At 34.7% G+C, this 70,539-nt stretch overlaps 3 protein-coding genes, 1 long non-coding RNA gene and 1 pseudogene across 4 annotated transcripts; 4 read left to right on the top strand and 1 right to left on the bottom strand.

Annotated features, from left to right (window-relative positions):
- Window positions 1–17,904: 17,904 nt before the first annotated feature.
- Window positions 17,905–18,426, top strand: LOC125874908 (uncharacterized). Its single transcript, XR_007447327.1, has 2 exons — window positions 17,905–18,099; window positions 18,170–18,426. It is a non-coding gene; the product is annotated as an uncharacterized LOC125874908 (long non-coding RNA).
- A 9,815-nt stretch (window positions 18,427–28,241) lies between these two features.
- On the top strand, window positions 28,242–28,628 carry LOC125873854 (uncharacterized). The gene has a single exon (XM_049554702.1). The coding sequence runs from the start codon at window positions 28,242–28,244 to the stop codon at window positions 28,626–28,628; it is 387 nt and encodes a 128-aa protein (XP_049410659.1).
- An 18,864-nt stretch (window positions 28,629–47,492) lies between these two features.
- LOC125873182 (protein transport protein Sec61 subunit beta-like) lies at window positions 47,493–48,040 on the top strand. Its single transcript, XM_049554071.1, has one exon. It carries the CDS (start codon window positions 47,531–47,533, stop codon window positions 47,852–47,854), a length of 324 nt encoding a protein of 107 aa, XP_049410028.1. The 5' UTR covers window positions 47,493–47,530; the 3' UTR covers window positions 47,855–48,040.
- A 6,751-nt stretch (window positions 48,041–54,791) lies between these two features.
- LOC125874642 (uncharacterized) lies at window positions 54,792–58,170 on the top strand (annotated as a pseudogene).
- A 779-nt stretch (window positions 58,171–58,949) lies between these two features.
- LOC125873853 (uncharacterized) lies at window positions 58,950–61,360 on the bottom strand. The gene is made up of 5 exons (XM_049554701.1): window positions 60,762–61,360; window positions 60,292–60,665; window positions 60,039–60,144; window positions 59,535–59,874; window positions 58,950–59,390 (listed from the first exon to the last, which is right to left on the bottom strand). Exons 1-5 carry the CDS (start codon window positions 61,358–61,360, stop codon window positions 58,950–58,952), a joined length of 1,860 nt encoding a protein of 619 aa, XP_049410658.1.
- Window positions 61,361–70,539: the final 9,179 nt, after the last annotated feature.

Below are 70,539 nucleotides of genomic sequence, written 5' to 3'. Positions count from 1 at the left end.
TTAATGAAATGTTTTCTTGGTAAAGAAAGTTTTTAATTCCTTATGGTTTTAGTGTCTATGCGATGAATGAATGCTAAGAGGCTTGTATTAGACCTCTTCGAGGTCGAGTACGCCAGTTACGACTAGGGGGTGATCCCGGGTCGTGACACCTGCTGCCTCCTTGAATAACCCCCAAGTATGTGTCGGGACATTCTATAAATAAATGTTCAAACGTCTCCTGCACATTGTTGTTACAACAACAACATAACTTAGAATTCGTAGTTCCTCTTCTAATAAGCTCTTCTCTAATAGGAATTCTTTTAGACCATAACCTCCATAGCAGGAATGAAACCTTAAAAGGTAGTCCTTTCACCCATATATTCATTATCTTCTCAATAGGCTCCTTTCTATATCTACACAACTCCCATGCTGAACTTACCTTAAATTTTCCAGATCCACTGGGCATCCACCAAGGTTTATCTCTTTCTTGTGTAGCGGTTAGTCTTCCCAAGATTCTGGTAACATGTTTACAGGTTGCTTCATCTAGATTATGTTGTAGTACTGTTTGATCCCATCCACCCTCATTACACAGTTCATAAACAGATTCCACCTGACTTTGATCATGATTCAGATTCATATGATAATGTAGGGCTCCCAACTGAGTCCAATTATCAAACCAGACGCTAACATCTCCTTTTTTTGGTTCCCACCATATCTCCTGATCAAAGAAGTTCCTTGCCAATACCATATTCTTCCATACTTGAGATCCACCTCTCCATTCTACTGTCTGTGGCCTGTGCCTTTTGCAGTACTTAATCCACATATAGTTAGACCATAATGTGTTCGTTGTCCTGAAATTCCACCATAATTTAGCAAATAAAGCCTTAGAGATGTCAAATAAAGACCTAAGCCCAAGGCCTCTTTCTTCCTTTGGTACACATATATCCTTCCATACTATCCAGTGGGTAGATCTTTCCTCCTCTTTGAAATTCCACAGGAATTTTGCAAACATTCTATGAATGTCATGTATTACACACTTTGGTGGATTACTGACAGATAAAAGATAAATAGGAATGCTTTGAAGCACACTATTGATTAAAACTATTTTCCCCCCAAACGTCAGAAGCTTTCCCTTCCATAATTGTAACTTGTTTTGGATCTTCTTTATTAACATTGAGAAATGAACCGTCTTCTTCTTAGCATGACCAATAGGGCAACCTAAATAAGTCAGAAGAAATAAACCTCTCGAAAAAACCAGTGATCTCCTCCACCAACTGTCTAGAAGCATGTGCTGCCTTATTATGTACATAATATGAGCTCTTATCTTTATTAATCAATTGTCCTGATTGCTCCTCATATTTCCTCAAAACTCTCATGATAAGCTTTTAAAAAAAAATTGTCTGCAACTGCAAAAATAATTGTATCATCTGCATAAAATAGATGATTCAATTTATCACTCCATTTAGGCAGTCCATAACTTTTATATTCATATCTCTCATATAACTGATTCATAGCTCTAGATAACACTTCTGCAGACAATATAAAAAGAGTAGGTGATAAATGATCTCCTTGCTTAACCCCTTTTGTAGAGTGGAAAAAGCTATGATTCTGCCCATTAATAATAACGGAGTACCAATTATTAGCTATAAGCCTCCATATCATGTCAAGAATCTCAGCACCAAAACCTATCTTCTCCAAAACTCTGATTAAAAAGTTGCATTATACCATGTCATAAGCTTTTGCCATATCCAGCATTATAACCACATTATCAGGTTTACCCCTCAGCCTTATATTAGATATCACCTCATGTGCCAGCAACACATTTTCAGAGATATTCCTTCCTTTAAAATGAGCTATTTTTTGCCAATTTAGTCTATAGGTTATCATGCTGTGCCATTTATTCGTGTAAAATTTTCAGAAGCCATCTTTTGTTGCTGAGATAGTACTCCAAAACAGAAAAAAAGACTTTCTGGCTTGGATACCAAATGATAGAAAATTAACTGCAGCAAAGATGAAAAGAAAAGACTCGCAAGTGTGGAAATATTTTCTGTATTGATGCTTAGCAAAACAGTCTGTTACAAGAGTCTTAAATAGATGAAAAATCATAAATGAAACAACACGTTTAATCTCCTAGAAAATCTGAATCTAAAAACTAACTCCACTATTCCTAATTCGTAAAGACTAGGAAACAACTTATTTGACTCTTAAACAAATGCAACAACTAAACGATACTCCATAAACCTAATTGCCAACATTCCCTCTCTTAAATTGAAATATCCTTCAGTTTAATTTGCAAACACCGAGCTGATCACGTAGCTTTAGGAATGACACTGACTTCAGACTCTTTGTGAACATGTCTGCGACCCTGCTCTTCACTTCAAAAGTAAATAAGGACAATCTTTGCATCCTTAGTTAGATCACGCAAGAAATGATACTTCACATCTATATGCTTACTTCGTCTATGTTCAACTGGATTCTCGAAAGGTTAATAGCCGAAGTATTGTCACAATAAATTGGCGTCGGTCCTTCTTACTTAAAATGAAGTTCTTCAAGAATATTCCTCATTCAAATAGCTTGACAAGCACATGACGTTGCAGCAACATACTTTGCCTCGGTAGTCGACAAAGTAACAATAGGTTGTTTCCTTGAAGACCAAGAAACAACTCTAGACCCCAACATGAAAACATATCCCGATGTACTTTTCCTGTCTTCAAAATTTCCAGCGTAGTCACTATCAGTGTAACCAACCAAATCTCCAGTTGATTTCTTCTTATAAAAAATTCTAAAATCACTGGTACCATTCAAGTACAGCAAGATTCTCTTGGCAGCTTGTAAATACATCTTTTTTGGACATTCCATGAACCTGCTAATGATACTTATATCGTGCATAATATCAGGCCTTGTTGCTGTCAAATACATCAAGCTTCCAACAATTTGCTTCTATAAAGTGTTGTCCACTTTTCTCCTTTCAGGTTCTTTGATGAGCTTCAGACCCTTCTCCATTGGTGTGCTTACAGTGTTGCTATTTTCATCTGGTATCTGTCCAGATATCTTGCACATATTTCTTTTGAGAAACAAAAATACCATCAACAGATTGATTCACTTCTAGACCAAGAAAATAATGCATCATACCCAAATCGGACATGTCAAACACTCAACCATCATGGACTTCTTAAAGTTCTCAATCATAGACACATCACTTTCGGTATACATTAAGTCATCCACATATAAACACACCATTAAGACCCCTACACCCTTCCTTTTTATATAAAGAGTATGTTCATATGGACACTTTCGAAATCCCTCATTTGAAAAATAAGTATCTATGCGACTATACCAAGCTCTTAGAGCTTGTTTTAGTCTATATAGAGCTTTTTTCAATCTAAACACTTTATTTTTAGCACCGAATTTCACATAGCCATGAGGTTGTTGATAAATACATGTTCTTGCAGTTCACCATGTAGGAAGGTAGATTTCACGTCTAACTGAAAGATTTTCCAAGCATTTTGAGCAGCCAAAACAATCACTAATCCGATGGTATCTAAACGAGCAATGGGAGCAAACATTTCTATATAGTCAACACCATATTCTTGCTTGTAGCCTTTTGCTACTAAGCGAGCTTTGAACTTGTCGACCTCTCCGTTTTCCTTTAACTTTGTTTTGTAAACCCATTTGACACCAATGACTTTCTGATTTTCTGGAAGGTTTGTCAACTCCCAAGTATCATTTTTTTCAATTGATCTAATCTCCTCATCCATGGCTTGCTGCCACTTCAGGTCTTTAACAGCCTCGGCAAAAGATATAGGATCACAATCTAAAAATAAAGAAAAATGACTTACTATATTTCCAGATTTCTTAGTCTTATATACCTTATAATTTTCCAACCATCTTGGTGCACCTCTATTTTGCTGTGGACGTTCATTGTTGAACTGAGAATCACCTGATTCATGTTCAACACCTTCAACATCCTATACAATTGGACTTGCTTGTGAACTGGTCTCCAAAGGTTGTTCTGGTTCCTCTTCTTCTTTAACAGAAATTGAAATATGTTGAAACGAACAATTATCGCTCCAATTCCAAAGTGCTTCTTCATAAAAAATAGCATGTCACCTAACAAGTATTTTCTTGGTAATAGGATTAAACAAGCAATAAGCTTTTGATTTGTCACTAATACCAAGGAAACTGCACTTTTGACCTTTATCGTCCAATTTCTTCCTCGCCGCATCTGGAATGTGTGCATATGCTATACAACCCGAAAATTCGAAAATACTCAACATTTGGTTTACGCCCACTCCAAGCTTCATGAGGTATCATATTTCGAATAGAGCTGGTAGGACATTTAATCAATTTATGAATGCTCCAACGAACTGCCTCAGCCCTAAAATCTTTTGGTAAGCCGCTTCTTTTTAAAAGACTTTGCACTATATCAAGAATTGTGCGATTTTTCCTTTCACACACCATTTTGTTGAGGTGTGTAGGCTGCGGTATGTTGCCTCTTAATTCCATGTCTCTCACAAAATTCTGTAAATTCTAGTGAGTTGTATTCACCACCCCCATCGGTTCGCAAGCATTTAACTTGATAACCAACTTCATTTTCAGCAAGCACTTTAAACTTCTTAAAAGTTTCAAGCGCTTCAGATTTTTCTTTTAAGAAACAGACCTATGTATTTCTGTTGTAATCATCAATGAAGCTAATGAAATAGCGTTTACCTCCATTCGATGTGGGACTTATTAGACCACAAATATCTGAGTGCACCAACTCCAACACCTTCTTTGCCCTCCAAGAATTGCGTTTTGGAAATGGTACATAGTGTTGCTTGTTAACAACACACTCTTCACATACTTCCTTTGGAGATTCAAGATTTGGAAGACCCAACACCTATTGTTTTTGCTTTAAGAACTTAAGCTTGCAAAATTTAAATGCCCATAATGAAAATGCCACTTACAGGCATCTTCTTTCACTTCTGCAGAAAGACAAGATTTTATGAAGTTGTGAAGATATAAAGGAAACAATTGATTTGACGACATGCTAATCTGAGCGATTAACCCCAAACGAGGATATTGTATCTTACAAACTCCACCTTTGATATTAATTTCATATCCCTTTTCTTGAAGCTGTCCAGCACTCAATAAATTTGTCTTCAATGCAGGGACATAAAACACCTCACCTATGGTATGAATCGAGTTGTTTTTGGTTGAGACTTGTACCTTCCCTTTACCCATGGCAGAGACCATTGAATTATCTCCAAATCTCACAGTGTCTTGAAAAGTTTCATCCAACTCTGAGAATGCCTCTTTCTGCCCACACATGTGATTACTACAGTCGGTATCGAGGTACCATAAATGAGTGGAAACTTTCTCGTTGGAAGTATATGCCATCAAAAGTGAAATTTCCTCTTCTTCTTCTTTGGTTTCCCCATCTTCCTTTGTCTCTGCAAAGTTAGATCTGCCGCCACGATTCCTATTTAAATTGGTATGACACTCAGATCGATAGTGTCCGAATCGGTGGCATCGATAGCATTCAACTTGAGACTTATCTTCTCTCTTTTCCTTTTCTAGAGAATCGCCAGAACTACTCTTCTTCTTTTTATGGTGTGGATTTTTTCCTTTACATTTGGCTTTCACCTGATCTGTTCCTTTTGAAGACATTGTTGCCTTCAATGCTGCTTCATCCTTGTCCTGTTGGTTTATTTTCTGTTCATGAACCAACAAAAAACCCTGCAGCTCGTCAAGAGAGAGTAACAATATCTTTGGATATTTCAATGGAGCAAACAATATAGTTGAACTTTGCTGTCATTGAGCGAAGTATTTTCTCAATAATGGTAACATCCTCCAGTCTTTCACCATGAATTCACATTTTGTTTGCGATAGCCAACGTCCTAGAGAAATAATCTATTACCGACTCACCACCTTGCATACGTAGAGTCTCGAACTCACCACGGAGTGCTTGGAGCTTCACTCATTTTGCCTTCGTTGTTCCTTGCTACTTCTTCTTTATGGAATCCCATATTTGTTTGGAAGTATCCTTGCAAAGAATGATTTCCAGTATTGAGCAATCAATAGCCTGAAACAAGTAATTATTCGCTTTGAGATCCTTTAACCTTAGACTATCCAACTATGCCTTTTGTGTTTCCGACGAGGTAGTACCACTTGTTGGCTCTTGCACGCCAATACTGACAACTGGCCAAAACTCTTTGGACCTAAGGAAGTTCTCCATCAACATGCTCCAATGGTCGTAATGACCATCGAAGCGCGGAATAACGGGTTGCACAAAATTTTCAGAAGCAATCTTTTGCTGCTGAGATAGTACTCCAAAAAAAGAAAAAAAGACTTTTTGGCTCGAATACCAAATGATAGAAAATTAACTGCAACAAAGATGAAAAGAAAAAACTCGCAAAGTGTGGAAATTTTATCTATATTGATGCTTAGCAAAACAGTCTGTTACAAGAGTGTTAAATAGATGAAAACTAATAAACATAACAACACGTTTAATCTCCTAGAAAATTTGAAGCTAAAAACTGACTCCATTATTCCTAATTCCTAAAGACTAGGAAACAACTTATTCGACTCCTAAACAAATGCAACAACTAAACGATACTCCATAAACCTAACTGCCAACAAATACCTCCTCCACCACATTTTTCATTCTTAGAACTCCCGTCTTGCGACTTCTTCCCTAGATTCATTCCTTCCTTAAGGGAAGTTCTCATTCGAGGATTTGAGAGGATTCTCATCCGGCTCTTAATCCGAGTTGATTTTAACATAGGAATTTGAAGGCATATTCCATCTTACCCAAATTCTTTTTATGAATTGAAAATTATAGCTTAATAAATAGAGGATATCAACCCATTCCAAGACAATTTTCAGCTATTTGATTGATGTTGAATGCAATTGAGGTCATGGCTCTATTAAAAGAAAATCTTTCCATTCCATATTTACGTGCACACCTTACTCTCTTTGTATTTCCCTAGAAGTAAAAATAGGAAGACATGTGTAGATTAGAGCCTTGATTGGATCTAGTCCTTTATTCTTCCATATGTTGAACAAGAGTTGTCTATAAGTAGAGTTACAACACTAAACTCCAAGAGTCCCACAAATAATTCTCTATAAACCACTAGCCCACTTTCCCCCATAGAAAATATGTTGAACACTCTCTTGGTATGTGTTCTTGAAACAGACACGCTTCAAATTCTGGAGTATTCGTATGAAATCTCAAGATCTTTGGACCTGGTAGAAAAAGGATTTGCAGATTCTGACGAAGAAACTAGATTGCGAGACAACAAGAAAAAAGATGCTAAGGCGTTGGTGTTTATATAGCAGGCTATCCATGCTAGCCTATTTTCACGGATTGTAGTAGCAATAACATCAAAGCACGCTTGATCCATTTTGCCGAAAGAGTTTCAAGGTGATTCAAAGGTCATCGCGGTGAGATTGCAGTCACTTCGGAGTGACTTTCAAACATTGATAATGAAAAATGGAGAACCAACTGCTCATTTTCTATCCAGAACAGTGGCAATTTTCAACAAAATATGATCCTATGGCGAGAAAGTTATTGACCAGACCATTGTCGAAAAGATACTACGAAGCTTAACTCCAAAATTTGATCATGTAATAGCTTCTATAAAAGAGTCTAAGAATCTATTAGTTTTTTCCTTTGATGAACTGATGGGATCTCTTCAAGTTGATGAGGCAAGAATCAACCAATATATAGAGAAGAATGAAAAGAAGGCATTCCAAGTGAAAGACTTTGCCATTAAATATGGAAAAAAATAATGATCCAGCAAATAGAGGTCGTGGAAGAGAAAGATTTTGTGGTGGTCGAGGTTGTGGTTATGGAAGAGGCGGAGGAAGAAATAATGGGCACATGCAGTCCTATGAGCAAGGCAACACAAAAAATGGTGTTCAATTTCATCATTTTCACCGCTATGGGCATATAAAGGTTGATTGATGGTACCAAAAATTAAATTTTGCAGCTAAAGAAAATGAGGAAGAGAATCATCTTTTTATGGTTTGCATTGATATAGACCATAAGCCAAGTGATATAAGATTCTTAGATAGTGGTTATTTAAATCATATGCTAGGGGCCAAATCTATGTTCGGGAGCTTGATGAGAAGCAAAAGACGAATGTGCAACTTGGTAACACAAAATAGATGTAGGTTGAAGGAAAAGGCAAGGTGGTTGTCGACACTAGCCATGACAAAGTAAAAACGTTGAATGGTGTTTAATTTGTATCTGATTTAGGATTGAATTTGTTAAGTGTTGGACAACTAATGACTAACAAATATTCTCTTTTGTTTGATGACGATTTTTGCGTCATTACAAACAAGAAGTTAGGCAAAAAGGTTTACATCACCATGACATCAAACAATATATTTCCGCTGGATGTTTCTAATATGAAATATTTTTCTCTCGCTGCAAGTGCAAAGAAGACTTGAAGTTGTGACATTTGAGGTATGGTCATCTCAACATAGAGGGACTGAAATTGCTAGTTGACAAAGGTATGGTTCTTGGACTATCAAAATTAATTATATTAAATTGTGTGAAGGGTTTATTTATGGAATATAAACTAGAAAAACTTTTCATGTTGGAAAGGCTTGAAGGACTTCAAAGTGTCTTGAATTAATTCATGATGATTATGCGGACCTATGCATACTACTTCTTTTGGTGGGAGTTGTTATTTTCTACTCTTTACTGATGATTGTAGTTGCTGGAGTTGGGTCTATTTATTGAAAAACAAATAAAAAACATTTCAGAAATTTAAGTACTTCAAAGCCAAGATTGAAAAGCAAAAGTGGTCTATGCATCAAAACTCTTCGCACTGATAGAGGTGGAGAATTCTTGTCCAAGGAGTTTAGTCACTTTTGTGAAGAAATTGGCATCCGCAGGGAGCTGACAACACTTTACACACTTCTGAGCAAAATGGTGTCGCTGACCAAAAAAATTGCACCGTTGTAGATATGGCAAGAAGCATGCTACAAGCGAAGGGACTTTCAAATTATTTTTGGGCTAAAGTTGTGGCTACTTCAGTCCATTTATTGAATTTATCTATCATAAAGGTTTTCATGAATCATACTCCATTTGAAGTTTGGCAGGATAGAAAACCATTTGTAAGTTGTTTAAGAATTTTTTGTTGTATTGCTTATGCTTTGATAAATTCTCAATTTCGCCATAAGTTGGATGAAAAATCTGAAAAATGCATTTTTATTGGTTATAGTACACAATCCAAAGCCTATAGATTGTATAACCCTCTTAGTAGCATGATTTTAATTAGAAGGAATGTAGTATTTGATGAAATGGCAAGCTAAAAATGGAGTGGAAGTAGTGAAAAGATGCAAAACCAGATTCCTATACCCATTAGAATTACTTTTGATGGAATTCAACAACCGACTCTTACAACTACAACAACTAAATCTTCAACAACTTCTCCAGATTCATCTTCTTCAACTTCACCGAGTAGGAACTCTTCATCTACGACTATTGAAGAGTCTCTAGATGAGCCAATTCCATTAAGAAGATCAACAAGGTTGACAAACTCGAAACCCTAGTATGCTAATGACATATATACAACTTGTCATTTTTCTTTTGTTGTTTCTGATCCTACACGCAGCTGAAAAGGAAGAGTGACGGACAACAATGTTAGAAGAGATGAAATCTATCTAAAAGAATAGCACTAAAGAGATGGTGGAATTACCAAAAGGCAAAAATCCAATTGGCTTGAAGTGGGTATTCAAACAAAATTTTCAACAGATGGGAGCCTTCAGAAGCATAAAGTTTGTCTTGTGGAAAAAAAGGATATGCACAACAATATGGTATTGATTTTGAAGAAACCTTTTCTCTGGTAGCTAAGTTTGAAACTGAGACTTGTTCTAGCATTAGTTGCACAGTCACAATAGCTAGTTTATCAATTTGATGTCAAGTCAACATTTCTCAACGAAGACTTATAAGAACAAGCCTACGTAGCACAACCAGAAAGTTTCGTAAAGAAAGAAAATAAAATAAAGGTCTACAAGCTAATTGTAAAAAGGCATTGTATGATTTCAAGCAAGCCCCTCGAGTATGGTATAGTAAAATTGATGGTTATTTTCAGAAAAAAAGATCATAAGTGAGAATGAACCCACATTGTATGTAAAGAAGAAAGGTACTGATTTTATTATTGTTTGCCTTTATATATATATTGATGATATTATCTATATTAGCTCTTCTGTTTCTATTATGAATAAGTTTCAGTCTCAAATGATGAGTGAGTTTGAGATGTCGAATATGGGTGTGTTAGATTATTTTCTTGGCCTTGAAGTCCATCAAGCTGCATATAGAATATTTATTTCACAAAGGAAATATGCCAGGGACCTTTTCATTAATTGTTAGCCTGCAACTAAACCTACGAATGTTGGTGAAAAATTGCAGATTAATGATGGAGTAAAGATGGATGACGCTTGAAGTTTCAGAAGTCTGGTTGGAGGTTTAATTTATCTAACTCGCACTCATTTTGATATTGCATTTTCTGTTGGTGTCATTTCCAAGTTTATGTAACAACCTTCTATGATTCATTTTGGAGCAACAAAAAGAGTTTTATGCTATATCGGCGTAACTATGGACTATAGGTTTCGGTACTCACAAGTTTCCAATTTCAAATTATGTAGGTTCACTAATAGTGACTGTGCTGATTCATTGGAGGATAAGCGTAGCGTTTGAGCACATGTTTTTACTCTTGGGTCAGGAGTAATAAATTGGAGTTCCAATAAGCAAACTACATCAACCTTGTCCATCTCTGAAGCTGAGTACATTGCAACTACTTCAACTGCTTGATAAGCCATATGACTGAGAAGGATGTTAGCAGAACTTCAGCATAAGCAAGAAAGGGCAATATAGATATATTATGACAACAAAACATCTATTTCAATGACAAATAGTCGAAACTTTCACAGTAGAATCAAGCACATTGATGTTCGCTTCCATTTTATTCATGAGTTGGTCGCAAAGGAGGAGATTATATTAAAGCATTGTAGCACTCATGAGCAATTAACTGATATACTGACGAAATTTTTGGCATCAGACAATTTTATCTATTTGAGGGCTTTGCCGAAATCTGTAACTTTGAATCAAGGGGGAGTATTGAAGACTAATTCAGTGTATGACCTGGTTAATTTAGTTTGTTAGTTGTGTCCTATATTCTAGGGTTTTTAGTAGGTCATGATGTATTACTTTTATTATTTATTGTTATCGGTTAGTTGTTGCTTTATTAGTGGCAGTGGTGATAACTTAGTAACTTAGTAGTTTGCTTATTTGTAACCTATATAAAGACAACATTTGCTTTGATTTAATATACAGAAAAAATTGAGATTTCAGCACATGTCTAGTATTCTTAAACTTTGCATCTTTGTTCTTTAAGTTTGAAGTCTCTTTGCTCAACATGATTAACTTAACTTACCAAATAAAATAAGGGAATCTATATATACAACTATGTTATATACGAACTCGAATGATAACAAAAAAAATCACGATAAAATTAAAGAGTAAGGTGAAATTGTCAGTCACAAAGTATAAGCTTTAAATTTGACAATAGATTTTGAAGTTAAAACTTAAAGATTTGAGCTTTTGAAGTTATGATTTTAGATTTAAAATTGTATTAGGACATCATTTAATTTCTTAAGAAGTGTGAAACCTAAAATAATGACAAACAAATAAGAATGGAAAAAATGAAACATAATGGATTCTTAAAAACTTATAAATATTTTAATCGAATTTCATGATCAAATAATTTTTGAAATGTATAATTAAATGCTAACTAAATTTGTTATAAATATAAAAAAACTCGGGACCTATAATTAACGTGGTGAGATAGAAGCGCACGAAAAGCTAAGTTTGTTTGGAGAGTGAGGTAGGCGCCGAAGTGATGTGAAGCAATTTTGGTCCAACATAAAACGACAGGCACCTTCCTTCTCTGTACATGATAAGCTGTGGGAACCGTGCACATTTGTCTTTTATCCACAACAATAATAATCCACAGTTTAACATTGCCCCCTGTTTTCTCATCTCCCCATATTCATTTTTTTTTTTATACTCGTGTTTCGATAAGTTTATACGCATCTCTAAAATTTGGATATAATTGAATTTGGTATTTTGATTCTGAATATTGAGATATGAAAATGATTAATATGTCAACAATTATTAAATTCTAAATTTATAATTTTGAAAATATAATGTGTTTATGTTCAGAATTTTAAAGGTTGAATCAATCAAGTTTTGTTACTCCCTCTGTCCCTAATTACTTGTTGTGCACATTTCATTTTTTAGTTGTCCCTAATTACTTATTCATTTTGACAAATCAAGAAAGGACAATTTTTTTTTACCTATTATACCCTCAATTAATTATTTTGAAAAATGTAGAACTTCTTGAAAATTCTAAGTTTTTAATTCATCCACTTCATAATTAATAGGGATAAAATGGTAAACTTACTATGTTAATTATTTTTTCCTTAATATGTGTGTCAATTTAAAAGTGGACAAGGAATTAGTGACAGATGGAGTATTATTTTGAGAAAAAGGACAAATATACCCCAAACTATCGAAAATGGTATGCAAATACCCTCCGTCATACTTTTGGAATATTGGCGCTCCTGCCGTCTACAAACTAATCATATATACCCTTTATACTAATGTCTCAAAAATATGATAGAAAATGTATGCATATCATTTTCAATAATTTGTCCTTTTCCCCTTATATATATAGCCCTTTTTTGATTTTACTATTGACCGGTAGATAAGTGTCGTCACTCTGCCTATATATATTTACTTACATAGAAGAGACAATTTCAAGTCCTTTTCAACATGTCAGTTTTCTGACATTAAATTAAAGTTTGGAGGTATTAAAGTCTTTTAAAAAAATTGCAAGATAAGCTTGTTTAAAAATGTTGTAACTTTTGCATTGTTATTTGAACCTAAGAAAGAGCTTTTAAAAAGATCCTCTTTTTTCTATTTAATTACAAACTATGCCCTGTCCAAGGTGAATACGATGGGTCCCACTTTCTATTTGCCACTTTTTCTATTTAATTACAAACTATGCCTTGCCCAAGGTGAATATGATGGGTCCCACTTTCTATTTGCCATAAATATTATTAAAGTCTTACAAAAGATTTTGCAAGATAAACTTGCTTCAAAAAGTTGTATTTCTTGCTTTGTTTTTTGTACCTCAGCAAGAGTTCTAAGAAAAGTTAAATCTTTTTTATTTGATTACAAAATCCTGCCTTGTCATTGAAGAATATGATGAACCTCACTTTTCTATTTGCCACAAGTATCATAAGACGTGGGCTTTGGTCCACTTCTGTTTTTTCCCTCTTCCATTTGGCATAAATTTCATAGATACTTTCTCCGTTTTTATTTATTTGTCAAATATATTTAATAAATCAAGAAAAAATTCTTTTTCTAAAATTCTTTTTCTCCTATTATACCTTCAATTTATTAATATTAAATTAATATTTTTTTTAAATGTAGTGAGTAAATATATTTAAAACTTTATCAATTAATAAGAGCAAAACGATAAACTCATTATACCAATCATTATTTTCTTAAGAGGTGTGTCAAGTCAAAATTTCACAAGTTAAAAGGGTCGGAGGGAGTACATACTTCATCCGTCTTTTACTTGTCTATTATTTAAAAATAAATTTTTTATTTTTATTGTCAATTTTCATATATTAAGAATAATTTTTTTAAAAAAATTATATTATTTTTTTAGTATTAATTATTTAACCTATAAATTATATTTTTAATGAATATATAAGTCCAAATATGACAAGTAAAAATGAGCTGACTTAACATATGATGAGAAGAGATGGTAGAAAGGATAAATAATGAGAAGAATCAATTATAGGAATCAAGGAAAATGTTATCCTCTTATTGGCTGAGAGTTTTCTCGAAAATCAATTCATATCCACTAATTATAATTAATAAAGTAAATAGTAAATGTTATCTTTAATTTGACTCTTATAATAATAAAATAATATTTTACTTGTTTATGTCAATAAATTAAGAAAATTGATTATTTTTGCCTGACTTTATAATAATTCTATAAAATACTAATAGTCAAGTTAAACTCCTAGATAATTGAGAGTCTAAAATTAAATTAATTAGTAGAGTATGCACATTTTCTTTATTTTTATCCTAATTGTTATTTTAACAATGATATATTAATAATAAATTTTAAAATATAATTAATAAAATTATTCCGTAATATGTTTTTGGTAAAGAAACTAAAAATAAGAACCTTGATGACTATTGAAAAAAATGTATCATCTTTTGCTAATACATAAATAGTAATACTCTATATGTGTATAAAGTGTCGCTTTAAGTATCTAATGGTATAGTGTTTTCATGAGTATAATAATTTATTATTTGATAATCAACATCTATTCATGGATCGAGAGTGTATTCAATTTTTAGTATGCAATACCACGAGTATATGATTAATAATTACTCAGGATGTGTTTGTTAAGATTAAAAATATTATTTTAAAAATAATTTCTAGGCAAATAAATATGTTTCTTATTTATTTTCTTGTTTTTGATAGGTTGGCAAAAATTATTATCCTAAAAATACTTTTATATAATTTAGACAAATACTATAAGAGGTGAAGGTAGAGGGTAGGGATGTGTGTGGTGGTGGAGATGAAGATGTGGGAGGGGGGGCGGGGGAGGGGGGAGCTCCATATTATGGGGTAAAGATGGTGTGGTTGAAAACGGAGGAAGACATTATCAATGTAGAATATCATGTCTAACTTTTTTTTCATAGGTCTATTATAGAAATCATTTCCTCATTTTAAAAGGAAAAAAATTATTTTCTAGAGAAAATATATTGCAAAGATTTTAAGTGATCAAATATAGAAAAATTAACATTTTACATAACGAACACCACCTTAGATCTATCAAATTTCTTTTCTCCAATTTCACGTAAAAACAAACTTAACAAAAAAAAAATAATACTTAATATTATTGGGCCCGTACTGGCACGGGCCATTGCTTTCTAGTATATATATATATATAGCACAGTTCTACCATTACAAAACATATCCATTTATATGGTTTGTTCACACAAAATTAAAAGAGGGAAATTAAAGGGAAAAGAGATGGATAATTTTGAAGGGATAATTGGTCAATTAGGAAGACAATGTTATGCAGTGCTTTGTTTAGGTGTTGTACTTATTACAGTTGCCATAGCCCATTAGGCCTGTGTTGATCAAGAATTGAATGACCAGAACCACCACAAGAGGCGCCTACAAGCTTTGCATGGTTCTCCACTTCTTCAACGTCATAGCTACTGAATTAATGATGATGTTTGATTGTTGGTTAGAAAGTGAATTATTCAGAATATTTAATATTACTGTCTGTAGCATTTTAATTGCTATGTATAACATTCAGCACGTACATCATCAACGACGGTGTTTAATTATCAGTTTACAATTATGCGTCAACTATTCAATATATATTTTTTGTTTTAATTTGATTGTCTTGTTGTAGGTTGACATGTAGTTTAAGAAAGTAAAAGAACTTTTGAATTTTGTGTTTTAATTAAACTAAAGATATGTAGAATGCATCAAAATACCCTTTAATTTTGTAATTTTAAATATGTCAAGTGAAAAATTAAATTGTTAGAAAAGGAAAAATCACATGATATTTATAGCGAACTATAAAGAAAGTAAGATAGATAAATTAAAATGATGGAGAATATATGAGTTAATTAATTTTTAATTTTTAATTTTATGTTGTACATAGAAAAGATTAATAAATGCATGGGAAAAGGGTCAAGAATATCCCTAAGCTATTGAAAATGTCTCAAAAATACACTTTTTTCATATTTTGGTCTAAAAATGCTCTCCACCTTTATTTCTATTAAAAAATATGTTTCCTTCTACCTTTGGGTCTAAATATACTTCCAATCAAAATTTAATTAAATTAAATTCTTTTACTAATTAACTAATTCTTTTGTTTGTTCAAAAAATTAATTTTTTATTTATTCAAAATTTTAATATTAGCTCATCCGATCTCAAAATATTTAAACTATTTATGTCTAACGTAAAATAAAATAAAATTTTTATTATTTAATAAGAAATAATAATTTTTTATTATTATTATTATAATAACACAATACCATTCTTATCCTTCATTTTCACAGAATAAATTATTTATCTTATTTTATATTTTACAGACTATTATTTTATGTTTAAATTTATGAAATGATTTTTTAATTATTTGGATTGATTTTCAATTATATTTAAATTATCATGTTGAAATTTAATTATGACAATATTTTTATATTTTTCTTAATTTACTTTTTGATAAATAACATATAATAACTATTTGATAATATTAATTTTTTAATTATCTCTGAGTCCACTCCATCATGGCATCAAAGGAGTTTCATTTCTCGTGGATTTTTTTGACAATTGTGATGCAGTTTGTTTATCCAAAGGGGACCTAATTAGAAGTGAGAAATTATGTAGATTGAGTAGTCATTTTTTAAAAGTGGGGAAATTATTGTGTTATTGCAATAATAGGAATGAAAATGTTATTCTTTGTTTTCAAATAATAAATTTTGTTTATTTTATTTTACGTTAATCCCACTAGTTTAGATCCTAATTACTAGGAATTTCGATAGTTTTTATATTACATTCTATACCATTTTCAATTGTTGGGTACATGTATCGAGATACATGTATCAATTGGGTGTATAAGGCCCAGAAACATGATTTTAAAGACTCAGATACGTGTATCAGTCGGGTGTATAAGGCCGAGATACACGATTTAAATATTTTTAAATTAAGTGTTGTAACTTAATGCCTTAATTAGCGGAGTAAATTATGTGATTCATAGCTTTTGAGGATCTGCAACATAACAACTTCAAAAAACATTTCCAAAAATATAGAATTTTGTTCATTCTTTTTCGAGAAAGATAAAAAGCATATAAAATCTACTTCTTTCCATTAATTCAATTTTATTTCTTCGAATCTTGATCTCTATTTTTTCACAATAATCATTTTTATCCCATTTCAAAATTGTGATGGTGAAATTGTTTTCACAATAGCCAGATTCATATACATATATCATATTCAAGACATTAACGACTTAGATACATTAACAAAAAAGCAGATACAGGACATTGATAGCTTAGATACATTAACATAAAGATCAAATGCATAAAAATATTACATCAGATACATGAAACAAACAAACTAGATACATAGGATATTTGAAATCAAACACAATTCATAGTCGCCGAAGGTGGAAGCGAAGGAAATTGGCAATTTTGGTAGAATTTGCAAGTTTTGACTGTGAAATTGTTTGATTTGAATAGTTCAGACGAATATTTAATATGGAACAATTGATGTTTGAATAGGAGTAATCCTCATTTCTGTGTTGAAAGGATGAACGAAAATCGTTTTTGATAGATATTCTGAAGAAATTATTTGTTGAAAGGATCAAGGAAGAGAGAAAAAATGGTGGAGAATGTGGGGTGGGGGGAGATTGAGGGATGTTGAATTGTTAAAGTACCTTTAATTAAAAATTTTATTTTTAAGATAATTATTAAATATCATATTTAAGGGATTTGTGTATTTGATTTAACTTTTTAAAATATATGGTATATTTATTATTAAGTGGTATTATGAGTAATATTTTAAAACTATAGGTAAACTATGTATATATGATAGTTAAGTATGTCTAATTATGTAGTTTTTCCTTTTTATTAATACCAAGCATCATCACATTCAGTCTAGCCAAATAGCCTATATTAATACGTCTAATTCCCAAATTGGCCCAGCCCAGACCAAACAACCCTCGTCTATATTTAGGAAAGAAAATCTAATACCATCCGCTTTTTTCGCCCTTTCCTTTTCCAGTTCAGCCTCCTAGCTACTCCCCTCCGACAGTCGTCGGAGTCCTTCCTTTTCAATGCAGCACAGTTCACACAAGAGTAGTCGCTTGGTACATCTACTTTCTTCCTCTCTTTCTTCTTGTTGTTCATTTTTTGCCACTGACCCTTCTCTTGCCCTTGACCTTGCGTAAGCGGTAATGTGTGGTTCATTTGTGCTTCATGGTGATTTTCATCCTGAGTTTGCAGTACCAGCCCAGGTTCTTTCTCGATCCCCGCCTTTCTTTCCTATCCTTTTGTACAATCTGACCCTTTGTTATATTGCGTCAGTTGCTTATGTGCTCCCTGTACATATCTTTTAGGATCTCGTGCTGCTCTCCATGCTTGAATGTCAAAGATGATGATATACCCCTGATGCTTTATTGAAATAATATATATTAGTTTTATTCTATCAGGTGTAATGATCCCCATCTGAGGGCATTTTATCATGTACATGGTCCTCTTGCTCCCCCCCCCCCAAATCTGTTTATATGTCTGAAGCTGAATCCTCATGATGCTTAATCTACCTATTATTCTGATTGTTGGAATCTGTGTTTTGTCCATGTTTATGATTCTTCGACCTGCTATTGGAAGCTTTGAGAAACTATTTAATATATGTGTGTCTCCTTGATTAATAGTTAAATTAGCTAAATAATCTGTTATTTGATTTCCTTCTCTGGATATATGTTTAACTATTGCCTTTTGTATGCGCATCTCCTTCATTATATCCTCTATTATTTATGCAATTTTCCACGGAACTCTCCATATCATTTGTATAATGTTTTTCGAAGGAAGAGAATTTGTTTCAATTACTACGTTTTGATACCCGTTCCTTGCATTGGCCTTCAAAGCTACTTGTATTGCTCTCGCCCCTGCTTCCATGTTTGTAGCAATTCCTATCCCTTTGGCTTGAGCATGTAGCATGTCTCCATTTCTTTTCCTGAAACAAAATCCATATGCACTCTCTTATAGGTTTCCTTTACTTGCACCATATGTATTACATTTTACTTGACCAACCTCCGGTGGTTTCCACTTAACAATGTAGTAGTAGAGTCTAGGTTTGTAATTCCCTAGTACTGTTACCACTTCTGACCATGACCTTCCAACTAAAATGATTCCTAAGCTTTTCACAGTTGTCAAAAGTTATATATATATGCTTTGTCATTTGTTGAACCAGCTGTTCAAAGTTGCTCTGGCCTCCATGTTTGATATGATTTCTTCTCTTCCATAAACTCCACAATATCAAGGCTGGTATAGCTCATAGAACAAACTTAAGTTTACTAGGAGCCTCAACATACCACCAGGATTTGATAGTTTGCATTAGATTTCTGCCTTCAATATCCAGATTTGCACAGGAAGCAAAATACTTCCATAGTTTTTGAGCTATGGAAGTTGTTAGACATAAATGTGACATTGTTTTCATTTGTTGTGTGTCATAACACCAACATCTAGATACAATGGCAAATCTCATCCTTCTCAAATTATCATCAATGGAAATCCTTCATTTACATGCTCTCTATAGAAAAAAAAATTAATCTTGGATGGAAGCTATCTTTTATCCATATTAATTGTACTTCTCTTCCTTAGTTATATAGTTATTGGGAGTAGTATTGAGCACTGATATGGGTATGAGTTCAGACAACTCACATTCCTCATAAACCATGTAGCCAACATGGGTAAAACATCATACTTCCTCCGTCCCATTTTATATGAGGTACTTTGACTTGACACAAACTTTAAGAAAAATGGAAAGACTCTACAATGTTCTGAAAATACCCTTATTAATAAGTTTAAATTGTTAAATAAAAAAAATACTACATCTGACATTTAATAGAAAATTTATTACTTTTCTCTCTCCTCATAAGTTAATGTTAGATCAGCCATTAATGTAAATCAAAAGAGCCCAATATACTTATTTCTCTCTCTTCTTTCTACTGTATTCTCCATTCTCCATTCTCTCTCCCTTAGTCTTTCAATGAAGAAGACAGACTCCAAAATGATGAAATTTTTACCATTGCAGGTAAAAGTAGTTCTTTTTCATGATTTTAATTGTAGTTTTAAAAAAATGATAACATCAAAAAACAAATTGTGGGAAAAGATCAAATTTTTCAGTTTCAAGCGCCAATTTTTTTTTTCAAATTTTAAAATATTAGCTAATAGACTCTATATAAGTAGATATACTTCATATTTAATTTTTCAATTCTTCCTTTTACATTTTTTCCAATCAGTGATCTTAAAATGAGTGTTGAATTTTCAGAAGACCCAATTACCTCAAAAAGATGATTGAATCTAAACGAGCGTCGAGCAATTGCGGAGTGACTTTTGAAAGAAAGTAAGAATGAAACAATTAAACATGGTTCTGTAAAGGAAGAAACTATTTTGTTCAACACATCAAGAAGTACCATTGATCGTATTTGGAGACAAGCTAGATTATGTGTTGCTAATGGTGACACGTTAAATGTTTCAACTAATCTTGCAGGCAGAGTTGGGAGAAAACGCATACAAGTCGATATCAACCAATTCAAAGAAATTCCACTATGTCATCGAACAAATATTCGATCTCTTTCTTTTGCAATAAATATGGCAAAACAGTTTTTCGACGTGTGAAAGAAGGTGCAATTAGGCCACACACCAACGCCATCAAACCACACTTGACCGAAGAAAACAAAAAGGAGAGACTTCGATTTTGCCTGTCAAAGATTGATCAGAGTACACTTCACTCAAATCCCATGTTTATAGATATGTTTAATTATGTCCATATCGATGAAAAATAGTTTTACTTATCGAAAAAATCTGAAAGGTATTATCTTCTTCCCGAAGAAGAAGAGTCTAATCCATATCGTTCTAGCAAAAGTAAAACTTTTATCACAAAAGTTATGTTTATGGCAGCTGTTGCACGTCCTAGATTTGACGCTAATGGAGTTGAGTTAATTTTGGAAAAAATAGAAATTTTTCCGTTTGTAGTTAAGGAACCAGTCAAATGGAATAGCAAAAATCGAACAACATGAACTATCAAAACATAATCGATTTTATCAGTGACTAAAAATATCACAAGAGCTTGGTTGATAGAGAAAGTTCTTCCAGCCATTTGATCAAAATGGCCAGCTTCAACGTCAAGTGCACCCATTTTCATCCAACAAGATAATGCAAGACCAAATATTGGTGTTAATGATTTGGAATTCATGGAAGCCGCTCAACGGGATGGATTTGATATTAAGTTATGCTTTCAACCCCCAAATAGTCCCGATCTTAACATTTTGGACCTTGGATTTTTTTAGAGCAATTCAATCTCTTCAATATCAAAATGCTCCTTCAAATATTGATGAATTAGTGGAGGTTGTTGAAAAATCCTTCAAGGAAATGAAAGTAGAACGATTCAATCATGTATTTTTGACTTTGCAGTGTTGTATGAATGAGGTGATGAAAGATAACGGTGGCAATAACTACAAAGTGCCTCATATGAACAAAGAAAGACTAGAAAGAGAAAATGATCTTCCGCTTCAAGTTCGTTGCGATGTTGATGTTGTTAATCATGCTTTAACTCTACTTCAACAGTGATGGAATTACAAGTATTAAAACAACTTGTGTTTTTGTACATTTTAATGTTTATATTAGAACTTTGCAAATTTAATTTAATTTTTGGATAGTTTAATGTTTATGTTAAAATCTTGCAATGTGTAATTTACTTTTGGAATAGTTTAACGTTTTTGCTGGGAGATTGTAAATTCAACATGTTGAAGAAAATTGTCATTTTGGTAAATGTAAGAAAATTTTACTTCTTGAAGTTTATATTTGAAAATTTTTATTTTATTTTTATTGTGAATCTTAACTAAAGAAAAAAGAAGAAACACTCATCAAAGTTTTTTTAAGTGAGGACAACTTTTGATTCTACATTCTTTAATTTTTAAAAGTTAAAATAAAATTACATTCACGTACTTCACAATTCTATCAATAGTGTAAAAGAAAGAAAGAATATGATAAAGTGGTGAAAAGAAAGAAAAGGATATGACAAAGTATTGAAAAAAATGTTTAAAATACTGTTGACTATTAGAAAAAGAGAAAAGTATTTGTACTTTATTGCATTTCATTAACTTTTTCTTTAAATTAAAAGAGTGCAACTATTGAAATAATGAGATTCAAAAAGGGTAAAATAGGGATAATGTCATTAAATATTTACCAAATAAGGAAATGTGTCATTCTTTTTAGGACTGACCAAAGAAGAAAATGAGTCATATAAATTGGGACAGAGGGAATACTTTTTAGACGACTCCTTATTACTTTCGAGAAGAGCTTTAATGAATCCACTTAGTTAGGATGCTCTATATTTCGGCAAGGTATAAGACAAATATGACAGCATGGACGAGACATACTGTATTACTTTACATTTAGTTGGGTATATATTTATATCTATTGCAGTCTTTTTTGTTATTTGTTATTCAGCTATCTTACATACTCGTACATTTAATGTACTAATTTCATTCGACCTGCATCTTTTATGAAGCAGATTCAGGTACTTAGGATCCTCAATAGGAGTTTCGTTGAGATCACTTCATCCGCTCGTTAGCTTTGAGTGAGGCCTCCTTGCTTTCGGAGAGACTCCATCTTTTATGAGTTGTTCATAGTAATTTTTTTGAGGTGTCATGGGTCTTGTCCCGACACCCATCTTTATAAAATAGAGACTTCATAGATAGACAGTTTTGGAGAGTCATTCAGTTTCAAATGTTTTATTTAAAACTTATGTTTTATACTCAATATATTCAAAGAATTTTGAGATTCAGTAAACTGTTGTTAAACATTTCTTTCATATTTGTGTTTGTGTACGCTTGAGTTAGTTTTCTGCTTGTAGTCAGCCGAAATGAGAGTTCACTTGGGGAATAACAATGGTTCTCGAGTGTCGACCATGTCCAGGGAGAAGGCTCGTGGCGTGAAAAACTTGGTATCAGAGCACAAAGTTCAAGTGTCCTAGGGTGTCTATAAAACCGTGTCAGTAGGATTTATTTATGGTTGTGAGGGCCCCACTTCTATAAATGAGGGACTACAAATATTTAAGAAAAGAATCCCTTCTTTAATACTCTAAATCACGCAATAGAACTATGTCATAAGGAACTTATTCATTGATGACTCCGAGATTTGGACTTATTTAGGGCTTTATTTGGATAGATTTAGTGTCCTCAAATGCTTATTTTGTGACAATAACTAATGTAAAATCCTTGATTTCTAGGTATTTGGATTGAGGAACAAAGCAAGGACAATAATTGGAAAAAAGGAACGAAGCGAGCTGAAAGAAGGAAGAAAAGAGAGCCTGGTGATCGCCAAGTCCATTAGGCGAGTCGCCGAGTGACCATTTGACTGCCTAAAGTTCCAGTGTGCCAAGCCCTGAAGGAGAAAATCAAGTTGGTGAGAGAAAGGAGCAGTCGGCGAAACGCCGAGTGGTTCCGCGATGCAGTGTTGGATCGCCCAAAGTTACAGAACTTGAAGAAGCTGAAGGCAAGGCAAAAAGGCGAGGACATTGACCAAAGGTCGGATCGGCGAGCCCGACTTACAGTACCAAATGGTCCTTCGCAACATATTTTTGCCGACTATAAATACGATTTTCAACATTTAATCTTAGAGCTTTTTGGTTCATATTTTTAATTAATTAGAATTTTCAGTTTGAACCCTGAGTTTGGATAAAAGTTTTCCTTAGCTTTGAAGAATTAAAGTTTTCCATTTTTTAGAAATTGGAAGTGGATCTTTGAGATTCTTCAATTTGGACCTTTGTAAAGACGAAATTAATCGTACCCAGTTGATGGAAACACAATTTAGTAACGATTTTTATCTTTTTATGATGTCTAGCTAAAACCCCAATTCTTGGGGTGTGATTATATGATTATGGGCTCATTTAGTTTGTGGGTATTGCTAATTGTTAGTCTAAATGTTGTTTAGAAGTGATTTCAATCAGTAATTGTGGTTCAACTTAAGGAATTGTAGTTGCAAATGCAGTTCTACCTTCATGTTTTTAGCTTGCTAGAGCTAGAGGTTTTAAAACCAAGATTACTGAATTGATGGTCTATAGGTATTGGGTTGTCATGGGTTCAGCTCGAGAGAGTGAATCCTAAACCCTTTTCCACATATTCAGCTCGAGAGAGTGAATGGACTAGAGCATAGGCTGTTTTTATTTGCATGCTTGTCGATGTTCGAGAGAAATCGACTTGATTCGGGGTAAATTGTTCGACAAAATGTTTACCTCCTCTAAAGTCTAGCTTATTCACTAATTTAGAGCTACTTACTAACAGTTGCAATTACCCATTTTTCTAGCTTAGCCTATAATCAAATCACATCCCAAAAACCCATCTCATTATTGTCATCTTCGTTTTATTTGTTGTTGTTGTAGCTGATAGTTAAAACCAAAACTCCCTTATTTGACGTTCGTGTCACCCTCTTTTTAAATTATATTTTTATTCGTAAATGTCTATTCCTATGGCTGATTTGAACATATTCGTACTTTACTCTTAAATCTTAAACACGTACCACTCCCTGTGGGATTCGATCCCAACTCATTTAGTTGGGTTATTATACCGACTAACAATCGTTGACGCTTAGAACTGGATTAATTGTCCTTGAAACATTAATCAAAATGGCGCCGATGCTGGGGATGGTGTTGGTTATATATTTTTGGTTAAGTTGAATTCTGTTCCTGTTAGTTATAGTTGAATTTACTTACTTTTACTTTTTGTTTTCATGTTACTTGTTTAAAGAAGAATAAAGGAGCATATCTTGTAGCAACGGTGACCAAACAGACCACTCTCCTTTGAGAATGATGATTCTTAGGGTTAACATCCTAAGTTTCAGGCAAATGGAGGATGAGTCAATCCATGAGTTGTGGCTGAGATTTAAGTCACTATTGTTGCAAAGCCCAACTCGTGAAATCTCATATAACATGCTACTGGACTGCTTCTATAGAGGTCTTGGTCCGGAGAATAGGGTAGTGGCTAACCAAATTTCTTCAGGTGGTCTCACATAACTACCATATGCAATAGCAGTCCAGCTCCTTGATCATATGGCCAAGACCAACAAAGAGACTAAGAAGGACCAAATTTTAGCCACACTGTTGACCCAGCTGGATCTCGTGGCCAAAAAGATCATGGAATTGGAAACACCGAATAAAAAGAAAATCTGGTACATTCCCCCTCACGAGCGTATAAAGCCCAAGGAGTACAAATGTGGACAAATAGAAGAGATACTCTCACTCATTCTTCACAATATCAAAGAACACGAGAAAGTGTTGAATGAGATAAAAAAGAATGTCTCACTGTTGAATAAGATGACTGCTTCATAATCCATATCTATTCAACTACTAGAGACCCAAATGGGTCATGTTTTGTCTCGTCTCTACCCCACCACTCAAAATTAAGTGGGGAATTGCGTCGTGCTACGACATTAACTAAGGCGCTTCATGGGAGGCAACCCAAGTGTTTTACTGCTTTTGTTTTGATTTAGAAACAACCGTGTGTTGATTTTGCAGGTTGAAGTGTAAGATGTGTTCGAAAAGTGGTGATTTGCAAGCCAATAGTCTAGTCGGTGACTCACCAAAGAGGTCGGCGATCCCGACTTTGACCACCGTTGGACTCAAGAAATTTTAAAATTGAAATCTGTAAAACTCGGTGCGCCCAGGAGTAAATCGGCGTCTCACCGAACGGGTCAGCGATCACGACTTAATCCGCCATTTGGACCCCTACATTAACTGAAGGTCCTATAAAACTCGGTGAGGTAAGTATCCACTCGGCGGCGAGTAAAACTTATGTCGTTGAATGGGTGAGAACTGGACGATTTTAAAGGTCAAAAGTTTAAAAGTTCAAAATCTTTCACATTCCCTCATTTTTCAACTTTCCAAACTCACACCCGCACTTTGTGTTCCCATATTTTTGCGTTATTGCCACTTTTTGGTAGTCGATTGTGTGTTCGGAGTTGGATCCTTTGCCGCCTAGCTATTCAAATTTTCTATTCGGTATTAAAGGTTAGTTTTTCGAACCCCAAAATTGTAATTAGTAATTTTTACTCATTTGCAATTGTTCGTATCTTAGTGTTGTGTGCTGGGCCTTTCTGAATCATAAATGTGTGCTTATGTGCCTGTTTAACCTTGAATATCATGCGTACAATGCCAATATTGTTGATTTCCCAAAATTTTGTGCTTAAAAATTGATCAATCTTGTTGGGTTGTGTTTGGGTCTAGTCGGGTGAATCTAAGTAACCCGCATTTGTGCCAAATGACGTGTATTACCCAATGATGGAGCGGTTGACGTCATTCTTAAGGGCAAAAGTCGTCAAATGGCCAAATTTGGCCAAACTGGGAGAAGTTTGAGTATCCCAGGGGCATGGGCATAATGGGTCTTAGTTTAATTGAATGAGTGCATGGTTTAATTTTGTTTTTGGGGGCTGCAGGGTTGAATTTTGGATGTTTGATTGAAAGTAGACACGTTGGGCAGTTTGGCAAGCCGGGTCGAGCTCGCCGAACCACTCGGCAGTTCACCGAATCCCCCCAGTTCAACTTTAATTCTATGCTAAATTTGAGTTTGGGTTTTGTAACTTTCGATGAGAAGCCTGAGTTCGTCAATGCATTCGGCGACTCACCAATTGTCTTTTTTGATCGCCCTTTCTGCGCCCCTAACCCCTAAAATGCACTGTAACTTTCGGCAGGCTAGTCCTTGCTTGCCGAATGTTGTTGGCGATTCGCCGAAATGCCCTTCCTATCGCCGACATGCCATTTGTCTGAGAAATTTTTAAGCCAATCCTTTCGTTGAGCCCGATATGGCTCGCCAAAGTGATTCGGTGACTCGCCGACCAGTTCAGCGAGTCTGTCTGCAACTATTGGCTGCAACTTTGTTTGAAATATTCTAACTCTGTTTGATGTTTTTGCAGATATAGCTAGACAAAAAGTGGCCGGTAGAAACATGCCTCCTCGCAACAGAGCTAAGGGAATCAAAATCAATATGGATGCAACTACATCCAAGGCTAAGGTTGCCAAACTTCCCACCACATGTGGGAAAGGAAAGGGAAAAGGCAAGGCTCCTACACCTGCATCACCGGAGGCATGCTCCAACAGTGACGACATCTATGCCACTCACCTCACCACTTCTGAGAGTGAGGGTGAACACTAGGAGCATCAAGTTGAAATTTCTGAGCCTAAAGATGAGTTACTAGTAGCCCAGAGAGCGGAGCTGCGATCCAAAAGGATGAATGATCCGTCTAGGATTAAGACTCCCCAGGCCACTATACCTCCCCTTGCCCACACACAAACTGTGGTCCTAGCACCACCAGTATAGGGTCCTCCCCCACGGTCTATGAACAGACTAAAGACTGAGGGATTGAGGACTATCATTGAAGAAAAGAGACTCTCTATTGATGGGGTGATAGAAAGATACCCCGACATTTGGCGCACCATAAAGGCCCATAAGTTTGAGATTTTCACAAAACCCCGAGGTTCCTATATTCCAACTTGGGTCAAAGAATTCTACACTGCTTACGGAGCCTTAGTTCTGCAAAGGAAGAAACTGGCTGCTAAATTCAAGCCGGTTGATTATGTGGTTGTAAGGGGCAAGAAAGTGATGTGCGACAGTACCAACATAAATGTGGTATTAGAGTGCTCCGACAACATTGCAGATGCCCACCAGTACAAGATCAAAAATAAATCCTTGGAGAACATGAAAAGCTGGCTAGCCCCTCTCATATGTGATGGTACTCCGAGATGGATGGAGGTAGGGGGTCAGATAGAAAAAACGGACCTAAATGTAGCTGTGAGGTACTAGTTTGGCTTTATAAGCAGCACTATCATGCCATCTCAAAATGAGTCTATCCTACGCCACACAAAGGCAGCTTGTCTCGACTCGATCATTGCACGAGAACACATAAATTTGGGTATGATCGTTGAGCAGGAGATGGCCATGAGGGCCAAACAGTGCCAAACTTCCCTCCCATTTCTGGTGTTGATCACCGAGCTGTGCAGACGAGCTCAGGTACCTAGAGATAAAAAGAAGGATGTGGAAGTGATTCCCACATCTTCTACTGACATCCGGAGGATTGAGGTGGAATATTTGAAGGATGAGACAGATAAGAAGAAGGCAGCCCCGGTGGACACTTCCCCGATTGTGGATACAGATGCATTACCTGCAGAGGCACCTTTGCCTACTCCGGCTGCTGAGCCTTTAGGTACATCTAGTGCTACCCCTTCTGTTACTCCCAATTCCTCTACTACTCTTGTGCCTCCCAGATCTGGTACTGCTGTTGTTGGACGACCTCCACTCACTAGGCTACATTGCTACGGATGGGGCAACTAGCCCATTCTTTGGATAGACGCACTTCCAGACTTAAGGCCTCCATTCCTAGCATGATTGAGAAGGCCTTTTCTGATGTTGTGACACCCTTGAGTGCGGATATTGATGCCCTTGCGGCAAGGATAGTGGTGTGCGAGCGTGGCCAAGAAGCCACTGAGGAGGTGACGGTTTTAAAGGCCGCTATTGCTGTGCTAAGGAGAGATGTGGACCAGATGTGGTCCACTGACATGTCTATGATTTTTGGTACGGTGGAGATCCCAGATGTACTAATTGAGCTAGATATGCCTTCGGCTACCATCGGAGATGATGTTCGAGCTGAGGAGGTAGTTGATCTCGAGTCTGAGGCTGAGACAGATGAGGAGATGGTTGGGGTTGCTGAGGAGGTTTCTTACGAGGGCCTTACGGAGACTGAGGAGGCAATGGTAGATGCAACTGTGTAGACTTCTTTGGCAGACACACTCTTGGCTGACCCTAGTGGATTAAGTGTTGCTGCTACTACCCCGGGCACTGATGCCCTGACAGATGGAGCGACTGTTTAGACATGACTTTTTTTTACCTCCCTTTCTATCATTTTTATTGATTTTGGATGTTTATTGCATTTGAGGAAAAATTGTTTTTTTTTGTGGTGGGGTGAGGTATTTCCATACCTACCTCTTATGATTATGACTTTTATGTATATTGGGTTTTGTGCTATATATTATGTTTTGGCACTGTTTTTGTGGATGTTTGAGCTTGTGGCCCCTTATTTTGAATGTAAATGATTTTTGAACCCTTTCGAAAAAATTTTCCACCTCTTATGTATTTAATTATGGTTGTTCTTGTGTAAATTTGAGTGTCGATTGTGATCAATACCGATGAGTTGAATAGTGATCTCAATCGAACAAACATGAATATGCAGCTACGATGAGGCCAAATGAAGTTGCATAGGCAAGATGTAAACTCTTTTCATCTCATTGTGACTAACCGATTGTCAAATTGAGTCTCTTGTGATGAACATTGCACACTAGCGAAAGTCTGGAGTCTTGTTTGGCATTGGTGTCAATGCCTTGTGTGATGAGCTTACTATGAACCATGTGTAATGACACCTAGAATTTGCCCCGTTGGTCCGGTTGACCAAGTGATGTGAACTCTTGAAATGATCTTAGGCAAAATATTTAAAGAGTGAAACCATTTGACATTATACCTCTTTTATGGCCTACCTTGTGAGTGTGTGATCTTTGCTTGAACACCCTTTGAGCCTTATCCTTTTCTGGGAAGAAATTTGATGAAATTATGACCTTTCTTTATCCCTTCACCCATAATCCTCATGAAGTGTGGTTTGTTTGAATAAAAGCCTAAGTTGGGGGTGTGGTGAAAAGAGAAGGTAAATCAAAAAGTGCAAAGAAGTCCCCCTTGACCCATAGTTTTGAGAAAGATGGAACCCTTCCATACAAAAAAAAAGAAAAAAAAAAGAAAAATAATGAAAAAGTTGTGGAATAAAGTTGTGAAAGTTGCAAAACAAATGGGGTGTTCGGTATTCTATGGAAAGTGAATAATGGGGTGACTTTTGAGCATGAATGAAAATGTTGAAGAGAAGGAAATGAAGTGTTATTCAGACCACATTTCATGAGGATAGCAACCACTGAGCCTAAATGACCATACATTTACACGTAGCCCTGTTACCAGCCTTGAAAAGACATTTTTGATCTTGAGTAAGCTGAAACAAGTGTTGGTTGGAAAACAAAGGCAAACCTATGGGTGGAGTCATGCATGTGTTCATCTTTGTGAGTGTGAGAGTTGTAGGTGATTCCAGAACTATAAAAGTGTTGAACCATTGTGTGTGAATATGGAATCATTCTTTGTGTGAGAGAATTTGAATATCTTTGTTGAGCTTGAACTTGCATTTGAAGAAAGTATTGTGAACTTGAGAATCCTTGGTAAATGTGAGTCACAACTTGAATCTTTGAGTGCACAATTGATCCTTGCATAAGTAAATTGAGTCTTGTTATGTGCATTCATGATTGAGTCTTGTGTAGTACTGTTTGAGACATCTTTTTTGAACTGCTGAAATTCAGTTTTACTTGAGGACAAACAAAAGTTTAAGTTGGGGGTGTTGACGAATCTGAGATTTGGACTCATTTAGGACTTTATTTGGATGGATTTAGTGTCCTCAAATGCATATTTTGCGCCAATAACTGACGTGAAATCCTGGATTTTCAGGTATTTGGATTGAGGAACAAAGCAAGGACACTAATTTGCAAAAAGGAACGAAGGGAGTTGAAAGAAGGAAGAAAAGAGAGCCTGGTTATCGCCAAGTCCATTTGGAGAGTCACCGAGTGACCATTTGACCGCCTAAAGTTTCAGTGTGCTGATATACCGTGAGTTTACGGTATTTCTAATACATTTCACTTACAAGTTGTGTGTGTCTAGGGCCTTTTTGTATTGATTTTTATGTGTTTTTATTATATTTTGCAGAAAGGATGTTCGGGCGCAGAAGTACAAAGACAACTGAGAGAAATACATAAAAGGGCATTCACGGAGGTGATCTATGAATCGTAGGTCCATTGACGGTCCGTAGGTTATGATCGTAGATCAGCGGGCAAGGTATGAAAGACAAATCAGGGAAATCTGACCAAGTGTGGAACCACGGTGATCATTGACGGTCTGTAGATTGATCTACGGACCGTACTGTTGATCCGTAGATTGATACTGCGAGGGTTCCAGTACCTGATTTTTTGAAGATTCCATGTATGGAGCTACGAAGGGGATTGACAGACCGTAGATCGATCTACGGTCCGTACTGCAAGTCCGTTGTTTGCTTCAGAGAAGTTGATTTTTGGAAGCTGAAATATTTTCCAAGTCCTGGCTGACGGAAGGGACTTATGGACCGTAGATCCATTGACGGTCCGTAAGTCAATCTCGTGGAATGAAGACGCGTGCCTCAACAAACTTTCCTTAATTTGTTTCCCTTTTAATTTAAGACTTGTTTTCTATAAATAGGGCATGTGAACCTCGAATTTAGGGGTTAGACATTATTATTCTAGTTTTACTTGGTGACTTTGGAGACTAATTAGCAACCCTAGCAATTATTGATTTCCTAAGTTCGTTGTGAAGATTGTGGATTTGCAATTCAAGTTGAATTTCTGGGTTTGTTATTCTCTTTACGTAAGTTCATGATTTCTTCATCTAAAACTATGAATTGTGTTCTTGCTAATATGGGTAACTAAATCCACAACTAGGGTTGTGGGATCCATGAGCGATTAACAAAGTATGAATAGTAATTAAGCAATTCTTAAATAGTGTTTTGCATGCATTGATAATTCTTTCGCTCAAAAGTCTTTTTAACGAGTGCACGCTTAGAACTCGCCTTGTTGCTACTTGCCGGACCAAGGAGGTAATCAACAAGAAAAGAATTATCAACATAGATTTAGTGTGATACTATCTAATAGGCTAGTGTCGATTGGTGTGAAGTAATAACTAAGCCAAACATCGATTATGATGTCTAATATGAGGTAAAGGTAAGGGTTAATAAATTAGACACACGTAGTCGGACCAAGGTGCGGGGTGAAATTCTCTAGATGCCGGACCAAGGATTTAGAGATACCTAACTTATCACTTTGCATGTAATACACTAGGAAAGGATTACTATTACTAGGATTACTGAGTTATGAGCTTGTGGTGAACACGTGTACCTTAGTTAATTTTCTCATCTAGATAACAACCAAAATTTACTTTTGTTTATTGAATTCTTACAATTTGTTTCACAAATCCCCCCTTTTTATTACTTGTTGTTGGAAGTAATTTGACTAATTGAATATAATTGTTGGTTAAAGTAAAGTCTAAACCATTTTCCTCGAGGGATCGACCCCAACCTACAAGTTGGGTTCTTTACTTGATAACGATCGCTTATACTTCTTTAGGGAGGTGTAATTTGAGCGTATCATGTGCCAAGCCCTGAAGGAGAAAATCAAGTTGGTGAGAGAAAGGAGCAGTCGGCGGATAGTCGAGTGGTTCCGCGATGCAGTGTTGGATCACCTAAAGTTACAGAACTTGAAGAAGCTGAAGGCCAAGGCAAAAAAGCGAAGACATTGACCAAAGAACGGATCGCCGAGCTGATCGGCGAGCCCGACTTACTGTGCCGAATGGTCCTTCGCAACATATTTTTGGCGACTATAAATATGTTTTTGAACATTTAATCTTAGAGCTTTTTGGATCATATTTTTAATTAATTAGAATTTTCAGCTTTAACCTTGAGTTTGGAGACAAGTTTTCCATAGCTTTGAAGAATTGAAGTTTTCTATTTTTGAGAAATTGGAGGTGGGTCTTTGAGATTCTTCAATTCGGACCATTGTAAAGATGAAATTAATCGTACCCTATTGATGGAAACAGAATTTGGTAACGGTTTTTATCTTTTTATGATGTCTAGCTAAAACCCCAATTCTTGGGAGTGTGATTATGTGATTATGGGCTCATTTAGCTTCTGGGTATTGCTAATTGTTAGTCTAAATGCTTTTAGGAAGTAATTTCAATCAGTAATTGTGGTTAAATTTAAAGAATTGTAGTTGCAAATGCAGTTCTACCTTCATGTTTTTGGCTTGCTCGAGAGAGAGGTTTTAAAACCAAGATTACTGAATTGATGGTCTGTAGGTATTGGATTGTCATGGGTTCAGCTCGACAGAGTGAATCCTAAACCCTTTTCCACACATTCAGCTCAAGAGAGTGAATGGAGTAAAGCGTAGGCTGTTTTTATTTGCATGTTTGTCGATGTTCGAGAGAAATTGACTTGATTCGAGGTAAATTGTTCGAGAGAAAGCTTACCTCCTCTAAAGTCTAGCTTATTCACTAATTTACAACTATTTAGTAACAGTTGCAATTACGCATTTATCTACCTTTGCCTATAATCAAATCACATCCCAAGAACCCGTCTCACTATTGTCATCTTCGTGTTATTTGTTGTTGTTGTAGCTGATAGTTGATGCTTATCGTGACCAACGACATTGACCTTCGGTATGAGTGTCTACGATCGTCGATAATATAGTAACCCAACCTAGGGTTGGGATCGTGTCCCAAGGGAGCGATTTTGAGAATTGATAGAAAAATAGAATTTACATTCTAACTAGTCGTAGCTAAAGATATTAACGAACAAAAATATTGTAAATTAAAGGGGGTGATACAAATGTGTCAAATAACAAAAGGGGTTTCGTAACAAGTACTAAAACAACAAAATAAACAAGAAAATCAAGTATGGGGAAAGGTTCTTGGGATGTGACCGCAATACAAGTTGAGATAAATTGTTGGGTACATGCTTTCGATAGAAAATTTGCAAAAGAATAGTGACTAGGCTAAGCTTTAAATGGAAATGAGTTCCCTCTCGGGCAACTTACCCCGTTTCAAATACGTTCCTCTCAGACACCCATTTGCTGCATGAAGACCAGCCTACACCTTACCCCACTCACTCTCTCGAGCTGAGTGTTAGGATATGGGACTTGGGCTCATCATCTCGGGCTGAACCTCATAACGACCCACTCCTTAAGCCATCAGTCTAGTAGTTTTGGTTTCACGACCTCCCTATCGGGCAAGCCGAAAACACATTGGTGGATTTGTATTTACAACTACAAAACCTTTAGATTAAACCACAACCACTAGGTGAAATCACCATTAAAATACATCTAACCTATCAGCAAGAAAGACCCAATAAGAATATCAACCCATATTTGCTAAATCACACCCCAAGAATGGGGATTTTAGCCACACATCAAGAAATAAGAAATTATACTTAACATGATAATGAAATCAACTGGGTATAAGAAATTAAACCTCGAATTAAGCAAAGGAAAATGAATAGAGAAGACCCACTTCCAAACTTATGGAAGAAGAACTCCCTTTTTCAAATCTCCACAAAACCCTCTCCAAACTTGAGAGAAAAATATCAGCTAAAGTATGTTCTAAAATGAAAATAATAATAATTAATAATTGTTCCACACTCCATTTTTTCTTAAGACTACAACTCTAAATAGTATTTATAGTTTTCATAGATTGTGCTGCAGAGGATTGTTTGGCGACATTAGTCGAGATCACCGATAAACTCGGCGATCCGCCCTTTGGTCAGCTCATCGCCTTCAGTGCCTTGCATTTAGCATCCTCGTATTCTGGATCATTGGGTGGTACAGTACTGCTACGCGAAACTGATCGGCGACTCACCGACTGCTCATTTCCTAGCCTTTTGATCCACTTCCTTCAAGGCTTCGCATACTAGAACGAAGGGCGGTTCATGTCATTTCGGCGACTCGCCAAGTTAAACTCGATGATCCGCATGATTCCATTTTTTGTTCTTTTTGGCCCTATTTGCTTCGTTTTGCGCCTAAGTGTCACAACCCAAGCCTAGGGCCTAGACGTGACCAGCGAATGGGGAACCCGAAGGAACCCCAAACAAGCCTCATAGCGTATCATTTCACATCCTTGGTCGCGGAAGCAACTAAAATGACCATAAGCGATAAGCATAATCAAGGGGGAAATCGGGACTAAGGGAGCAAAAAAAAAAAGGAATGATACATAAATACCATAGATGAGTCAAGCTCAAACATAATACACAACTTGTCCAACACCACCTCTAAACATGGGTACTTAGCGGGGGCCTAGACAAACTACCGGGCTCACCCTCATAGTTAATACATAACAAAAAAAAGGAAAAGTCTTATATATAGCAAAAGATCATAAGCAACGTCGCCGGAATGGAGGACTCACCAATAACCTCGATAGAAAATCATATTAGCCACGCGGAGGAGGATGGTCAAGCGGTGCTCAGGTCCCTACATGGTGACATCATGTAGGCATAGAGTATGCATTAGTACGTTTGAATGTACTAAGTATACGGGATGCAATGCAATGCTACAATAGATGGACATCATAGGAAAAATGCATAATCATACCGGATAGATAGCATATTAATGAAATGATATGTATAATGATGCTTACAAACAAGAAATCATATTTAGTAAGACGTAGTACATGTGTGGCGAGTGACCATCAATATAGTATTTCCAAGGCCTACCACCCCCTTGGAGAGGCGAAAGAGGTATAAACCCCTCAATGTGGTTACTCGGGCCTACCAGCCCCCGAGCTAGGGACCAAGGTACAAACCCCTCGATATGGTTATACGGGCCTACTACCCCCCGTACTAGGCAAACAAGGTACCAACCCCTTGATACGGTTACCCGGGCCTACAACCCCCCGAGCTAGGCTTGGTCGACTCACAACACTTATATAGAGAAAATCATATACATGTATCCATTTCATCATCATTTCAATGATTATATGACCATCTGACTCATAGGACGTACATTGGACCTTCTATTTCCTAAGAATTCTATAAGTGGGCATTTTATCAAACACATGGTGGGCTATTGTTCATGTAAAGAAAATCATGTATTTCAAGAGTACTAAGTCCAACCAATTCCAAAATCTATATAAATCAGCCCACCAACAACTTACATATATATAAATCAACCTTCATTATTTGATCATGGAAGCATGAAAACCATAAACATCACATAAAAATTCCATTTCATGATAATATGCAAAATATACCATAATAGGGTGTGTAGTAGTAATTCCATACTTCAAGAGTTCATAATAACCATAAGGACCCATAAACTTGAAGTAAAAATATAGAATAAATTGTTGGACTTGTGGAAAGCAAGGTTTCCACAATCAAACCCACATACCTCAACTTTGGAGAATCCTTGATGAAGATTGGGATGGAGAATTGAAGCTTGAGATTGAGTGTTAAATCCGGAATTAGAACTTGAGATGTTTGAATTTGATTGAAGATCTTGGTGGAATTTTGGAGAGGGCTTAGAGAGTGTTTTGAAGTTTAAAAAAATGACTAAGTATGGGACATTTATAAAAAAAACGTCCCCAACCCGCTAAAAAAAAAAGCTCACTGGAATTTGCAATTTTGCCCGGACAGGTTTTACGAAAATGGTCATAACTCCTTCATCCTAACTCGGAATGAGGTGAAACCAATTGAATTGGAAAGCTAACTCGAAGGGCTTTAATTTAATAGATAGTGGCCCTTCCAGTTCCTTGTGTGCTAAGAGATATGCCTCTTTAAAGTTGACCCTCCAAATCGCATTTTTTTGCGATTTTTGAATTATGATACGGTTGCTCTAAAATTCGGGTTAGACCCATTTCCCACTCAATTTGACCCCCTGAATAAAAATATGAAGTCAAATTTCCGAAATCATGCATGGATTTTGAGATATATGGAAATTACAATTATAGGTGTTTCCGAAGCACATTTTCAGGCATTTTTGGGGTCATTTCACTAAGTGTCCATGCTTCCATTAAAACTTCAAATACATGAAACTTCAACATTTTAATCAGGTATTGAGATAAAACAAGTATTCAAGGACACTATTTCCATTAAAATAAAGCCCTAAAGGAGTCCAATTTGTAGACTCATCAACACCCCCAACTTAAACTTTTGCTTGTCCTCAAGCAAACTCAAGTTCAACCATTCAAAAAAGGTGCCTCAAACAGTGCTACACATGACTAAATCATGAATGCACACAACAAGACTCAATTTACTTATACAAGGATCAATTGTGTACTCAAAAATTTAAATTGTGACACACCATCACCAAAGATTTTCATGCTCGCAATACTTGCTACTTTTGCAAGTTCAAGCTCAACAAAAATATGTAAATGCCCTCGCACAAAGAATGATTCCATATTCACACACATTTATGAGTCAATTTAAGATCAGGAATCAGATACAACACTCACACTAAAAAAGAGAAGCATAATGCATGTTTTCACCTATAGGTTTGCCCTTATTTTCCAATTGACTCTCGATCCAGCTTACTCAAGATAAAAAAGGTCTTTTTAAGGCTTGTAATGGGGCTGAGTGCAAAGGTATCGTCATTTAGGCTTTGTGACTTTTCCTCGTGAGATGTGGTGTTCTCAAAGTATTCCCTTCTTTTCCTTTATCACTTTTTTTTCTAGCGCTTCTAAGTCATCCTTTTATTCACTCCCCATGAATTGCTTGGAACCCCAATATCCTTTGTACTTTATTCCACAATTTTTTTTTCAATCTATATTTTTTTCTTTTTATGAAGGGCTCCATTGTTCTGCAACATGGGTAAAGGGGAACTTCTTATAGCGCTTCTTGACTTCTCCTTTTCCTTTTCACCACATCCCCAACTTAGGCTTTTTGTCCTAAGTTGACTATTAACTAAACCGCAAATCAAGAGGATTATAGGTAGTGGATCAAGTAAGGTCTAGGGTTTATCAAGGTTCTTCCAAAGAAAGGTAAGGCTTAAAGGGTGTTCAAGAGAGTTTCACACGCTCACAGGTAGGCCACAAAAAGAGGTATATGTCAAATTGGCTCACACTCTTTAAAATGATCATCTCAAGAGTACACATTTCTAAATCAATCAGACTAACAGGGCATATTCTAGGTTTATTCATGCATGGTTCAAGGTAAGCTAATCACACAAGGCATCAATACTTTAATCAAACAAGACTAGACACGTTCGTTAGCGTGCAACGATCCTCACAAGAAAATCAATTCGATAAATGGCTAGTCACAGAACTAGAAGGCCTAGTATACTACGATGTGTGATTTGATCGAAATTCAAATTTTACAGACTCGGAAGGAGAAACTGTCATCCCAGTCAATCCAATTGGGATGCCCTAGACCTGACATGTCACTTGGAAAGAGTAACATGAAGCTCAGAATTGGGGTGTAGTCAATAAAAAGGGAATTGATCTATGGTTGATTTCGTAACAAATCAAATAAAGAGGAATAAAGAGGAATTTCTATTTGTACCTCGTAAAAAAAGCTTTTTATTTTGTGTAATGCAAAGAGTGCACATATTGTCTATGTAACTTCATTTGGCCTCGTTGTAGCCTTGCATTTATGTTTGTTTAATTGGGAGCACTATTCAAGTCATCGGTATTGATCGAAATCGAGACTTAAATTTTTGCAAAAGAACAACCACTTTTCAACACAAGAGGTGGCGAATATTTTTCCAAAAGGGTCAAAATTATTTTGCAAGTAAGACAACAGGAGCCATAAGATCAAACATCCACAAAAAAGCAATATTTATAACACAAATTAAAATAGACAGCCCAAATATCCAAATAACACACAAAGGTGGACCTCATCCCACCACAAATAAAAGCATTTGTCCTCAAATGGAAATAACAATGAATCTGAAAGGTAGAGTAAAGAAAGACAGAGAGGGAGATAAAGAGGTGATCCTGGTTACTTGATCGACTCATCTATCCAGGTTTCAATGCTGGGGGTAACCTCCAGAAGGACCGGCCCCACTAAATCCCGCAGCCGGAGCTTTGGCCAAGGAAGCCTGCACAACAGCATCTATCATGATTTCCTCAGTCTCTGCTATGTAGTTTATTGTAGCTCCCTCGAACATCTCTTAATCAGTCTCTGCTTCTGCTCCAGAATCGTTTGTCTTCTCCGCTCTATCCCCATATCCAGTAGTAGTTTGAGGCCTCTCAGGCATGGCTGGAATTTCCACTGTCCCAAAGACCATGGACACATCAGTGGCCTTCAAGTAATTCACATCTTCTCGCAGCTCAACAATGGCAGCTTTTAAGAATCTTATCTCACTAGTGGATCCTTGATTGTGCTCACACACCACTATCCTGGCCGCTAGGGCTTCAATGGTAGTGTTCAGGGGTGTCACAACATCAGTTAGGGCCGTCTGGATCATGCTTGGAACAGTGGCTTCTAAACAAGCAGCGCGACGATCAGCAGAAAGGGCCATTTTTCCCATCCGAAGTAGGGAAGCTTGGGTTAGTGGGGGCTTGGAAATAGCAGCAGAGGAACCTGGAGTGCCAGTGGAAGTAGTAGTGGTAATGAATAAACCTGAAGGTCGAAGGGCTGGAGTGAGCAGAAGTGCTTCTGTAGGTGTAGATCTAGTGGTCGCCACTTCAGTCTGCTTCTTTTCTGCTTGATCCTTAAGATATTCGGCTTCGATCTTTTGGATATTGGTCAAGGTTGTGGGCATCATTTCTACATCCTTCTTGGCATCTAGAGGTACTCGGGCATTTTTGCACAATGTAGTAATTAATACCGGAAAAGGGAGAGATGTCTGGCTTTGCTTGGCATGCATATGGATTTCGGAAGCAATAATCGTTCCCAGATTTATCCTTGTTTTCTCTATGATGCACCCAAGACATGTTGCTTTAGCGAGGCGAAGAATTGATTCTGTAATAGCATAATGGAGCTGCTGATAAACCTGAACCAATTTCTTGCAGCTACGTTCAGATCTTTCTTTTCGATTGGGATTCCTTCTGCTAGCCATTTCGGAGTATTGTTATCTGAGATTAGTGGGACCAACCACTGTTTCATCGCATCCAGCTGCTTTGTTCTGATCAAGTGCTGACAATGATCATTAATCTTATTGGACATACCCAAGGCTATGATGATAGCCTCACTGTCACAAGCTACCTTCCTTCCTCTGACCACCATATAGTCAATTACTTTGAAAGACGTGACTAGTCTCTTCCGCTGAGGTACCAATGCACCGTATGCACTATAAAACTCTCTGACCCAGCTTGGCATATAAGAACCACGTGGTTTTGTGAAAACTTGAAATTTATGATATTTCAGGCACACTATTATCTCAGGATACCTATCGATCACCCCATCTATGGACAGCCATTTTTGTTCAATGATTATTCTTAGTCATCAGAATTTAATCTATTCGATGATCTAGGCGGGGGGGCTTGTACTGGAGGTGCCAGTATTATTGCATGTTCTGGAGCTGGAGGAGTCTGAGCAGTGGATCGAGGATTTCTGATCAGTAATGGGTCATTAAGTTGTTTGGATCGTAGCTCATTCCTGCGTGCCTCTATCAGTTCGTCTTCATCTTAACTCATACTATCATTATCGTATGTTGTTGGGTCATTAGTGTAAAAACCCATGCTATCGGAGCTTACATTTGATAGCTCAATGATTTTGTCCTTGCCCTTGCCTTTTTTTACTCGCACTAGAAAGTTTCGCAACATTGCTTTTGGATGCAGCTGCATCATCGTTAATTGTTATCCCTATTTTCTTGCTTTGAGTTGGCATGCTGCTTCTTGTAACTTTGGGTCTGGCCATGTCTGCATTCAATAAGGAGTAAGTTAGAAATAAGTAAATTAGTGGTGCAGAGCTTTAGTCGCAGACAGATGCGCTGAACTCATCGGCGAATCGCCAAATCTCTTTGGCGAGTCGGGTCGAGCTCGCCTACGATTTTGCCCTAATAGCTTTCACTAGTCGGCGATGAGAAAGTTCCATTCGTGAATCGCCGACTACTATCGGCGATCAAAGGTTCGTTCGCTGAAAGTTACTGTGCAATGAAGATTCAAGAATGCAGACAGAGGGCGATCGAAGCCACTTTAGGCTAGCCGCCTAGTTGTTTGACGAACCCGACCTAGTTCGCTAAACAACCTAACATGCTTTCCTTCAATTCGAATTCGACCTCGCAAATTCCCAAAATATAATTTACAGTTGCAATAGTGAAATTAAATTAAGACCCATGACATTCATCCACCCAAAGCTTAAATCATCTCATGCACAGGCAAAGAGGGATGGATTTCAAATATCGAGATCAATTAGGCATGATTCTCAGATCGAATCTGGCATTTAGACAAGATAGGTTTATCAGAGAGAGGCCTAGCACATGTCAACCCAACCAGTTTTAATTTAATAAGAGAACAAAATTTTAGTAGTTTCGGGATTTGGGAGAAACCAACCTTTTATGCTGCTTGAACTGTGTTGAAATGCTAGGAAGCAATGTAATCCCACGCTTTAGCACTAATCGACAACTAAAATACCAGGAGTGTAGAGATAATGAAAATTACTTACTAGGTGCGGTTTTTCGACAGTAGAAATTAAGTAGAAAATGAACATTTTTCCATTTTTGAAACTATTGGCCTTTAGAAACTGTCCAGTTGTTGCTCATTCGGCAATATTAGTTTGTACCGCTGAATGATTCAGTGTTACGCCAAGTTATTGCCCTTGCCGCCGATTGTCAAAGACTGTAGCTTATATCTTGAGTCTGTCGGCGGTCTAGATCGAAGTCGTCGAATAGTTCGATTGCTCGTCGAGTGGGACTATCAATTACCAATCCACATTTTTCATCCATTCTCCACGTTTTCTCCTGCGAAATTAATACACCATTATTTCTTAGAATAAAACTAAAGCTTGTAAAGGTTTTGGGTTGCCTCCCAAACAGTGCCTTAGTTAACGTTGTGGCATGATGCAGGTCAACACTCAAACTTTATTTTTGGGGTTAGCCATGGTATTACTAGGCAACCCCCTATTTTGTTGCGGGTGGAGATCGTGCGACGCATAGCCCATGAGATTCTTGAACAGTTGGATAGCTATGGAATGATACCAAATCATTCGCTTCATTCCTTCAATGTCTTCCTTCATTCCTTTCAGCTCGCTATCTTGCTCAATCACCTTGTGGAGAATGATTGAGAGCATTCCCTCAAGGCGTTTAACCTCATTGTCCTTGAGACTTCTTCTCTCATGAGGAGGGATGTATTTATCCTTCCTTTTACACTGGATTTTAATCTTCGCCATCTTTTTAGCCAACTCATCCATTTGAGCTATTAGGGCGGCTTACATGGAGTCCTTTTCCACTTCTCGGTTCATTTCAACCATTTGATTAAGCAAGTGAGCTGCTACCACATATAGTTGTTTCGCAATGCCTACCGGAATGAGTTGGTCGACCAACCTCTTGTTTCCAGAATCAAGACTTCTGTAGAAACAGTCAAGAAGAGCTATGTCGAGAATATCTTGAATTGGGCATTGATTGATCATTTCATTAAACCTTGCCCATGACTTGTGGATCCGTTCACCCTCCAATTGCTTGAAGGTGAGGAGACACTCCCGAAATATCATTACTTCTAATGGAAGAAACTCCATTAGCTCATGAGTGTTGCTCGTCATACTCACTTCCTTTGCTTACATAAAGACAAGAAAACAAAACTACAAGTTAAGTTAGTAAACTACGATTAATAAGACGGAAATTCTAGTGAACTAAAAATTCTCAAATAACACCAGTCCCCGTCAACGATGCCATTTTGATGCTTATCATGACCAACGACACTGACCTACGGTATGCGTGTCTACGATCGTCGATAATATAGTAACCCAACCGAGGGTTGGGGTCGTGTCTCACGGGAGCGGTTTTGAGAATTGGTAGAAAAATAGAATTTACATTCTAACTAGTCGTAACTAAAGATATTAATGAATAAAAACATAGTAAATTAAAGGGGGTGACACGAAATCGTCAAATATTAAAAAGGGTTTTGTAACAAGTACTAAAATAACAAAATAAACAAGAAAATCAAGTATGGGGAAAGGTTTTTGGGATGTGACCGCAATACAAGTTGAGAGAAATTGTTGGGTATATGCTTTCGATAGGAAATTTGCAAAAGAATAGTGACTAGGCTAAGCTTTAAATGGAAATGAGTTCCCTCTCGGGCAACTTACCCCATTTCAAATGCGTTCCTCTCAGACACTCATTTGCTGCATGAAGACCAGCCTACGCCTTACCCCACTCACTCTCTCGAGCTTAGTGTTAGGATATGGGACTAGGGCTCACCCTCTCGGGCTGAACCTCATGTTGACCCACTCCTTAAGCCATCAGTCTAGTGGTTTTGGTTTCGCGACCTCCCCCTCGGGCAAGCCAAAAACACATAGGTGGCTTTGTATTTGCAACTACAAAACCTTTAGATTAAACCACAACCACTAGGTGAAATCACCATTAAAATACATCTAACCTATCAACAAGCAAGACCCAACAAGAATATCAACCCATATTTGCTAAATCACACCCCAAGAATGGAGGTTTTTAGTCACACATCAAGAAATAAAAAATTATACCTAACATGATAATGAAATCAACTGGGTATAAGAAATTAAACCTTGAATTAAGCAAAGAAAAATGAATAGAGAAGACCCACTTCCAAACTTGGGGAAGAAGAACTCCTTTCTTCAAATCTCCACAAAACCCTCTCCAAACTTGAGAGAAAAATATTAGCTAAAGTATGTTCTAAAGTGAAAATAATAATAATTAATAATTATTTCACACTCCATTTTTTCTTAAGACTACAACTCTAAATAGTATTTATAGTTTTCACAGATTGTGCTGCGGAGTATTATTTGGCGACATTTGTCGAGATCATCGGCGATCCGATCTTTGGTCAGCTCATCGCCTTCAGTGTCTTGCCTATAGGATCCTCGCATTCTGGATCATTGGGTGGTACAGTACTGCTTCGCGGAACTGATCGGCGACTCACCGACTGCTTCTTTCCTCCCCTTTTGATCCACTTCCTTCAAGGCTTCGCGTACTGGAACAAAGGGCGGTTCATGTCGTTTCGGCGACTCGCCAAGTTAAACTCGACGATCCGTAGGATTCCATTTCTTGTTTTTTTCGGCCCTATTTGCTCCGTTTTGCGCCTAAGTGTCCATGCTTCTTCTAAAACTTCAAATACATGAAACTTCAACATTTTAATCAGGTATTGAGATAAAACAAGCATTCAAGGACACTATTTTCATTAAAATAAAGCCCTAAATGAGTCCAATTTGTGGACTCATCAATAGTTAATACCAAAACCTCCTTATTTGACATTCGTATCACCCCCTGATTTACATTATGTTTTTATCGTAAATGTCTTCATATGGATGATTTGAACATATTCGTACTTTACTCTTGAATCTTAAACACGTACCACTCCCTGTGGGATTCGACCCCAACTCATTTACTTGGGTTATTATACTGACTAACGATCGTTGACACTTAGAACTGGATTAAATGTCCTTGAAATGTTAATCATTCATACTCGTGTGTTTTTCAAATCCATTCGACTACCCCTCATACTCAAGGTGGTTAAAATGTCAGCCCAAATCATTATCGATAAGTTACTCTTAAATAAATTCTGCAGAAAGTCAAGAGACTACATAAGAGCTTGAGAAGTCCATTTGTCCGCTTAAGTTTATTGATCCGAAAGAATGCACTCTTATTCATATGAATCGTGTGTTTGAGACAAAGCAATACGTACTCTCATATTCTCTTCTTTAAAACATTGTTTCAGGCAACACCCTTTAAGAGGAGAGTATGTTTTTGAATGATTGGATAATATTTTTCAACCGAAAGATAGTATGAGTTACGATGTTATAAGCCAGTAGCAGTGCCCAGAATTAGAAGTATGCATTTAGAGATGTAGTAATGTAGATAGTTATTGAGTAAAAGTGTGTAGTAATAGCCGTGTACCTAGTAAATCATTAATGAGGACTTTACCTTTATGTGTAGCCTAAGGAATAATAATTTTATGTCGATTTCAGTATAGAAGGCACATAAATAGTCACTAGTCAGGATAAGTTAAAGTATACTTTAACTAGAAATGAGTTTAAGATGATGTGTCGTTGTAGTAGTGAAGACCAAGTATAGGTGTTGAATAGAAGAGAAGAGTATTCATGAGGTGATAGATCTAATCTAGGCTTATGATTTTCAAATGGAAAACCCCATGGTATTCAAAGGGTTATAGAACTAATTAGGCAATGATGCGTAGTAAATGAGTGAATAGTACTTAGGTTGTGAAAAGAAATGTGACGGTAATATTGAAATTGATAGACTGAAGATAAATATTAACTACTTGTCATGAGGTCTTAATGGGCGAGTGTTTCTTAATTTTATCTAGTAGTCGTAAGCTAGTATAGTATGTGAGCAATTGTATTGATATCGTATTTAGTACTAGACGCTAAGCTTAAATTTGAGATGATTTTCGTGATAAAAGAATGACAACATGAGAGTGATGATGTTAGTTTTAAGATTTGATCTAGTAAGTTTGACATAAATTAAGCGAGGAATTAGGGTGTTACTTTTCGATAAATGTAAGTGCTACAAGTGTGGTATTATGACTCTTATATGAGAGCAATGAAGTGTGGCTAAGTCATTAAAGCAAGAACATTAAGAAGAGAGAAAATGGTGTTAGTTTTTTTGGAGTTCTTTCTTTAGAGCTAACAATTAAGACAACAATGTTGAATTTTATTAGCTACATAGGGTTCCTAGTTTAATTAAACACCCTTTTTTTTACAAATCTATTAGATTTAGGTTGGAGGACCAATATGAACACATTTTGTTATACATTAAAGATCATTTCAATCAAGTAAAATACATTAAGAAGCAACATGAACACATTTGTTATACATGCAGGACTATTTCAATCAAGTGAAATATATTAAGGATCAGCATAAAGCATTACCTATATATTAAGGTCCATTTTGCTCATTTTCTTTGATTTTCACCCACTTTGTGACAAAAAAAAACATAAAGTCATCACTGAAGTTCTCCCAATTTTTTTATTTTAAAAAACACCTTTAACTTTGCGAGCATCCTATTACCCTCACAAAAGTATTAAATATCTTTGTAAATATATTATTTCGGTCCATTTTCTCACCTAGTTTGTGAGCACGCAAATAATAACGCGTGTGGATGTATTTTCTTGCTGCCAAAAAACTAATGAAAAAGCGCCACATTTCAGTTGTTTTATTTATTAAATATTTACTTCATTTAAATACATCATCTTCCCTTAAAAAAACTCAACAGAGAAATGGAAAGAAATGTACTTCATTTTAATACATCATCATTCTTAATGGAAGCAAATTTGATAATAGGGTTTGCTCACAAAGTAAATATCCTCAATCTAATTCAATTTTAAGATTGTGAGTTCAAATTATTGAAAAAAAAAAGTTTAAAACTTCCAAGGAGAAATGAAAAAACTGGAGGCAAATTTAGATCGAGTTGTGAAATATAAATTGTCACCATTTATCAATATGAAACAGATGATCTTTAAGATCAGTTGTTATGAAGAAAACGAGCAGAAAAACTGAGAAATAGAAAACAAAAGAAGAATTTTTTTCCTTTTTGAAACAAATTGGGTCAGGTTGATTTAATAGTTAAATTAAATTAATTAAATTAAAAGGTGAGCATCACGCATGTGGTGACAAAATGAGTTGAAATGGTATATTTACAAAGGTATTTAATATTTTTGTGGGGTATAAAACACCCTTACAAATTAAGATATCATTTTAAAAATTTAAGATAACTTCTGTTATTATGTCTTTTCTGTTATAAAATATTATAGTGTGGATGTCCACTACACCAAGAAGTTACTCTCACCCATTATCTCCATTACTTTCCTCCATTATGAAGATAACCATAACCTCCAACTTTATAACACCATTATTCTTGTAACCTTTCACTTTCATAACCTCCTCCATTATATTCATGTTAATGTCATGTTTATGACTAACCTTTTGTATGTCTCTATGTTACACTATAAATAGAGGCAAGGGTTCATATTGGATATATTTGAAGACTTGGAATAATAAGAAAAGCTCTCATCTCTTGTTTTACTATTTCTATTGCTATCATCTTTTATATTTCTTGTCTTGTTTTACTTTAGTTTTACAATATTTTCTCTTTAATTTAATACACATGTAAACCGTCTGAGTCATTACTAAAACCTACACTTCAAAGTGTGAAGGAAGCGTTCGAAATTTGTAGGGGAAAGAAAATGACTTGTTATTGCGTTTAATAAAGAAAGAAAGAATTGCTATAAATTAATAAAATTGTATTAATTTTGAAATCTTAAATATTAGCATTTTTAATATAATTTTATAACACAATTTTTTTAAAAAAATAGTCAATTTTAAAATACTAAATATTGGAATAATACTTTTTCCGATTAAAAAAGAATAACCTAGTTTGACTTGACACAAAGTTAAAGAAAATAAAAAAAAAAAATTCAATCTTGTGGTCTTAAATTAAAATTATGTCAAATATACAAAAATATCATTTAATCTTATGACCTTAAATATAACACATGAAAATCTAAAATCAAAGTGTTGTTAAAATAAAAGTCATTCTTTTAGATACAGACTAAAAAGGAAAGTATGTCATTTTTTTTTAAACAAATGGAGTAATAAAAAACAATAACGATTATTTATATTATAGGTAAAAATTCAATTAATATTTTTAAATATTATAATTTTGATAATATAGATTCTTATATACTCTTATACTAACACTTGTCAATCGAACGAAGAGATACATAAATGATGATCCTTTTATGGACTCTGCAAACCACCAAAAGTATCTTATTTTGTTGTACACTATGCACTCATGTTTATCCACGTAACAACCCGCCTAACTAATCAATACTAACATGTCATCTTAACTGCCCCTAGTTTTCTTTTTAATTACACTGTCACCCTCTCTCTCATTTCCTCATAATAATCACACTCTTCAACACTTTCTCCCCATAACCAACAATGGCGCGAGGCTCTTCTTCTCAATCCACCTCTTCCTCCACAACCCGCCCGGGAACAGCCGCACCCCGTGGCTCCGCCGCCGCTACAGCTGGTATGCGCCGACGCAGGCTCGGTGCTTCTTCCTCTGGTGGTGGTGGTAACGCTGTAGTAGGCTCCGGCAACGCTAGCAACATGCTCCGTTTCTATACCGATGATTCTCCAGGTCTGAAAATTAGCCCGACTGTCGTCCTTGTGATGAGCCTCTGCTTCATCGGATTCGTTACTACTCTCCATGTCCTCGGCAAATTCTACCGCTACCGATCTGGCTCTGGCTCTGGAGCCTGATTATTCGGGTTCAGATCTTTGATTTTGAAACACACGTCGTACAGGAAAATTTAGTCTGTTTGTTGTTTTTAATTTTGGTTTTCATTTCACCATCTTTTGCTGGTTCTGTTTCCGTTTTAGATGGCTGAATTTGACTTTAGGAAGATGATAAAAGAAGCTTCCAATTAAGGGAATTTTGAACCTTTACATGTGCTTTTTGTTTTGTCTAATCAGTAATGCATAGATTTTGTTCAGAAAAGGATTATTAATTTGGAATTTCGATCCATTTTAGCTATGTTTATTCATTTATCTTTTATGTTTTTTATGTGCTTGTGAATATGTCAGCCAATTTTTCTCAAAGAAATGCAGGTCCTGAATCGCGTAATTATACATGAAGTTTTGGATTCATATGTGAGTGTGATGATTTATGAATACTGTACTAGAGAACCAGAATAGAATGAAATGCAGGGGTGGCCCAGTGGTTTGAGCTTGGGACTTCCATGTTGGAGGTCTCAAGTTCGAAACCCCTTGCCAGCGAAAGCAAGGGGTTTGCCTTCTGGGTCGAGCTCGCCGCACCAGGCTTGCCTAGTGCGGGTTACCTCTCCTATGTGGTTTGCGAGCTATTGCATAGGAGCGGGGGTTTTACCCTGTGCGCACCCAAAGGGTAGCGGCTGCGGGTTTCCCTTGTCATCAAAAAAAAAAAAGCTGGCCATAACTAATTTGGGATTAAGTCGTAGTTGATTGATGTGATTGTGTACGAATTGAGTTTGATTTTAGTGGATTGATGAATTGAATAAGGCTCTTTACAACCATCATAATCCGACTTCCCAAAGTAGTCCTCCTACTCATTCAAAGTTCATCATCCTGAGTGATTTGAAGATGGATTTGCCACAAGATTGTGATAGATAAGTTTGAACTTTTTTTTTCTTTTTTTTTTTTGTTAGCTTTCTGGTTTCATGATATTGTGTTTTTGTAGGTGGTATGGTTTTGTTATTCCTGGAACTTACTTCAAGTAAGTCTTTAGTAGAAGGATTGTGCAATCTTGAAAGCTCTATACATAGAACTATTGTGGGGGTGCTTTGTTCAGTTTCTGTGCTAAACTTGCATGCCTAATAAATCCATATCTGTTTGCCCTGACTTGTTTTTTTTTTCCATAGCAAAAGGGTGTGCAATCTTGAATGGCTTTCCTTTTCTTATTGGAAGGTGATTGATAGCATATGATTAGAGTATAACATGATTATGGTTTGCATTTGTTTGTTCAATAAGGCTTTGTCAGGGGCTTTCTTGTTTTAGGAATCACCAAAATGCAGAGAGGCACTTGTAATTGTTTGTAGTTATAACATGGTTCTAATTGATCTTGGACTGGAACCGATTTTTCTTGGTGCATTTTATAACGATATCAATGAGCTGTGGCTATTTACAACTGTTAAAAGTCTTGAAATTTCTCATAGTTATTCTCCATATGATATCCATAACTTCCCTTCAATGAAATCTCTCTCGCCCCGCCTGCTGGTCTGACTAATTCAGGTTCACGTAGAAATTAGAATAGAACCGAGGTAAAACACCCCTAACTATTGCACTCTTTCCTGATCTCCATTATCCCGAAAATCCTTTTTCATTACTCTCAGTGCATCAAGTCGAATAGTGAAGTTTAACAATCTTAAGCAGCTTTAAGGTAAAGATGACATTCAGGCGCATAAGTGCTAGTAGTCTCGTCAATCAAATCTTTCTCTCATTAGGCAACAACTTTGTGCAACTAGCTCTGTTCAATGAGTAAAGCTAGTTGAAAAGGAACGCATGGTTTTGTTCAGAAAAGGAATATTAATTGAGAATATCGATCCATTTTAGCTATATTTATTTGATTGTTTTTCATGTACTTGTGAATATGATACAGCCAATTTTTCGCAATGAAATGCAGGTACTGAATCGTGTAACTATACATGAAGATTTGGATTCATATGTGAGTGATGATTTATGAATACTGTACTAAAGAACCAGAATACAATGAAATGCAGAGGACTTAAAAAAGCTGGCCATAACTAATTTGGGATTAAGTCGTAGTTGATTGATGTGATTGTGATTTAGGTTGATTGATGAATTGTATAAGGCTCTTTAGAGCCATCCTACTCATTCAAAGTTCATCCTGGTGTGATTTGAAGATGGATTTGCCACAAGATTGAGATAGATAAGTTTGAATTCTTTTTTGGGAGTGTTCTGGTTTGATGGTATTGTGTTCTTGTAGGTGTATGATTTTGTTATTCGTGGAACTTACTTTAAGTAAGTCTCTAGCAGAGGGGTGTGTAATCTTGAAAACTCTATCCATAGAGCAATTGTGGGGGTGCTTTGGTCAGTTTCCATTTGTGCTTAACTAGCATGCATAATAAATTCATATCTGTTTGCCTGACTTGCTGATTTTTCCATAGCAAAAGGGTGTGCGATCTTTAATGGCTTTGCTTTTCTTGTTGGAAGGCGATTGAATAGCATATGATTTAGAGTATATAATGTTTATGGTTCGCATTTTTTTGCTTTCTTGGTTTAGCAATCACCACTTGTAATTGTTTGTAGTTATAATAACAACATAGTTCTAATTGATTTTGGAGTAGCACAGATTTTTCTTGGTGCATTTTACAATGATATGAATGAGCTATGGGTATTTACACTATTAAAGTCTTGGAATTCCTCATTGCTTTTCTCCCAACAGTTGTAAGGCTATTAAAGGTATGATATCCATTTCATGTAAGAACCTCCCGCCTTGGTCAGACTAATTGAGGTTCGCATAGAATAGAATAGACCCGGTGTCTAACTATTGCACCGCTAGTGGTCTCATCAATCAAATCTGTCTCTCATTAGGCAACAACTTTGTGCAACTAGCTCTGGTCAGACTATCTCATCAATCACATCTGTCTCTCATTAGGCAACAACTAGCTCTGGTCAAACTAATTGAGGTTCGCATAGAATACCAGGTTTGTTGGCATCAAGTCACACGCCTTAACACCATTTATCGTGCTAAATCATTTGCCACCACAACTACTCATATTACTTTCTGGCAGCCGCAATATATATACTAAATTCTTGCCATAATTGTGCCACATTCCCAGCGCCTAATAAACTTGATAATGAAAGACCACCTATTTAATTTTTACATTTTACACAAACAAATATCATAATCATAATCAAGTCTTCAAATACTATCATCTTTTTTTTTTATCAATTAAGGTAAATAACAGACTTATTTTTTTCTCACAGGACAAAACGAAAAAAGAAGCAAAATAAATTCCTTTTTTTAAAAAAAATAATAGGGGTAATATATTTCTCTTTCTCGTATAATATAAATTGTGTTCCCTTGTAATAATTAAGCTAAGACACCAACTCCCACGCAGCTAACAATTAGTTTCATTCTATATTGTGAATTAAAAATGTGTATGTGTATACATGTATACTAGTCTCCGGACACGTACGTTGCGCATTTAACCCATTGAGTATTAATAAGTTATGTCATATCAGAAATTATGATTGAGTTGCAAAATATTTCTCTTTAAATTAAATATGAAAATATAGAAGCACAAAAAAGTTGATGGATATGAGCAAATTTTCGAGAGAGAATTGATGAATTTTGATTACATTCTAGCATCCTACAAGACTTGTAGTGACATATACAATCAAATTACCGTTGACACGAATTCAGAATTTAAACTATATTATCAGCTCGTATAAACAATACATTTACAATAATTTAGGATAACAAAAAATTATCATTAAGAAAATTATATTCTCTAAGTATGGTTTCTCATGACAAACACACTATAGTCTAAATTATACTTAAATAATTTAACAAGGTAGAATAATGGTTGAGGTAGGAAAATAACTCCAACCAAGAGACAGGCACAAAAATAATGTTCAATATTTTTATATAAATAAAAGATTGTCATTACTGGTAAAAGAATCATAATACATGAGAGCAATTTAAATAAAATTAATCTAATGCTTCACTATAAATACCAATAATTACTTGAAAGTTTCTTAAACTGTAAATTCGTTAAAGATTTGCAGATAAATCTCAAAGAACGATAAATGAAGATAAGTAAGTTATTTTCTCATCTATTCAGAGCATAATGTTTCCCCTCATTGTTACATATTTATATTTATTATCTCACTTGAAGCTTAATAGGACTTATGAGCACTGGATTAGATGTTTTAACTGATATTGTTAATTTAAAATGTTAATCAACTGTTGCCTAACCTCCGCAATTTGTCATTTTTTAAATAGTGGATATGTGAGTGGAAGAGTAATGGTCATTGATTAAAAGACTTGAACTGCCACAATTAAATTAGGAAAAACTACAGAAAATAGCAAACTATATCTCATATTAAAATAATATAGCTATAGTTAACTTTATTTATATTTTATGGTTATATTTAATGAATAAATAGCAAATACAATTTCAGACGCCTAAAATTATTTTATACAATTTCACACGCCTAATCCCTCTTTTCACGCTTCCCTTTTATACAATTTCACACGCCTAAACCCTCTTTTCACGCTTCCCTGTTTCCTACTCCCCTTTTTTGCAGCTTTCATTCATTATCCCAAATCAAATTTTTATCCTCAAATCACAAACATTACTCCTAAATCAACTTCACCTCTTCAAAGTATCCACAAAATCAGTCTCCTCTTCGCTCGGATCCTTGCAATCGATAGCGACATTGCTTTATTTTCGGAGTTTTATTTGTTGTTTAGATCCTACAGGTTTCTTCAAATTCTTTATTTTTTTCTATTTTTTTCTTTGAAAGTCTTGTATAGGTATACGTTTATGTTTCTTTCTAGTGTTGAAGTTGAAGATTGTTTTCAACATTGCAATGTCGAAAACAAATACTCCAAGGAGGATCACAAGAGGTACATATTATCCTGATAATTGCATGGTGGGGATACCCTCATTTGATTTGTGTATAACGCAAATGCAATCACAAATTTCAGGCTCCATTGCTGCGATGGAGATAGAGAAGAAATCGAAATTTCTTAATAGCCCTATAAAATTGGATTTGAATGATGAATTAGTAAGGTCGGGCTCTTCTAAAAGGAAAGAAGGGTCAACAATCAAAGTGGCTGAAAGAAAAATTGACAAGAGGAGGAAAGTCAAAGATGCTATTTCGGGCATGATTGGAAAACATGTAGTTAATGAAGAACAAGAAGAAAGGAGTGAAGAAGAACTAGAGGTATGTATATTTTTTAAGTTTTTTTGGGATGTAGGATAAGTGTATACATATATACCTGCATTGTACTGTAAATTGAGTGTAAATAGGTTAGGTGGAGGATATACAATTTGAAACTGGAGTATCGGGAACTGAAAATTTTAGAGTAGGTGCCTTTGTAGTATTTTGTCTTGGTTTCTTCACTCATATTAATTTTTTGAGCTTAGTGGTAATGTTACATACTAACCTCTTTAAACCCCACTTGTAGTACTTTAGTGGTGATGTTGTTAGCTCTGTATGAATATGAATGTTGAAGTGATTCTTTTAACTGAACATGTAATATTCTTTTGATATGAGCATTAGAAGTTGCAAGTAATCTGGATGTAGGATTGTAGTTAGTGTTCAACTTGTAATGTATTCAAATTGCATGCAATGTTTATTGGTGTAACCATTTTGCATTATGTTCTGGCACATAAGATTTTTTCTGGTGCATAGTTTTACATAGTAGTTACATTTTAATAGAGCTTGGATTATTTTTGATTGTGTCATTTATATGTGGTTTAGGAGATCCTTATTTTGTTAAGTTGATGTATGTAATTGCCTTAATATGTTTATTATTTTAAGTCGCATTAATGCAGTTACTCGCGAAATATTAATGTACTTGTACATGTGATTGTTGTCTAGCATGCTATTCAATGGCTTTTCGTGTATGTTGTAACTTGTAAGCAATATCATTCTAATGTACAGTAAGTCGAACAAGAAAGGTTATGTGGATGATATCCCTTCTAATGTATTATACTATGGCATACCTTTAGTGTGGCATACTCTCACACATTGAATACCTTTTAGTGTATTTGGGGTTATGTTGCCATTTTGTTTTTTTTTTTTTTTGAAAATGATTGTAGTTAAATGGTAGTTTACTGAATATGTGGATACTTTCAGATTGTTATTTGCATTCATATTTATTTTGTGTCGGTGCATCTTCTATTTGAATGTGTTGTATGTATGCATAGAATCAGGTTACCATGAAGTTATTTGAATGTGTCGGTGCATATTTATTTTGTATGTATGCATAGAATCAGGTTACTATGAGGTTATTAATGTAAAAAAAAGTGCAGTTTCATATTTTAGTATTTCGTAATTACAGGGTATCAGATTTTATGTGTTGGCTCGCCCGATCGAACTCCTGCGCATGCAGGTTTATGTGAACCATAACATAGTTACAGATTTGAAGGGGAAGCTTACACCGACCCAATTCAATCTATTTAAAGATACATGTTTTGGAGCATATACCAAAATGCACGTGTGTGGGGCGCAACCACAAATCTTTAGGTGTTTGATGGTATGTGAATTGGAGGACAGATCCCCGGATGAACTGTTCTTTCGTATAAATCATACCACACTCCGTTTTGGTATTCAAGAATTTGCCATCATTACTGGGTTGAACTGCTTTGCTGATAAAGACGATTTCTTGTTTGACACAAGCGAGCCAAACAGATTAATCAATCAATGCTTTGAGGGCAAAAGTATTATCAGAAAAGCAGAGTTGATCAGTAAGTATAAAAACAAGGTATGGGGTGATGGGAATGATGACGATGCTATTAAATTCGCAATTATGTATTTTATCAGTTCGTTCATCTATTCCGGTGAGAAGAAGAGCTCATCAATTCCAAGGATACATTTTGATCTAGTTGAGAGCGGCCGGTACAATGAATACCCCTGGGGAAAAGATGTTTTCTCCAAATTGGTCAAAAGCATAACAAAAAAAATGGATGCCAAGAAAAAGTATTATAGAATTGATAGTATGCCTCTTGCCATGCAAGTTTGGATATATGAATGTTGTTCTGCTGTTGATCTGAATATTGCTGAAAAGAAGACCAATCGTATTCCCAACTGGTCAATTGGAGGACCAAAAACAGCAGAATACATTATGAATTCTTAATGGAAGGAATGTTCGGTGATAACGGCAATCCGGTAATTTAACATATTTTCATTATTCAATTAGTACAGATATCGTTGTCTATCAATATACTTGTTAATTATAATTGTTTTGTGCGCAGTTAAAATACAAAAACATTCAACCTTCACTAAAGGAGATTGCATTTTATCAGCTTCCATCAAAAAGTGATGCAATCCTCGAGAATACCTTTCAAAAAGTTGGCGACAAAGATGATGACGAAGATGATGATTTCACTTCAAAGCCTCCAAGTCATAAGCCACACAATAAAGAAAAAGGTAAACAGAAGGTAACTGTTTCATTGTCCACATCGATCAAAAAGTTCAATATGCATGCAGGTTCGAGTTGTAAGGAGAAAAGTCCACCAGTATTGCATGGTTACCGTAAGGCAAAAAGTACACCTTTTAGTTCTGTTTCAACCCCCGTGGAGAATAATGTACCAGTACAGGAGTTGTATAATCAGCCGGATGATTTTGCCAACACTACACCACCAATGAGTTCGAAACAACCTCAAGATACCAAGGCAGACGAAATTGGTGTGCTGAGACAAGATCTTGCCTCTTTCAAGGATTTTGTAAGGAAGTTGTTCCATTTTTTTTAGTTTACATTGTATTCTGATATATTCTTACACTTTATTTAATAATCAGGTTACTAATGAGTTCAAGGAGTTGCGCTTGTTTATACTGGAAATTTTAAACAAGTCATGGATGCAGTCAACAAAAGCAATCCTCAATCTGGAGCACCATGTCAGGTTAAGCACAACAATGATAAATTACGAGAATACATTCACATACACAGGTTAACCAATGTTACAAAACTCAATTATTTTTGCATAACATAAACAGGAAGATGGAAGTAAATCTCCAACACATGTACCTGATTGGTCGAACAACAATTCAATGAAAGACGGCAACCAGATCTCAACATTCTTGGATAAACCTCACTTTGATATAAATGAGGTACTACGTGAATTAAATTGTGTTTCTAATTTAGAAGTGGATGGTGAAAAATGTTCAAGAATAGATACATCATCAAAAAATTTAAAGGTTCAAACATAATATTTATTATTGTAATATTCTGTTACATTTCTCAAACAAAAAATATTTATTATTGTAATATTGTTAGGATCAGACATTTTGATTCGTTCTTGAAGAACACGTCAAAGATAATGTCCAGGAGAATTATCAGCCTGCCCAGATACACATACAAGACCCTTTGTCGGTACATGAACAGTCTAACGGCAAACAGCCTGTTGGAATGCCATCATTTGAGGTACTGTTTAAATTTTATTGTATTTATAAGGGTGTTTAAAAAATGTATTCAATTATGTATTCAAAAATAAGTAATACCTTATATAAATTGAATACTTATGGTTTATTCAATGAACTTATAAGTTGTATTTACTTATTTCTAGTTTTTGTAGAAATATTTATATACTAGGATATTTACTGATAATAGAATACATTCCAATACCAACAGTACATATGATACTTTGTAAGTATACCTACTGGTAATATAATACATTATAATACTATAAATATGTATGTAACTTTTGGTAGAATTCTGATGGTAGGATAGTATCTCTACTGTAAGTATTAATTAGTGTAATATTAATTGTTCTACTCATATAAATTATTTATGCGTGACATTCTGAATAATATATGTTATCTTTGCCATTTCATTTCAGACAAGAGACATTAATGCCTTACAGAACGATGGAATCCAACAATCATAGTCACAATTTGAGTTGCTTGATGTTTTGGTACCTAGCCTTGACACAATCAATCTCAAAAAGTGTGTTGTGGTTCATCCAGAGGGTGTTGGTTATGATACTACACCCGTGCCAGTTCAAAGGGCAAGACGTCCCAATCGATGGAATTCTTCTTCATACTCGACAAATTTTGGATCATCATCTGGTAATTAATAATGTTTCTCCTCCTGTATGTCNCCCCCCCCCCCCCGCCCCCCCTTCTATTTTTTTTTAACATACATGATTTTTCATGCAAAATTGATGAGGAAATAGGTCGAGAATATGTTTGTTACAATTTGTGTGTCTGTATAAATAAAATTTAAGGTAGCTCTTCCAATGTGGTAAAAATTTATGAAAAGAAACATCCTTTTGTTTCTGACTTCATACGAGGGCCATATAATTATGATCTTTTTGACGATTATGCAATGTGGCTTCGTGAAGGGCTCCTTGTTAGGCATATGAATAAGTAAGTATTTTTATTTCATATGATTGTCATCTGTACACATAATATACTTAAATTTTAATTCTATTTGTTATCTAAAGGATGCATGATGAAGATCGGTATAAGAATAAAAAAGCAGAATTGGCGGTTGATATGGATTTGGGTATTTATCTCATATCAAACAAGAATTGGTTCTACTCTCTGTCTTATGATAAACAACTTCTAAATGATGAGGTAAAAACATGAATATATACGTAAAAGGAGCCCTTTCTGTTTATAAGATGTGCACATATATTTATTGATTATTTTATTTGACAGCATATTGATGTGGTTCTATATTATTTGCGTAAAAAAAGTAAGTACAACATCAATAGTCGCTACAGATACACTACTGTTGACTGTCTGTTCAAGTCAAAAATTGATGAAATTTATGCCACATATGCTAAAGTTGGAAGCGAAATATGTGTTGCAAATGTTGAAAGCGACATACGTGATTACATAAATGGGTATAGGTTGATGGCTGCCATTCCATGGAATACAATCGATAATGTGTTCATACCAGTGAATGTGGAGCAGAAAAATCACTGGGTGTTGGCTGTTTTGTCAATAGTTGAACGACGCATTTATGTATATGACTCATACAGAGCAGCAGGTCATAACTCTTATGTTAGGGATGAAATTCAAAAGCTTGCTCAGCTTCTGCCAATGTATGTGTCAATGGAGATTGCCAATAATTCAGATGATACACAAGATCAGGACATTGCATACGATGTGACGTATGTGGAGGATATACCTCAACAGGGATCAGGTGACTTGTAAGTATAAAAAAATAGTCTCTTAATTTACTTTTTAAATAAACAATATCCTATTTAATAAGTGTATCTTTCAGGGATTGTGGGATATATTTGCTAGCATTTGCCGAGTACCTAAGTGAGGGTGAAGGTATTCCAGTTCAATACCTTGATTCTAAGTTACACCGCATCAGATACGGCGCACTATTGTGGCAATATGCAGCGAAGAAGATGGAAGAAGGGGCTGTTAGCGAGAATGAGGCACCACCCAGAATGATGAGGCCACCCGCAAGAATCGATAATAGTCAACTTGTTAGGATTGATTAGTATCTTGTACTAGTTATCTTTTTGAACTTCTATTTTATGCTTATGGTTAAAACTAATATTTTAGTTTTTTGTCAAACATTATCAACTCTTCTATTTATATATGATCATGTTGATTTACTGTTTTTGTTTGGGTTATTGCATTCAATGTAATGGTAGGAAGAGATCGATGTATGTTTGTATAAATGTCCAGTCTGCCTGAACACATACATTTGGATATATATCTCTGTTCAGTTTGTGTGTTTTTTTTTATCAACATATTCAATAGTATAAATGTATACTAGGGTCTTTTCATATCAACATATACACAAGTATTACTATATTCATTTATTTTCAATTCTTACTTGAGGACATTTGGATACTTGCATTCTTAAAAGTGATAAACGTTCAGTAAATGTTTTATGTGTATTCACCAACATATTCTCAAGTATTATTACCAGTAGTTTGTGTGTATCAATAAATGTTAATAGTATCAACTTGATAGTTGGATATTTATCGATTGAGAATTTTGTATCATGTTTAATATTGAGATAATATTCAAGTTAATTTATAATTTAAGCAAGCAAATAAAGAAACAAATAATTCAAAAGGCAAATAAGTCATTTATTCGACAAAACAAAAATTAAGTAAAAGAACATTTCAATTGTGGGATGTATCAGTTCCTATGCATTCCATGTTGCAGTTCGACATGAACGTCTATTATGACCACGCTGTCCACATGTACTACAAGAATTGGTACCCTTCCTTTTGCTAAACTCGCTAAATGACTTCTCCCGTTGCTTCTTTGGCCTTCCTGGAGGTCGCTTGTATTTTGGTGGCAACACAACTTCGGTATCAATGTGTTCAGGTATATTCCATTCACTTTTGTCAGGGAGAGGATACACAGGCACTTCATATGTTCTCAATATTGTTTCTGGCTTGTAAAAGTCTGAACAATATTCATCTGGAAGCATGTGTTTTTTGTTCAACACCCTCCACGCATGTGCGCACGGTATTCCATCAACTTGAAACCTGTTGCAACTACAAGTCTTCTTTTCCAAGCATACAATATAACTCTTCCCTTCATCACTTACTGAATAAATGTAATCAGTTGACGGGACAACCTAGAATCAATACGTAATTTTATTTATACACTCCATATGAAAGCCAATACACTTTAAATACTTAAATAAATGAATACATAATCAACTGAATATGACAAATATTATTTTTCTCATAAATTATTAAGCTTTATTCAACATACATACCATCATACACCCAGATTTTGATTCATTAAGCACAAGCATTTCCTGAAACTTCTTCCCAAGTAGTGTGAAAGTACATGATGCATTTTTTCGATTTGTGCAATTCCATCTAGCAAACATCAAGTGCACTTGTTCAAGAAAGTCAAATATTGGTAATTCTCTTGCTGCTACCAACGTCGAATTGATGCACTCTGCAATATTCAACGTCATCACCCAACCACGAGGAACTGGTGCATATAACCTTGCCCACTTCTCATATCCAACCAACTCCAAGTAGTTCTTCACCCTTACATCAAACTGCTCAACTCTTTTCATTAGCTTATCAAAATCAGTTTGAGTAACGCTTTTGCCATAGTGTAGAATACTTCACTTAATTGCTCATTTGCTTTTCGAAAGTTCTTGCATACATTAGCCCACAAGTGTCATATGCAGGCGTAATGTTGGATACTGTTGTATACAATAGATACAACCTTTATTATGCTATTATGTCGGTCAGATACCACATACATATTCTCTCTTTCACCATTAGCTTCTTTGAATTGTTCAAAGAACCATGTCCAAGAAGCATCATTTTCTGAATCAATAACTCCGTATGCCAAAGGTAATATATTACCTATTATAATTTTAAAAAAGGGTGAATACCAAATAAATAAAATTATAATGTATTTATGTATCTAAAATCCCTTTATAAAAGCATGCAACGCTATAAACACATACAAAAATTCGTTCTCAGACGTTTTCTTCATTCGAATATGTGAACCAGGGTATGTCTTATCCAAGGTATACAAGTATCCAGGTAGCTTCCCATAAGATGCAGCTGGTTGCCCCATTATCAATTCTAATGCCTTTTCTTTTGCTCGCCATGCCAACATGTAGTTAATATCAATACCCAAGTCCAATCTAACATCATCCCTGATATCATTTGGAGTGTACTTTCTCTTGTGATTTCTCAATTTAGGTGCGATTATTCCTCCAATCAATCCACTTGTTGCACGACAATCTGAATGCACCCCATCCTTTAAAGGACATGTATGTTCAGAGTTAAAAACTCTAATTCTGAACATCTTCGACTTGTTAATACTTGACGCTTTCATCAGCCATGGGCATTCTTTAGATTGACATACAAGAGTATAGCTGGGAATTCAATTTATATTGTTTTATTAGTTCTGCTTTGCATCTGCAAACATAACTCAATACACTTAAAATGAAACAAATTTAACAACAATTTACCTTATAGAGTTTGACCTCTCCACCAAGAATTTAAACCTTTTTTCGGTTGAATACTTTTCCATCACATCCTTCAATGTCGACTTATCCATGTATATCTGATCAATCATTATCTCCTTTTGCGATCTGTTCGTAATTATTAAATCATTTCCAACATCAAATGCATCTACTGGTTGATCGCCAAATGTTGGGACAATTGGTAATGTATCATTCGTACCAATTAATTCTTGATTGTATTCAAGTTGCAACACATCACCTTCAATAGAAGTTTCTCCAGAATCGGAATATACTATATCAATATCAAAAATACTTACACACAATGGATATACTCCAAATTGAGTGTTGATCTTTTTCAACTGAACATATACGCACACACCCATGTCGTTACGTATTTCCATAGGCGTGTTGTTACCTTCGACAGTGTATTTGATTTTGATACACTTTTTTGTAAGATCGACGTTCAATTGTACCGAAATCAAATCAACTAAATCAGAATACGAAGCATATTCCTTCAACACTATCCCGTCAATGCTATATTCTACATAGCAATTCTCTTCGCTCCATTTTCCGGAATGCCGAATCAAAATTGTGATAGTAGCCATGGTTGATCGTCAAACGTTGGGACAATTGGAATTGTTTTTTTGCTTTTGGCGTGAAATGAAAAGGAAAGAAGGAACATATTTTCAATTTTAAACTGATCAGAATCCTATACCTTATAGGTCAGTTACACTTTTTAAAGTGCCAAATTAGTGGGTTTAAGGGCTGGAAAATAGCCTTGTCAGTTACATTAACTGACCTCATTTAGTGGGAGTTAATTTTGAATGTATTTTTGTATTAAAAAAAATGAAATATTTATGGAATTTAGCTATTTTTTAACTCAAACTGTAGCTATTTTTTTAAAATATGATACTTATAGCTATTTCAATCTAATAACCCTAAAACTATAGTCATTTATGTAAGTTTTACATTAAATTAAAGATACAAATAATTTCAATTAAAACTAAGAGTTTACAAAACTAAACTGTTAAAAAAGAGATAATGGGCCAAAGATCTGTCACATTATTAGACCATACTCCATAATTATAAGGAAAAACTACTTATCTAAACATACTTCACTATCATATATACTTATTTTATCTCTAGTTTAAAACAATTACATATAATATCACTTTTAATAATTATATCATATATTTTAAAAAATTTAATCAATTATACAAGTTCCTTAAATATGGTGTTGAATAATTATCTTAAAATTCAAATTCCTTAATTTATGGTTGATTAGCAATTCAAATTATCTCTCACGTCATCCCCTCTCCCCTAATTTATCGTCACTCCAAATGATCAACCTACTCTCTCTCCTAATCCTTCCACTCCCATCGCATCCCAAAATACTCTCGGTACAATGATGACTCCTCCACTGGAGCAGAAGAATGTATCAATGGCGTGTCTTCTCTAAGACTATCAAATATCTAATTAATTATAACTTGAAGAATCAAACTTTTGTATGATATTGGACTGATTTGACAGAAAAATACTTATTATTTTCTTACTAGTGGCCACTTTTTCTATTGCCAAAGATGAGAGAGACGAAGGGGAAAGGGAAGAGAGATGGTGGTAAAAATATGTATCTAGTTAGTTGTATGTGTAAATACATGTATCTAATTAAAAATTTGTGTATCTCATAAAGTGTCCACGTATATGAATTAAGATTATGTACCTATAAGAAAAAAATTTTGATGCTCAAAAAAATGAGAAGAAATTTATTATTTTTTTGAAATTTTTGGGAGAGGAAATTCATGGAAGAATTGGAGAAGAAATTAATAGGAAAACGCGTGATTTCCTCCTAAATTGATGTGTTTACGTTACTTTCCATATTTAGATACAATTAGATGTATCTGCTTAGCATGTATCTGAGATACATGTATCTAAACTACCTTTTTTATATTTAGATACATATAATTAGATGTATCTGCATAGCATGTATCCGAGATACATGTATCTAAACGTGTTATGTACATGTATCTAAAACCAAAATATGGTAGAAATTGTAATATCGAAAACTCACGGGAAGAGAGGTAATTAGCTCCTAAACTAGTGAAATTTATGTTGTTTGCCCTAATTATAATATAATATAGATACATAACTCATCAAATTCTGTCATTTCAAAGAAAATTCAAAAATATAAAATGGGGAAAAACGTTTAGATTCAAGTGCATATAATGTACACCCGATTTTTATTGAACCCTAAATCAAATATCAAATGTAAAGTAAATTTTTGGGATATAAATTAATAGTTGATGAAGGATAAATATTTTCTTAATTTTAAAAGAATATTTTTGTAATTCAACTTGTGATTTAAATGTTCAAAGTTGGATAATTATTGTACCGCTACACTAAATTGACACATTATAAAATGATTAACTAAATATTAAATTATTAATTATAAATGAAATTCTCTGTGATGAATAAACTAAGAGAAGATATATATGGCCTACTGGTCATTTTGCTTTTAAAAAAATTATAAATGAAAGGTTCATAATAGTACTTTAATATTGAAACAATTCAATTCAATGTGTTAAGGGAGTTAATTCTCGCAAAATTTATTTCTTTAGCTAAATGAAGGAGCCCGGAAGTTGAAATTAACCCAACATATGCAAAAAATTATTACAGTTTGTGAATTAAAAATCTTCATAAATTTGTAATTAACTCTTAAAATTTTATTATAATATAATATTTAATTTATTGTTGGGATAAAGTGATAATTTAATTTTTGATAACATTTTTCACACGTATAATATAATATGATGATATGATATATAGTTGAAGATGTGGGAGTAAGGGGTCATCGGGATTTATTTCAATAGAAAATTACATTTTAATGTATATACAATTTATCAATCGAATTCCTTTAGCTTATTGTGTATTTATTTCTTACTTCTTTAGTGAAAATCTTACCCAACCGCCATTGTTATACTTTTTCAAAACTTTTGTAGAAAACTCTTTTGGAGAAGTCCTTGAAAAAAATACCACAACGTGCATAGATAATTGTAGCTTTAAAAAAGTTTATTTGTTTCTAACTTGTTAGAAAAAGAATCTAACACTGCTAAAGTAATTATCAACGAACAATAATTTTTGGCGAATAAATTTTTTAGCAAAATATATAACAGTCCCTAACTCTATTTTGCAATGGATTGCTAATGAATAATAAAAAATATTTGTTCGCTACAAACAATTTAACACGAATTCATAATTAATTTCAAGTTTTTTTTTTTTTATAGTGTAATAAACTACAAACGTTTGTAGGAATTCTTTTTCGACAAGCAAATCTACGGTTTCCAATTATATATTGTTGCATTGATTTGATGGTTCACTTAATAATTACTAATATTTCTATTACTTTTTTTTTACTAATCTCTTATATTAAAAATAATTTATTTATTTAGTTTAACTATAGTTCCTGAGATACCTCTATACTCCTCAAATTTATTGGAAACTTGAAGGTACATTATTTTAGCAGTGAATGTCTTTGTAGTTCGGTGTTTAGCATGTATCGTATAATCTACAAACGTATCATTATTATTACATAAAGTGTTTGTTTGAAATTTTTCACAACCCTTCCATTGTAAAAATTGGGATCTTTAATTTTCATAAATTTTTCAATTAACTTTGATGGGATAATTTGTATATCTTCCATTAATTTTTAAAACCACTATAGTGAGGGTTATAATTTGTGATTTGTGGTGAATATAACAGATTTTCCATTACCACAACTCAATTATAACCCGTCTTCAAATTTTAATAATCCACCAAATATAATTTACACAAAACATAAGTGAGAGATTATAGTAATTGAAGCAAATTGAGCATTTAAATTTTATGGATTGAAGTTTAAAATTATATTAAGTGCATTTGTTTGCTATGTTCAAAATTTATTATTTATTAAATTTTTAATACATATACGAAGTTCGAGCCTACAATGTAATATCAAGTGAAATTTATAAGTTACACTAAGGAAAATAAAAGGGAAAAAACTTGGATGAAGAGCAGGCAGGTAACTCTTGATCCCGCATTAACAATCATCTACAAAGTGATTTATGCAATTTTCAGTTCTTTTAGGCATCGTCACACATTTTTCAATGTCTTCCATGACAAGTATTAACCTACTCTTGTTGCTAATTAGCAACAAACCTCTCAAATCCGATTGAGCTTCATATTAGAGAGCTCAAAATCATATATATCAAACTTCATTAAAATAGAGTTAATTATTTAATGCTTAAATATTTTATATTTATATCTAATTAAATGGTATAAAAAAATTATTGTATCTTATTCCATTAGGACTCTTTTGCGTGTTTTTCTCAAATAAAATATAATCATAATTACACAAATATAAAAGCGATCCCACTAATTAAACCACGTGAATAACACAAAAAATTATATATGAATGAAAATTTCTATGCGCTAAAAGATGGTTCAATCAAATTAGTAGCATCCAACCTACTTTCAATAAAAACTTTTAAACTATTCAAAAATTTAATGTCATTATTCTTGTTTTCTATACTCATTTATAATATAGTATTCTAACAAGGTATGCAACCTTTAACTTCATATAATAGTAATATTATAAATACTTCATATAATAGTAATATTATGATTTATAATGGCAAGGGTTAATTCAACCTAGTAAATGTTAGCCATGTAGTTGTAATACATCACCCCAGATCCTGTTGTAAATAACTTTGTTTGCTAATTTAAAATTTTGATTTGTTTAAATAATTGAATGGTTAAGAAATAAGCATTTTTTGCTTCGTTATCTTTATATACCAACAATAGATTTTTGCATTTAATGTTTAGTAAAAATAGGGGCAATGACTACCTACGACAGACATCTAAGAAGAAGTTGTGTAGGTGGAAACGATGCAAAAAAAAAAAATACTACAAGTACACCACAATCTATTACATTAATGTATCTTATTCATAGTTAGAAAATGAAATCTCAAACTGACAACTTTATATCATTCACTTAAATCCATAGGCCACTCTTACACTTCACTTGGCTTCATGACATGAGAAAAATCCAACTCTCTTGTCCTTCAAGCAAAATCTATCAAACAAAAGGTTAAGTCAATTTACCAATGCTAGCAAAGTGAAGAAAGAATATGAGATTGTAACATAATTGATCTCTCAGGTCATAATAAATAAGCAACAAAGTGGAGATCAATCACTACACCATTGTACCACTGCACCTGTTGTCTCCTGTATTCAGATTAAGGATTGATTGCCTCTACCAATGCTAGCAAAGTGAAGAAAGAATATGAGATTGTAACATAATTGATCTCTCAGGTCATAATAAATAAGCAACAAAGTGGAGATCAATCACTACACCATTCTACCACTGCACCTGTTGTCTCCTGTATTCAGATTAAGGATTGATTGCCTCTGGATAAGTGGGTTTCCCCTTGAACTTTCCATAGTGAACATATATCGGATATACTCGGTCAATCGGTAGATTTGATATCTTTGAACCGTCGAGCTTTGGTGTATACTAGACAACATAAGTCACACAATCAACCCTTGAACTGTTTTTGATTCTCATTGTTTTGTTCGTTTTAGCCATGAACACGTCTCGGTTTATAAGTGCGTAGAGAACTGGCCTTACCGGATTCTCCTTGAAGCGGCTTACACTTTACACTTACATAGGTGATTTCTAAATGTGTTATCCCGTAGATACACCATTTGATATACCCTGTATCAAACTTAGAAATCATTAAAAAGTCCTAATGTCTTTATCCTTGTTACTGAACATTGTCTTATCCTGAGAATGGACCATAAAAAATATTTTGACAATGTTGAACCGTCATCAATGACTTTGTTTGATCTCTTTGAACCTAGATCTTGGGATCTCCAGTCTTCTAGATCGAGTTACCGCCACAATGACTTGTTCTCAGCCATAGTCCCATTCCCTTTGATAATCTATCAACTCCCTCTCTAGTTAGGCCTTTTATAAGTGAATCTGACACATTATCCTTTGACTTTACATAATCAATTATGATAATTCCACTAGAGAGTAGTTTTCTAACGATATTATGTCTACGTCATATATGACGAGACTTTCCGTTATACATCATGCTCCATGCCCTACCTATTGCAAATTAACTCTCACAGTGTATGCATACTGGAGCTAAAAGATTTGGGCCAAAAATCTTTCAAGAAATTTTGGAGTCATTCAACTTCTTTACCGGCCTTATCTAGAGTGATAAACTCAGATTTCATAGTAGAGCGAGAGATACATCTCTGTTTGGATGATTTCCAAGAGACTACTCCTCCACCAAGAGTAAATACATATCCACTCGTGGATTTTACTTCATTTGACCTAGTGATTCAATTTGCATCACTATATTCTTCCAATATTGTTGAATATTAGTTATAATGCAAATCAATAGTTTTTTAAGTATGTTTTAAATACTCCAAAACTCTTTTCCTTGTCATCCAATGAGTTTGATTGAGATTACTCGTGAACCGACTTCGTTTATTAATAGCATATGCTATATCTGATTGCGTACACTTCATGATATATATCATACTTCTCAATACTCTAGCACAATCCAATTGTGAGTCACTTTTGCCTTCATTCTTTTTAAAGTACAAATCTCACATTTATTGGAGTCTTGACAATATTGAAATTCAAATGCTTGAACTTGTCAAGTACATTTTCAATCACATCAGTAACTTCAATGTCTTTCATATCGAAGTTACTTTCTAGCATATGCTTAGTAGCATTTATGTCATAAATGTCTCTTTTGATGATCAACATGTCATCAACATAAAAACAAATAATGACGTTGTGATTTGGAGCGTCTTTAACGTAAAAACATTTTACCACATTCATTAATCTTGAATTCATTTGCCAACATAGTTTGGTCAAACTTCGCATGTCATTATTTGGGCGCTTGTTTTTAGTCCACAAAGTGATTTAACAAGTTTACAGACTTTCTTTTTTTTTTTTAACCAGAACCACAAAGCCCTTGGGTTGTTCCATGTAAATTTCTTCCTCCAATTTTTCTTTTTAAAAAAATGTTTTCACATCCATTTTGACAAATTTGAAGGTCATATACAACTAGCGCAATTAACATCTGAATTGATGTAATCCTAGTTAGTGGCTATTATGTGTCAAACAAGGCTTTCTTATTGTCTAAATCCTATGACAACAAGTCTTGCTTTGTATTTTCCAATAGTTTCATCAACTTCTTTTCCTTTTGTAGATCCACTTTGAACCCAAAGGTTTATTTCCTGGAGGAAGATCAACCAACTCTCAAGTATGGTTGCTCAAGATTGAATTTATCTTACTATTGACAGCCTTTTCTCAAAGAGAATGAGTCCACAAAGGACATAACTTTTAGAATATATGAGACTCATTTTCAAGAAGAAATGTTACAAAATCAAACTCGTAGGAAGTAATTTGTCCATTGATATTTACTACGCATCTGAATCTCTTTATTAAGTACATTCTCTTTTGGTTCTTTCCAAGGTCGTTTAGACCCTTCACTTGACTATCCGATAGTTCAGACTTATGAACCATAAATCGACATGCTTTACTATTTGTAGCATATCCAATGAACATACAATCCACAGTCTTAGGTCCTATTTTGACCCTTTTGGGAATAGTTTTCTCATTTTCATTTCTCATATGGAATAAATTGTATTGGAAATTGTTAGATCACTATCTTTCAAGAGTTAGTGCTTGTATATACTTTAAGGGAGGACAAACAATTCTCTATTAGGATACAACAAAGCATGAACAAACACAACTTTTTGTTGCTCCCTTTCTTAACAAACAAAAGTTTTTTTTAAAAAAAAAAAATAATTTGTTACTCCCTTTACTAACAAACAAAACTTTTTGTTTCTCTCTTTCTGAACAGACAAACTTTTTGTTGTTCTCTTTTGCTATAATGATAGCACCCCCCACAAATTTTGTGGCAAACCTGAACTTATAAATAGGACATTCACCATTTCTTTCAAAGTTCAATTTTTTCATGTTAACAATTTCATTAGATTGAGGTGAGAATGTGCAGTAATTAGATGGATGATTCCATTTTCCAAATATATTTCTACAAAAGAAGATTCATATTCTCCACATCTACCACCATTTCTAATCATGACAATTTTTTTTATCCAACTGATTTTCAACTTCAGTTTTATATTGCCTATATGTTTCTATTGCTTCATCCTTACCATTCAGCAAATAAACATAACAATACCTAGTCGAATTGTTAATAAAATTTATGAAACACTTTTTCCCACCATGAGATGGTGTTGACTTCATATCACAAATATCAGTGTAAATCAATTCTAAGGTATTAAAATTCCTTTCAACAACACATACTTGACATTTTGATTTATTGCACTAGAAGCTAGAAGTTAGGCAAAACTTCTAAGTTGATCAGTTTTTGCAAGGTTTTGTTAATTGACATGTCCCAAGCATTTATGTTACAAACAATTTGATTCAAGCAAGTAAGAACAAACTGAAATATTAAGTTTGAAAAGACCTTTTGTGAGGTAACCTTTTCCCACAAATATTTTGTTCTTTACTTTTTATAACTTTCTCAAATACAAACATTGGTTTAGTGTCAACACCTTGCCATATGTCCTTTTTAGAGGACATTTCCATAACATTCAATTTGTTATAGAATTACCTATGACCATAGTCTCATCGGTCCAATAAGCACAATATGACCCAAATGTTTGTTTTACAAAACAAACATAATAGATTATTTTTCACCAATGTTCATGTCTATACAAAAAAAAAATTGTTTTAATAGACATATCTTTTCATGAAAAATCACAATATTTAAAGTGAAACTTTTTTATCAAAGAATACAATTCTTTTCAATGAGTAATATAATTTTGTGATTTCATAGTCATATCATATACTAGTAAAGAGAGACTCAATGACCACAATATCAATTATGCTCCAAGAATTTTCTGGGTCTAACATAATACAAGATTGTCATTAAATTTCATATCTTGTACTTTCAAATTTAAATTAGATAGTAAGTCTAATTTTGTCTTTATCACAAGTAAAGAACCCCCCACATTTTAAATATCTTCTCAAAAATATTTTTCAAGTATTTGAAATTATTTTTCACATATTTCTTTTTTCATGCTTACACATTGGCAACACAAAGCCTTCTTTTGGAGATTTAATCCATATAAGCACCCATTGCAGGCACAAAGATCACTAATTTTATGTCACTAGTGTTTTTTTTCTCCAGTTTTGTCACAACTAGACAAACCACTTAGTATTTAGAATACTAACAATAAAGATTCAATCTTTATACAACTTGTTTCTAGTTTAACGATGAAGTTTTTATAGTCTTCTAATCGTTAACCGAATGAACCTTGAATTCTGATAAAGTTTTAATATTCTTCGAATCAGTTTCACATTCAGACAGAGTAGTAAACCAAAAAAGGTTTTAATCTCCAGAAACCCCAAATACAACATTGTTTCGAGCTAACGATGAAGATTTTATCTTTTTCAATCATTTAGCCTTAATATTACTGACGAAGATTTTGTACTCTTCAAGTCAGAATATTCATTCAAACAAAGTAGTTAACAAATTGGTGAAGTTTTTATATTCTTCAAACCAATACACAATCTGATTTGTTCATGAAGTTCTTATATTCTTCAAACCAAAGGAGTAAAAAAAAAATCTTCAAAAGTTAAACACAATCAAATTTCACATGGAGTAGAAAACTACAAAAATTTTATTTTTCCTCCTCT

Source organism: Solanum stenotomum, chromosome 8 (genome assembly GCF_019186545.1).
Source record: "Solanum stenotomum isolate F172 chromosome 8, ASM1918654v1, whole genome shotgun sequence".
NCBI classification, from domain to species: domain Eukaryota; kingdom Viridiplantae; phylum Streptophyta; class Magnoliopsida; order Solanales; family Solanaceae; genus Solanum; species Solanum stenotomum.
Note: the sequence above shows the minus strand (reverse complement) of the source record. Positions and strands in the feature narration are given on the sequence as shown.

What these genes read in the sequence shown, in the direction of transcription:
- LOC125873854 (XM_049554702.1), top strand. Translation starts at nt 28,242, where the DNA reads ATGATTGAGAAGGCCTTTTCTGATGTTGTGACACCCTTGAGTGCGGAT.
- LOC125873182 (XM_049554071.1), top strand. Translation starts at nt 47,531, where the DNA reads ATGGCGCGAGGCTCTTCTTCTCAATCCACCTCTTCCTCCACAACCCGC.
- LOC125873853 (XM_049554701.1), bottom strand. Translation starts at nt 61,360, where the DNA reads ATGGCTACTATCACAATTTTGATTCGGCATTCCGGAAAATGGAGCGAA. An exon ending in CTTGGATAAGACATACCCTG is followed by an intron (nt 60,145 to 60,291) that starts GTTCACATATTC and finishes AAATTATAATAG; the next exon opens with GTAATATATTACCTTTGGCA. An exon ending in AATGGTGAAAGAGAGAATAT is followed by an intron (nt 59,875 to 60,038) that starts GTATGTGGTATC and finishes CTATGGCAAAAG; the next exon opens with CGTTACTCAAACTGATTTTG.